This window comes from Dipteris shenzhenensis, chromosome 29 (assembly GCF_047967505.1).
Source record: "Dipteris shenzhenensis isolate YYH24624 ecotype China chromosome 29, Dip_SZ_1.0, whole genome shotgun sequence".
Lineage (NCBI taxonomy): Eukaryota > Viridiplantae > Streptophyta > Polypodiopsida > Gleicheniales > Dipteridaceae > Dipteris > Dipteris shenzhenensis.
Genome location: NC_141624.1, coordinates 9,625,639 through 9,697,727, shown reverse-complemented (window position 1 = coordinate 9,697,727; position 72,089 = coordinate 9,625,639). Strand labels below are relative to the sequence as shown.

General features: G+C 42.7%; 1 protein-coding gene across 2 annotated transcripts; it reads right to left on the bottom strand.

Annotated features, from left to right (window-relative positions):
- Positions 1–25,610: 25,610 nt before the first annotated feature.
- Positions 25,611–64,778, bottom strand: LOC147882410 (pentatricopeptide repeat-containing protein At4g18975, chloroplastic-like). Of its 2 annotated transcripts, none has more exons than XM_087401104.1 (5): positions 64,379–64,778; positions 60,046–60,217; positions 59,469–59,612; positions 28,781–28,993; positions 25,611–26,180 (listed from the first exon to the last, which is right to left on the bottom strand). In XM_087401104.1, the coding sequence occupies exons 1-5, from the start codon at positions 64,540–64,542 to the stop codon at positions 26,019–26,021; spliced, it is 855 nt and encodes a 284-aa protein (XP_087257230.1). In that variant the 5' UTR covers positions 64,543–64,778; the 3' UTR covers positions 25,611–26,018. The 2 variants fall into 2 exon arrangements, with proteins under 2 accessions (XP_087257230.1, XP_087257231.1); XM_087401105.1 differs by having other exon boundaries at positions 60,046–60,204; positions 64,379–64,643.
- Positions 64,779–72,089: the final 7,311 nt, after the last annotated feature.

Here is a 72,089-nt window from a genome sequence, read left to right as displayed (position 1 = left end):
ATTTCCATCTACAAGTGTACCTATTTTTGTTCTATCTGTGACATGATATATATTTATTGTTCCTCATTGTGTAGGTCAAGAGAGCTACAAAGGACTTGATATTGGCACCAAATAAAGCCGTGTTGTTGCGTAATTTTAGGTGAGCTTCTCGAGTTGTTAGGGATCGAAGGAGATAATGCTTGGAACCTTGGACCAAAGACAGGTGATGATTTCCTTGAGGACACACATGAGGATAGTTATTTTAATGTTAAAGATGAGGGAATGTAGAACATGAGGGATTTAGTATTTAGAAGCACGATCCCATGTACAAGTCTACTTTGGTGGGGACCCATCGTGCCTTTGGAAGCAGAATTCTATTGCCATAACTTTGTGGCCACAACTCCCTCATCCTTTTCACTTCTTTCAATTGATTGTATGTTCCCTTACATGTTCTCTCACTAATAGATGCTCCCAAATGATGGATCCCACATCCTTCAATATTTGTGTGGATGCACAATATGGTGTATGAAAAAACTCCTCTTTTGGGGAAAAAAATGACAAAGTTCTAAGAAGACATAGAGTACTAAATAGTATAGTAGTATTTCTTGGAATTCAAAATCCTTCTATGCACATTGAGGATTATGTTATCTCCAATCATATGTTCCCCCGCACTATGAGGAATTTTGAATTTTTCTCTCTTGCTCCATTAGCTCTCTCTCTACATGGTTTCTCCATATCTATAGTCTCTCCCGTTGTCTTGAAGTCTCTCTCTCTCTCTCTCTCTCTCTCTCTCTCTCTTCTATTGCATTCTCTCACAAGATTTTGGTCCCTCTCTTATTATCTCGCATAAGTCCCTCTCTTGTTCAATGTCTCTCTCCCTCTCACGATTAACAAATTCCAAACTCCATTTGATCATCTTTGAACAAGGTATCCTACCTGCAATACCTTTTTGTCTATTAACTCCCCTTGGAAATGTCCTCTTGATGGACCTGAGTAAGCTTCCTGCAACACTACTCACTCATGTGGCAAAACCCATTTGTGATGAACTCCATCTGCACCTCATCTGCACACTATCAATACAATTGTCCACCAAATCAAGCTATACTTCCAAGCCTTCAAGGCCAGTTGTCTACACTTATCACAAGGCATTATCACAAGGCATTGTATCAAGAGATGTACCCTTAGGCAAATAATCCATCAACTTAGCATACTCATGCTCACAATAGTCAACTGCAAAGATTAGCATTTGGCAATTCAGTAGTGAATCCTTGTGTATCTTTGGGTGCAAGTAACCTAGACAAACAGTCAGCTCCTAAAGATTTTTCTCGGGTTTATGAATGATTTTAAAGTTAAACTCCTAAAGAAGAACCATCCATCAAACAAGAAGTCCTTGAATAATAGTGTTGTTGATAATATAAAGCAATGCTTCCTAGTCCACATAGAACTCAAGGTCGATTTGAAAAGCTTGACCATTATGATAAATTCTGAGCATATTTTTGTCCATCTGAGTGATTATCTAAGTAGCTATGTGTGAGTGTTCATCAAATCGGCCCAAGGTCGATTTGAAAATCCTGGCATTGTGATTAACAAGTTTCTCAAATTGACCCAAGGTTGATTTGCAGTGTGTGTTGGTGTTCCATTTGTATTTGTGTGTGTGACTGATCATCAACAAATTATGAAGTGCAAATTGGCCCAAGGTTGATTTCAAAACTCTCACCATGTTCTACATGTGTTTTTTTGTGTGAGTGATCATCAAATCAATTTACATATCCTAGCCATTGTGGTTAACCCCCTATGTAATCACTTCTTAAATTGACCCAAGGTCGATTTGACGTGTGTAGGTGTATCTTGGAATGTGTGTGTGTGTGTAAGGTATAGTGGCCTTTAACCCCCACAACCTCCCACTTAAAGGCCAATGTGCCCTCAATGTGCCTTTAAGGAGAACAACCAATGAGCATACTATCCAATGAGGGAGAACAACCAATGAGCATATTATCCAATGCCCATCAATACATGACAATACTCAAACCACTGACTAGGTAGACTCTTTGTTAGCATATCTGCAGGGTTATCATCAGTATAGACCTTGACAAGCTCTATGCGCTTGTCCTCAAGTACCTCCCTAATAAAAAATGATACCTGACCTCAATGTTTTTGGTCTTGCATGAAAGACTGGATTCCGTGCTAACTGAATAGTACTCATGGAATCACTATCCAATGTCGGTACACCTGTATGAATCCCCAAATCTCTCACTAGCCGATCAAGCCATATAGCCTCCTTGCAACCCTCTGTGGCTACAACATAGTCTTTGTGGTAGACAAAGCAATGCACTTCTGTGCATGAGACATCCATGACACTGCACCACCTACAAAGGTGAACACATAACCAGAAGTGGATCTCCCACTATCCACATGCCCTGCATAGTCAGAATCTGTGTACCCAAATACACGCATCTCTCCTCTACCAAATCAGATACACACCTCCTTGGTAGCCTCCTTCATGTACCTCATGATGTACTTAATTGCCTCCCAATGCCTCTTTCTTGGATTAGCCATATACCGGCTAACAATGCCCACTACAAATGCAATGTCCGATCTAGTAGCTGTCATAGCATACATAAGACTGCCAACCACTGACGCATAAGGAACCTTGGCCATCATGGCCCTCTCCTCATCTGATTTGGGACAATCTGCCTGACTCAGTTTCACATATGGAGGCAACGGAGTACTTACTGCCTTCCCCCCCTCCATATTGAAACGTTGTAACACTTGTAACATACTCCTTCTGTGAAAGCCAAAGGAGTTTCCTACTCCGGTCATGCGTGATGCGCATACCAAGAATATGACCTACAGGTCCCAAATCCTTCATGTCAAAGGCCTCATGCAACTGGGCCTTCAATGCATCAAGCTCATAAGTGTTCTTGCTAGCCAATAACATATCATCCACATAAAGTGCCAGGAGTATCAGGCTATTATCTTAGAGGCTTTTAGTGTAGAGGTAGCGATCAATCTCACTTGTTTTGAAACCCTGGAACCGAATGAAAGCATCAAACTTGTAATATCATTCTCTAGGTGCTTGCTTAAGGCCATAGAGACTCTTTTTCAGCTTGCAAACCAAATGCTCTTTGCCCTTTTCTTCAAAGCCTTCTGGCTGTATCATGTAAATTTCCGCATGCAAATCCCCATGCAAGAAAGTTGTCTTGACATCCATCTACATAAGCTCCATATCCTCTATTGCCACAAGTCCAAGTACACATCTAAGTGTGGTCATCTTCACAACTGGAGAGAATATCTCATTAAAGTCCACACCCTTCTCTTGCTTGAACCCTTTAGCGACCAAACGGGCCTTATACTTAGGCAAATCATCACCTGTGACCTTCATCTTGTAGACCCATTTACATGGCAATGCTTTCTTTCCATGTGGCAAACAAAGAAACCAAGTCCCAAGTCTTATTCTTTATGAGTGAACTTATCTCTGATTGCAAAGAATACTCCCACTTGCGCTGATCAATCACTAAGCATCACATAGTCTACCCCTGGAACAAATCTCTCAGGCGGTCTAGACACTCTAGATGTTCTTCTCAAGGGCATTTCAGCTTGCTATCCCGCCTACATATCAGCCACATTTGGCTCATCATTGCCACCAATAGATAATCCATCATTTGCCCTTGATTGTGTACCTGTGGAGTACCTGGTGGCACCATTTCCTGCACATTCGACAGCTTGCTGTCTATCAACATATGTGGGTGGATTCACATCCTGGAAAGTGATTCTCCTCATTTCCACATCCCTCATGGGTGTCTTATGCATCTTCTTCTCATTGAAGACCACATCATGGCTTCGCATGATTTTCTTTACTTCTGGATCCTAGAGATGATAGCCCATCTCTCCACTTTCACCATAACCCAAAAAGATGCATTTCCTAATCTAGCTTCTTTCGAAGCTCTTTTGACACATGTACATATGCCTCACACCCAAATATATGCAAATGAGAGTAAGAAGGCTTCTTGCCACTCCATGCCTCTTCAGGAATACCACCATCCAAACTCTTACTAGGTGATCTATTGATCACATGCACTGCAGTCTTCATTGCCTCAACGCAAAAACCACCAAAAAGACTTGCATTGGAAAGCATACATTCCAACCTTTCCTGAATGGTGTGGTTCATCTGTTCTACAATTGGATTCTACTCTGGAGTACGAGGGGATGTGAGCTCCCTCTTCATCCCATGTGTATCACAGAAATGTTGAAAGTCATGAGAGATATACTCTCCACCATTATTAGTCCGTAGGCATTTAAGCATTCTACCTAACTTATTTTCAGCCAAAGCCAACCATTTTTGAAATACCTGGAACACATCACTTTTCTAAGCTATAGCATAAACCCACACTTTCCTAGTTGCATCATCAATGAATGTCACATAGTATTCAGCCCCACCGAATGACCGTGTAGGCATGGGACTACATACGTCTAAATGCACCAAATGAAGCCTTTCAAGCTCTTTCTTTCCCCTTCTTTTATGGGCTGATTTAGCTTTCTTCCCATAGAGATAGTGCTCACAAAATTCAAAATAAAAAAAACTTAAATGCGGTACACAACCCAAATGGCATAAGAGTTTCAGTCCATTCTGTCTCATGTGCCCTAACCTGCAATGCCACAAAGAAGTACTTGGCTACTCGGTTATTGCAACAACATGATCAGATACCCCTAATACATGTAAGGGATTCAAAGTCCCACACTTGGCACCCCTGGCCAAAACCATAGAGCCCTTCTAAATTTTCCAACTCTGAAAGCCAAAAGTGGTCTGAAAACTAGCATCATCTAGCTGACCCACTAAAATAAGCCTCTTGGTCAACTTAGGCACATGGCTCACATTTTTCAAAACAAATACAATCCCATTTGCAAAAGAAAACTTTATGTCACCTACTCCCACTATGTCACATGCATAGTTATTTCCAAGATGCACACAACCTGTCTTTCCATTGTCATAAGTGGAGAACCATTCCCTATTGGGAGTAACATGGAATGAAGCACCAGAATCCAAAATCCAATCGTGGGAATATGCATCATCCGAATTCATGAGCAAGCCTGTAGACAGACTAGACATGAAGAGAATGTCATTGTCACTATCATCAATGACTGTATTAATCTCCTCGTTCTTCATTTAACCTTTGTCCTCCCTTGGCCTCTTTTCCTTCTTATTTGTACCCTAATTTAAATAATTCTTTTTCTTATCCTTTTGCTCTCTTTTCAACTTGTCCTTTTTCATATGGCCCTTCTTGCCACAATGGTAACACTCAATGTTCCATGCCTTGGATTTGCTATGAGACCTTCCTCTTTCTTGGGACTTCCCCCTGAACTGTGATCTACCCCTTTGCACATTTAAGGCTGTATCCTGCTTGTTGCCATCCATAGACTACTGTTTAATCTTGTCGGCCAACAAGCTACCCATAACATCATCAAACTTCAGTACTCCACCAGGTGCAGAGTTACTGACAATTGTATGGAAGGTATCCCATGAGGATGGCAATGAACATAAGAGAAATATTGCCTTAGTCTCTACATCAAAATTCATCTTTTGAGCCTAAAGCTGGCTAAAAATAATATTGAATTCATTCAAGTGAGAAGCAATGGAGACCCCTTCCTTCATCTGCAGCTCAAATAACCTCTTTATGAGGTAAACTTTATTAGAGGTAATTTCCTTCTCATAAGTGGCACACAATTTCTTCCACAAATCTTTCATAGTCTGCTCATTTGCTACTGAATAAACTGACTTTGCAAGATGAAGTCTAATAGTAGACTTTGCTAATGCATCCACTCATTCCAATCATTCTCAGACATATCTATAGGCTTAGCTTCAATCCCTGCCAAGGGTTTAATTTGCTTCTTTTGAATAAGCACATCCCTTATTTGTTCTTTCCATAAAGAGTCCCATCAAACTTTTTAATGTTGAAAAACTCCTTTTCAGACATGGAAGAGGATGCCATAATGCAAATGAAACAAAATCCCAAATGCTAGTACCTGCAAAAGAGAAATCACTCCAAATACCAACAAGTGCACCCAATATGTCTGCATTAATGAAGAATAGTGTCACCAAAACTCAAGGCTCAAAGCATCAAAATGCATCTGACTCATGTGCATATACTATGCATCCATATGAGCAAATTTGGCCCAAAAGAAAATGTCAACCCACAATGACAAAACAATGGCAAATATAATGCCAAAATAAGAGCCAAATGCGTCAAGCATAAACACCGTCCATGGGCATAAGCATCAATAATGTCTCATCCAAAAGATCATAGCACAACATGTGCATCCATTGCAATATGTCAAAGCTGTCCCTCAACATAAAATAGCATCTGTGTGCTAAATGTCCATCAATAAAGCATCCCACAAGGCAATCTGGACCTATCAGCACATCCAACAAGGATCACAATGCATCCAAATGGCCTGTAAAGCATCCACTACAACCCAATCAAACCACAAATGAGTGCACATGACTCAAACTACAACTAGAGTGATCTGCATAAGGTATATCCAAGAAATCATGACCTTATGACAATGACTACTAGTGAAGTAGAACTTGGGATGTCTCAAAACATGGGTGTCACTGCATAATCGAACTCAGCAAGACAATCTGCAAATATTTCTCTTCTGCCACAACTCCAAAATCTCATCCAATGATGAAGTAAGAGCCAGTCAACAACCCTTGCATTTACTTGCAAAAATGAACCTTAGGAAACTTAACCTTAGCCAAAATGCCACATGGCAATCAATGAGAAGGTCTTGGAAACTTTAAGAAATTTCCTTCAAAGAGATGATGGAAAAACACAGAGAATCACAACTCCCTAGATTCTTCACAAAATGGCAAGCAGCTTTGTAGACATATGTTTTAGGTAGTCCCAGATCCAACAGGATAGATAGCTCTGCAAATGGAGGCTCATATGTTGATATCCTGCTCACACAAGAAATGGCAAAATGAAGAGGTCGGAGTAGACAGAGATTCACCACAGCTTCAAAAGTTCGCGGAACTAGAAGCATCTTCTCAAGTAGAAGTTTTGGACCACTGTGGATCCAGTGGGAGTGTCAGAAGTGCAAATGGTGGCCTAGATAGGGAGATCCAACACATGAAATCCTCACAGGAAATGAATTTCATCACTTTTTGAGGAGCTGTAACTTTTTACTAAAAACTCAGATGATAGAGATGTTAAAAGTGAAAATGTAGCTCTCAATCTGATCTACAACAACCTTGAAGACTTCAAGTCAAAATTCTATCTCTATCTCTAGATATTTGCGCCACTACATAAGTGTCTCTGAGAAGGATTTGCTTATATACCGTGCCTTCAAATTTGCAACCCAGCAAAACAAATGCCCAAGAGGATTTTGGCCCTTTCTCTCCAACTACTATAGCAGCTCCAAAAACTCTAGCTCCTTGCACTGAACAAGGATCTTTGGGATGCACCACCCCCTCTCTGGGCTAGAGGTTGCACCAGGCTACTCATGCTACCACTAGGCTCTACTGCCAAGCTCTGATACTAGTTGTGAGGACACAACAGAAGCTGAGAGGGTGAGAGGGAGCTTGAGAGACACAAGTTTTGGTGGGTGCAGAACACCCTAATCTTTTATTTCATCCATATTTATATGTTTTTGAGTATTGTACATAACTGGGGTTAAGGTACAGTGGCCTTTAACCCCCAGAGGTATGAGGTCACTTATATGACAAAAGGTGAGGTAAAAGACTATGCAATAAAAGGCACAGCTTAACTGATTTTTGTAGAAGGAATCAGAGTACAAGGAACAAAAACCTGCAACCTAGCAAAGAGTCCAGCTTTTAAATAGAGTCGACGCCAATACTAAACCACTTAGAGCACACACAGCTCCAAGTGATAGCTGCCTAAGCTTAGGCAATCCCAAAGAGTGTGTGGAACAATCCCACTGCAAGCACTTTTCTCGTCTACATTAAAAGTCATGAAAGCAACTATGCAACTCACGAGCACATAGCCGGTCCACAGTAAACTGTAAATTAGTGGTAAGGCGCACACATCTTTAGAATTAAGAACTATGCTAAGCAAGTAGCTTTGCTCGATCAAAAGGCAAGAGCCCAAGCAGCACGTACAATGACAAGGAGGCACCAGGAGCCAACACCCAGTGGGAGAGAAGAGCAAGGGATCCAAGGAGGCCTTAACATAGCTTTGTGCGAAAACCTCTTCAAAAGCAACACTATAGGAAGAGATGGTTACCAACAGCTTGAATAGAAGGCAGAAAAAACTTGAGAGAGCAGAAGGTCCACAAGAGCTCAAAGGGGGCAAAGAGTGTTGAGAGTTCACACTCAACATCATGTGATCATGTGTGCATAGCATCATCACGTGATCATATGTGCATAGCACTAACCTTATATAGTGCTATAAAGGAAAGGGTTAGATCCCCTAACCCTAACCCTAAAAGGGTTTGTATATATTCTATTTTTTCAACTAAATCTAGTGTACAGTTAGTCATTTGTGGTGTCCTCTCTAGCTGTGCCCTCTCTCCTCATCTCCACTCTTCTCCTCTCCCCTCTTCATATTTTGTCATGGTATCAGAGCTCCCTTGCCTTCCGCTGAGGCATTGTGATCCTTGAGAGAGTGAGAGTGACCGAGAGATCAAGAGTGTTCTTGAGTGATCGTGAGGATTCTCTTCCATTGAGAGAATTTCCATTTGTTCAATAGAATTTTCGTCCATTTCCATTTATTGCTTGAGTGCAATATGATAGTTTCTTATGAGGGAGAGAGAGAGAGAAAAAGATAGGGAGAATAGAGTCTAAGTAACCTCTTGTTCATGAGAGTTTGAACAAGTTTTCTTAGGATGAGTGCTTCTTCGATTCTCTGAGAGAAACTTCCCTTTGAAAGAGAAAAGATCTCATAGTCTTCATTGGGAGACACTTCTGAGAAAGGTCTCATGCAAGGAAGCCAACAAGCTTCAAAGTCTTTGACTAAACTGCAACTTAGCTAGCCGAGTCCATCAATGGCTTTAGCTCAACAACTAAAGGGCAAGCTACACATAGCTCTATCTACAAAGGCAATCCTGTAGTAGCAGTTGATGGTGTCACGGGCACCTGCATGCAATCTCACGACACTCTAATGACTTAGGCCAATATAGCCTTGACTACTTTAGCACAATGGGGCAGCACCCAGTAGCTGCCTCTCCATTAAAGACTCTCAACAAGCTATCAACAGAATGCCCACAAGCAGTGCTGCCAAGCTACATACGTGACCACAAGCCTCCTTTACTGACTTGGAGCAATCGAAGGCTTCACTGAAGATGCAAAATCAGACATAGAGGATTCGAATCCATCGGTGTATCTGTGGAAAGGCCAAGGAACCAAGCGCAACTCTCAGGTCTCCCGTGATGATTAGCAACAGAACGACCGACATCCGCTCCAACACAATCGTGATCAATGCTCCCTCAACCGGCCTACGCATTCGTCGGTAGCGACCTCTCTAACAGCAACCAAAAGCAGCCAGGCTCTAGCACAAAGGCTGCCATATGACCAATGACCCTAGGGACTCCTTCTCGGACGTCTCGTCCCAGCAGCAACGAGCTCCTATGATAAGCTGGCCATGACTCTCTAGAGCCAACAATGCTCACTCTGTTGCTCCTGTGAAAAGACTCGAGGGCCATAGCCTTCCCTAGTAGAAGGCTACTCCTTAAACAAACTCCAGCACTGGACGACGACCGTCTGACGCTCCAAGGATCTCCAACGGTCGCCTTTAACAACGACCCTCAGGTCCTAGTCTCTCTACAACCGCTCTCTAATGCAACCTGTGCACTGCAGATTTCTCAGTCAACAGAGAAGACGATGTAATCTTGGAGATTTTGTCAGCATCTAAGAGATTCTGACAAGCCACATCATCTTTCTATCAGTGCCATGTGTCATTTCGTCTGCCACATCAGCAGACTCTAGCATCTACCACATCATCACCTTATCCACATGCCACGTGTCATCACACATTAGTTGCCACATGTCATCCCTATCCTCTTGCCACATCAGCATCTTATCTGCCACATTAGCAATCCATGTCATCTGCCACGGTGGCAACCACATCATCAATGACATATCATCCAAGAATGTCATCAGGACACATCACCACTGCCATGGCATCAAGACACATCACCACTACTGCATCATCAGGACATGTCATCTTGCCATGTCATCAGGTCACGTCATCCTACCATGTCATTAAGCCATGTCATCACAACTACATCATCATTGCCATGTCACCTTGTTAACATCATCATTTGTGCCACCTCAGCTGTCCAATCAGCATTGACCTCTGTAGGCACACACAAGTGCTTCACAATCATTGCATGTGACCAGTTCTGCCACCTCAGCAGAAGCTTCACAGGCACACTTCTTGCTAGGCACAGTGCTACATCATCACTGCATGTTACTCACAGTGCTACATCATCACTGCATGTGACTCACAGTGACACATCATCATTGAGCACCATTTTCACTCCTTTTGCCCCTCCACCTAGATCAAGTCATATCTCTTGATCTAGGAAGAATTTGAGAGTACTCCAAAAAGGAAAGTCGCTCATTTTTTTGTGCTCTACGCGCTCATCACATCATGTGTACATTTTGGTGCAGGTTACACTCACATTTTAGCCTTGTCAACAAAACCACTTCCTTCATGCACATTTGCCTCTACATCGACGCATCTAACCTAGCACTTAAAAAGAACAAAAGAAAAGGAATTATTTGTTGTTCTTTCAATTGATTGATGGTTGGTTTAGATCTAGATCAGAGTAGACTAGATCGCCATAGGGGGGACGCTTTGAATTTCCCCAAGTTGCCAATCTAAGCCATGCCCAAAGTTCTCGACTAGCACCTACTCGGAGTCAGTCCATACGCTCACATGTATACAGTTTTACATCATTACATTACCTGAAACCTTACGTTCATCAGTTCAGTGAGCAAACTTTAGAGTTCAAAGGCATTGCAGATTGTTTTAGTGGGCAAATAGCATTTGATTTCACACACACATGCCACCATTGTAAAGCCTATTCGGCTATCTCATGGCATCATGCACATCATTTCAGCCTTGTAAAGCCTTTGGCTATTCTCAGCATCATTGCCACAAGCCTTGTAATATAGATCAAATTTTATATATTGCAGTTCTATCTTCACCGACGGTTCAGAGATTTCACTTGGCATATTCAGTGTATTTGCAGTTGATTCATACAGAGATCTTCACGACACTTTTGAGTACATTTCTTGCACCATGTCGACTAGCAACCTCAATCTGGAGGCATTTGCTAAGTTAGACAACTCCAATTACGGTACATGGAAATACCGAATGGAGACCATTCTTGTGCTTTAGGACAAATGGGAGTATGTCGATGGGTCTACACCTAGACCATTGGATGATCCAGCCACAAGTAGCTCTACTCCATCTATTGTAACAGCACCAACAACGGGATCTACATCTACACAAATAGTTTTCACATTAGTAGCAGATCCTGCCATTGCCTGAGCTGAGGCAGAATGGGATAAGAAAGACAAGTATGCCTATCACCTGATCAAGTAGAATGTGCAAGATGTCATGCTAGGACAGCTCAATACACTCAAGACATCAAAAGAAGCATGGGATATGTTTGCAGCTCTCTACGAGTCCAAGAACACATCCAGGATTCTCACCCTGAGAAATTAGATCAACCAGAGTTTTTGCAACAGCAGTGAGACCAGTCATGCTTATGTACACATAAAAGACTACAACAATCAACTTGCAGTAGCAGGAGAGACTATGAACCCTGCAGAAATGGTTCAAGTCATTCTGAATGGACTAGGATAGGGATACGAGAATCTAGTCCAGAGTATTGCCATCCAACGGCAAATTCCAACACTGGAAGAACTTCAATCAGTTCTACTTGGTGAAGAACTCATGACTCAAGCCATTCAAGCATGTAAAGGTCATTCTAATGATCACGCATTCACAGATTCAGATAGAAGCAGAAGCAAAGGCAAAGGCAGAGGTAGATCATATCAGAAAAGTCATCATTATCAACAAAATCAAAGTCAGCATCAACATCAACATCAACATCATCCTCAGCAACATCAGAATCAGCAAAGAGGAAATCATTCCAACCGAGGAAGATTCCAAGGACGAGGAAATGCATCCACCAATGTGTCAAACATTCAGTGCAACTATTGTCATAAGTTTGGACACTATGAAAGAGATTGCTGCAAGAAGCAATACGACCAAGGCGGTCAATCTAGTAGTAATCGAGGGAATTCCCAAGGTAGAGGAAATCATCATGGTGGACATTCTAGTCACAGTCATTTTGCAAATGAACATGGAAATACGTTTCTTGCAAGTGAGAAATTGCATCAGACTGATACAGTGTACCTAGACACTGATTTCAATCCCAAAGAGGATTACAGCTATCAAGTCGACCAAGTGGAATAGGATCCTTGGTATATCAATAGCGGTGCATCATCTCATATGACAAATCACCAGGAATGGTTCACAAAAATGAAGCCATTAGAAGGACAAAAAAATGTCATCTACATAATAGACAATACACCGAATCCGGTTCAAGGGATAGGTGTTATCCCTATGAACAATTTCACTGGTACGAAAGGATTAGTGAAAGATGTGCTCTATGTTCGAAGCTCAGCAAGAACCTTTTGTCAGTAGGTCAAATGACAGAACACAATTACAAAGTCATCTTCGACAGTGATGAATGCACTATCAGAGACAAATCCAAAAGATGTCAGCTAGTAGCAAAAGGTGTCAAAGAAGGATGCTTATACAGAATGCTAGCTACAGTACCAGATAAGCATGCCATGGCAGCTCAACCACAACAGATGCCACTATCTACAAAATGGCACAAGAGATATGGTCATGTCAATTTCAAGTACTTGTTAGATCTCAGGAATCAGAATATGGCAATCAGGATTCTGAAGCTACAGTTTCTTGGAAAAGTTTGTGAAGCATGCTGCTACGGCAAACAAAAGCGAACCAACTTTGTCAGAAGTACCTCTCGTGCACGAGGTATTCTTGATTTGATACATACAGATGTATGCGTTATGCCCAGACCCGCAGCATCAATGGTTCACTTTACTACTTGGCCTTCATCGACGACTATAGTAGATATTGTTGGGTCTACTTTGTGAAAGAGAAATATGAAGTGTTTTCCAGATTTCAAGAATTCAAAGCCATGGTAGAAAACCAAATGGGGCAGAAAGATCAAAGTCATGAGATCAGATCGAGGATGTGAATACATGTCTTCAGCATTCATGAACTTTTGTAGATGTCACGGCATTCGAAGACAATTCACATGTGCAAATACTCCTCAGCAGAATGCAAGAGCTGAAAGGAAGCATGGGACTTTAGTAGACAGTGCTAGAGCAATGCTTAGTGAAAAGCATCTTCAGAAGCAATATCTACAGCAAACTACTAATCGGCTTCCTACCAAACTGATACAGGGTATGACTCCTTATGAAGAATTCACTAGACACAAGCCACACATTGGTCATCTTCACGTATTTGGTTGCATAGCATATGCCCACATACATGATGATCATCGCAGGAACTTGGATGCAAAGTCACGCAAATGCATCATGGTTGGCTACAGTGAAGAAAGCAAAGCATACAAATTGTATGATCCCATCAACCACAAAGTCATTATCTTTAGAGATGTAATCTTTGATGAGGAATCAAAATGGAAAACCTCACCTACATAGGAGATAGAAGCATTGACTTCACAGTCATCTACAGAACAGGTTGATGAAGAAGAGCAAGAATTGCCAGCAACACCCCAAGCAGAGCCACAACAACTCAAACGGTCTACTAGGGAAAGCAGACCACCAGCTAGATTGATATATGCTCAGAAAGGCAAAGCAATTCATGTAGAAACCACCAACTATGCTCTTATGACTACCATCATGGCTACAGAAGAGCCAGTGTACTTCGAAGATGCAGTACACAAGCCAGAATGGCAAACTGCTATGAATGAAGAAATGGATGCTTTGTATAATCTAGATGGAAGTATTCAGAGCTCATTCAGAGATACAAAGCCAAACTAGTTGCAAAAGGATTTGCACAACAATATGGTCAGGACTATGATGAGACTTATGCTCTAATAGCAAAGATGGATTCCATACAGTTCTTGATATCACTAGCAAAACTCAGCAAATGGAATGTGTATCAGCTTGATGTCAAGAATGCATTTCTCAATGGTTATCTAGATGAGGAAGTCTACATGTAACAACCAGTAGGTTATGTTGAACCAGGAAAGGAGAATAAGGTTTGCGATCTCAAGAAAAGTCTCTATGGCTTAAAGCAAGCACCCAGAAGTTGGTACAGTAGAATTGACAAGTATTTTGCTGATCTAGGATACATGAAGTCCAATGCAGATCATACTCTTTACTACAAAGTTTAAGGGGAAGAAATTACTATTGCACTTTTGTACGTAGATGATCTGATTGTGACACGAAGCAAGGATAGCTTCATCAGAAAATTAAAACAAGACTTGTCTGCAGAGTTCAACATGAAAGATCTTGGACTTATGCACTATTGTCTTGGAATCAATTGAGTTTTGGAGAGATCCAATGGCTCTAATGAAGAACAAATGGCATATTTCTTCCCTCGTTTACATTTTACTGCAACCATAGGGATCGTTGCACAAGAAATTATTGAAAAAAATATTTCTACTGTAGTGAAAATGGTTCCAATAACCAGCACCGCTAACCAGGACGGTGCTTTAGAACTATGATAACTCCAATAACCAATGCGGTGGTTGCAAGGAAACTATACTAAATTGTAAATGCTACATTTTCCTTACCTTGGAACTAAAATAGCTCCAAGAATGTGTGCGGTGGTTGAGAAATTGTTGCACAAGGACTAATACGACTGAAATATCTCTAAAATAGAACTAAAATAGCTCCGACATCTAGCACAGTGGTTGTGGATATGGACCTTGAGGGGTCCCGTTAGAAATTGACATGCCACAATGGCCTGCCACGGTGGTCTTCATGCCAACGTGGTGGTCTCTCCATGCCGACATCATTGCTTGAACCAGCACGGTGGTCAGCGCAATAAAAGATTGTGTTGTGCGGCGACAGATGGTGAAGCTACGTAATGACATGTGGCAAGGCAAAAGTTTTGTGCTATTGTTAAGCCAACGTGGTTGTGCTCGAACCAAGATGATGGTCAACGTAGCAAAAGATTGTGTTGCATGGTGACAGATGGCGAAGCTGTGCAAGCAAACATGGCAAGGCAAAGGTTGTGTGATGTAGTCAGGCCAGAGGCAAAGCAACAGTCTCTGTGCTCATAGTAAATGCATATAGTGCCATGTGTCGAGCTTTGCACTATTGACCATGATAAGATTGCATCTCATTATTATGCAAGTGTGCATTCATGATGTCGGGAAAATTTTCGGTGAGAGCGCGGGTCCACACAAAATTCAAATATTAACCCAGAAGTGAATTGCGTCACAGCCCCAAAATGGCCCGAAAAATAGTTTCGCGATTGGCTACACCCAAGCAAACATTGACCCATATCTTGATAATTCTTAATTTAGCAACCTTAGGTCGATTTGGAAGGTTTAAATTTCAAAATTTTAAATTTGAATTATTTTATTTCTAAGTTTAAATTTCAAATTTATATTTCATATTTCAAACTTCAGTTTCATTTCTTGAATTTCAAATTAGAATTTAAAATTCAAATTTTTATTTTCAAATTTCTACTCATATTTCAAACTATAATTTGATTTTTTAAATTTCAAACGTGACTTTCATATCTCATGAGTATTTCAAATTTGATTTCAGGTTTTGAATTTTCAATTTCTAATCTCAAGATTGGGAGACTCTAAGGGACGTTGAGCTTACTTGGTGGCTGGTACTTGTCTTTCATGGAGCTTTCTAGGTAATCTTGCAAACCTTTTCTTTGTTGTAGATCTTGATAAAACCTACACTTGATGTGGTTTCCTCCTATCTGTGGTATTGTAAAAAGGTGGATCAATGAAAGTTTAATCTTCCCATCAATTGATGCACAGGTAGAGATTGTGAAGGTATCATGAAACAATACATAATTCAAGGAGAGAGATCGTGAAGTGAATGAGAGATTGTAAAAGAAGACACATCATAAAAGGATACTGTTGGCGCTCTAGTTCCCTCACAACTCATAAAGATGCTTGACAACTCAACCTAGTGCTATGCTCGGTGAAGACGCTCACTCTGGAAGTTCTAAGGTAGACATGCTTGAGTGCAAAATAGATGCCAACATAAATAAACACTCAGAATACCAAGTCGTGTACACACTTCAAACACTTAGACAATGGAGTCATGTGGATGATGGGAGAATACCGAGTCATGCGACGATGGGAGAATACTGAGTCATATACACACTTCAAACACTTAGACAATGGAGGACAAATAACAGAGTTGAATAGGCAACCAACATTCACTTATGTTGAATCAAACCAACTCCTCGGCTTGCAACGCACTCCCTATCCTAGCAAACTCAGCTCAGAGGAAGAGAACTCACCACACTGCTCTCTCATCTGCATGTTATAAACATATCACTACATAAGGAACTACCTTTCAAATGAGTATTTGCCTAGTGCACCAACCTCCATCTACTTATTGATCGTGACACTCGTGATCATCTGCACCTCTGCTACAAAACCAATGCTCAGCCGACTCCACCACTTCCAATCGAGGTCGACACTCGATGACCACACACAGGTCCATATTAGCCTAACTTGGGGGCTAACATCTTGCCTTGGATACCCTCGGTTCTTTCCTCACGGACTAGTTGGAGATGAGCCTCTGCTTGAACACGGAAGCTTCAAGGTTGAAGCCTTGTGGTCAATGATGATGCCTTCAATGGAGGGGAGGTCGAGGATGGACTAGTTGTCGAGATGGACCAGCCTAATCTACTGTAGAAGCCCAAGGTGGCTCGACTTCAAAACGGTGCTCCCTGGGAGTCCAAGAATACATTTCACTGATATTCACCATGGGAGGTCACTCGGGCTTGGTGAGCCAATCCATTGACCAGGCTTCAACTACTACTGGGTTTTCAGATGGCTTGTCAATGTCTAGTACCGTTGCAAAATTTGTCTTGTAGCACTAGACCTAGCTGACCCACTCCAATCACTTCACATCAGGATCCTTGCATAGATCATGTACATTGTCACGTATGGACTTAGCTTCTGTCACATGGCTACTTATTAGCTTCTCAAGTTACTACAAATGATTACCATCATAGGTGGGTAGCTTAGCCTTCAAGCATAGATGGCTTAGGTAGCTGGCATACCCTAGCGAGAATCACCCTACCCTCGATTTTAAAGATATTGTGTTGTCATTAAGCATGCTCCTCGATAAAATGGTTGAACACCGTTATTGCTCGATTGTATACTGAGGCACGCGGGTTCCAATATGCCTTGTTGCATAGAGTGGGGGGGAGAACATTTCATCTCTTTGCTCTGTCGATATACCCTGTTAACAAATGGGCATCTCGGTCTAACCCGAAATCGGTGCAAAGCTTCTGTGGTTGGAACTACAATGGGGAGACACTCAGATGGAAAAACGCACTCAGCATTAAACGTTTTCTTTGCTTGTATCCTACGTCAATTGTAGCTGCCAAAATTATGACCTGCATTGCGGAGTCGGTCTGAGTGGCTTGCTCAGTGACCTCCATTCGGCCTGCTGAATGTAACATTAGAAGAGCTTGCACCGAGGTGCCTTCTACTGCCTTAGTTTGCAAAGCACCTACCCCTTTAGTAGAGTGTTGTCTTGAGGTTCCCATCTTCCCGCTCAAATTTGTTGAGTCTCGCATACCAACCTGGCCATCTAAGCAGTCGTTGCCTAGTGGGCTGTTGGTGAGGCAACTTGTCCAAGTGTTCGTCAAGAATTTGGAGGAGACGGATTAAATGTTGGAGCTGGCCTTATCTCTCCAGCTTGGCATGTAGTCACGCGTTCTCCCCCCTCAGTGCCTGGATTTCTGCAGAAACCTCCCTTAGGTGCACATTCTCCTGTTCCAAGGCATCAATTTGGGTCCAAGGTACCTGTTGTTTCCAAGACTCTAAGGACTTCTGTTGCAAGCACTGCAAGGCATGCTGCAGCTTCACATTATTTCCAGCAAGGATCATTACATTTGCTTTGGACTTGCTTGAGAGTGCCTTCAGCCTTACCACCTCGCATTGTAGGTTTCCATAGTCTGTCTTTGTGAGCCTACTACAACAATTGCGAGTGGTCCTAAAGCATCTCTTTATAGACCGTGTTCCTACCCTCTAACTGCTTCTGCGTTGACTTGCATTCTGTTGGCAAGTATTCCTCGTCTCGATGCGGGTCAGTCCTATAAGACCAGCCACCATCGATCTCTATGGATGAGGATCTCACGCCCCTAAAGGTTGAGGAGAGGTGCACTCTGATGTGGCAACAGGATCAAGCTTGCAAGGATGGGAAGTGGGCAATAATACGAGATGGGCAACTCCTTAGAGGCCCCCATCAAGCACATGCCCCTCCTCCTACATAAGCAGGTGGGGTCTATGGGATTCAAGCATCCAAGACTATGTCCTGTACCATGTGGAAATGCAATGGTACCTGGCGGTCAAAACCAAGGGACTTCTCAAAATCTTATACAAGTCATGACATAATCATTTATACAGAGACATATCAGAGTCCAGAGCGTCTACTAATAGTAGTCAGTGGTGAGTATACATGAGACGCTGCTTACAGAGGTGAGACGAGGGGCACAGGAGGAGTACAATGGTATGGAGTAGTAGTAGTGCTTTACAAGCCCTCTCTTTTGGGGGCCATCTTAATAAGAGGAGAGAGACACTCCAGATCCGATGCACGAACAATCAAGATTTGTTCGTTGCAGTATGCTACTCCCCCCCCCCCGAGTCCTCCCACTTTGCTCGAGATATTCAAGAGGAGACTAAGACATCACCATACACAGCTCTCTATCAACACATGTTTTATTTCTTGAGCCACGAGGAAATCCTCCTGGTTGGGGAATTCAATGCTAGGTCAGGGGCACGTCAACAGGTACCACTCCTCAACTTCAGAGATGACTATATTATGCTACCAGAGATTGACCTGGAGAACATAGGTATGGTGAGAGTCTTCGTTGGTAGGCGGGCCCTGGTCACATCTTATGGGTAGGCATTGTTAGATCTAGGTAGGATGCATGATCTCATTATATATAACGGTCTTGACATATGACTTTCCTCAGCTGGTTTTACTTGCTTCCCACATAGAGGAGGCTCCAATGTGTTGATTATATCATGGGATCCCCTTCCTTCACCCTCTCGTATCCCTAACTTTATTGTCGCACCACCTCCTCCTAGGGCCGACCACACATACCTCTTCTTCCATATCTCCACACCTGTCTCATAGTACATTCCACTCCACAAATCACTCAGCACTTATCATGACATATATTTCGATCGTAGTCTCTCACCTAGGTACTCAGCCTGCCTTTATACACTTCTCACATATATTGCTTTCATACCCTTACTAGAGGACCGTGCTGCTCTCATCATCCATGAAGCTGCCCTTCACGCCTTCCCTCACACTACTCACTCCACTCGCCCACTGCCACTTGGGACTATCCCATGTAACAGTTGGTATGATGATGAGTGTAAGGCTCTATGCGGCTAGCTCAAATTCGAAACCAAACACAACCTTCCGAACAAAATACATGAGTATCGTCAATTGGTATGTAGGAAGAAATAGGATTCTATCCACCGAAATGAGGAGGAACTACTAAACACCTTGTTTAGTATTAACTCCATGGACTTTTGGCAAAGATTTCTAGGGCAGCAGTCCCCTTCACCCCTCACCGGCACTAAGGTCTAGTATGATTATGCACGGACACTATACGACAACCCGGATCAACCAACTTCTGACGTCTCACATACACCTCGCCTCACTTCATGTACACTCTTTACTAAGGGGGGTGTTAAGGATGTTGTGATGAAGCTTTATCATGGCCGACCGAAAGATCATAGGGTCTATGCACTGAATTCATTGCATATGGGATTAATATCCTAGCCTTGATCCTAGCAAAGTTCTTTAATGAAGCTGTTTGCCTTGGCTTCCTACGCATTTGGACTATTAATACTATCTCGTCCATCCACAAGGCAGGCGATCCCATGAGCCCTAGGAACTACATGATCGAGCATGTCATGTCTAAGATTTATGCATCAGTGTTTGTTTTTAAAGTCACCCGACTTGCAGAGATCACAGAGATGTAAGGGCTTAGAACAAATGGGCAAGCCAGATTGCAACATATCATGTATCACATTCTCACAATCATATGTATCGTTGAGGAGGCAAGGGCATGAAAGAGGCTTTATTATTGCTTTATGGATTTTTGCAAAGCCTTTGATATGGTTCCGAGAGCCCGCCTCATAAAACGTTTGCAAGATTTGGGTTATGATCAGAACATCATTTGGTCTGTGTTGTCTTTTTACTAGAGAGTCTCAAGGCAGAGTTCGGACCGGGTCTGGATGGACAGATGAGATCTAGAGTACGATTGGGGTCCTCTATCACCAACCCTGTTTGGCCTCTACATCGATGAGCTTGAGACAATTATGCCAACACTAGGGGGACTACCTTGTTGTAGTGTGTAGCTTGCTACCAACTGCTTAGCACATCGAGCCTATTGTTTGTTGCCTTTGTTGAGTCTTTGTTTGCTCTTGGCTAAGGGAGTCGCTATGTGAGTCGCGTGTGGTAGCTTAGACTACGTAGTTAACATTGTCCACTAGTTGTAGGTAGATCTGAGTTGTGTCTGCCAAAGAAACGGGCAGGGCCTAATAAGCTAGGAGGAGGTGGTAAAGACTCAAAGAGTAACCTTTCTCTTATTGCATTTCATAATACACAGAATCAAACCCAATAGCATGCCCTTTGCCCTATTTGTGTTTTGAAGCATTTCTTGCTAGACATAGATGATGTGATACTCCTATCTTCATCGGCAGAGGGTCTCCAGAGACACTTAGATGCACTACAATATTTTTGTGAGTCGCATGATATGAAGGACAACCTTGGTAAAACCAACATTATGATCATCCACGAGATTGGATCATCCCCATTGCAGCTTGAAGAAGCATTTCAAGTCATAACCTACCTATATTGAGTTAGGGGATATGGGGATTACACCTCTCGATGCAACAGATTACCGTGGCTAGCTATGGCACTATCAACTATTCAGATGACCAGAGATGCTGGTTTGCACACACCAAGGTGGTTTCAAAGACTGGGGCTCCACATAAATAGACTTCCTCCATTCTAGTACAGCATTGACGCACCATTCTCCCCACTTCGCTATACTATCATGAGGTCAACTAGGTCATACATGTGGATCTTTTGCAGCTACACACATTCTGGACCTGGTTGGAACTGCAATGAGCTCCCAGTAGAGCTCAGATTCTACATAGATCATTGCCTACTATCTCAGAGGAGGGGCTTATTGACCCACCAGGATATACGCGGATTCATCTACCCCATTCACTGAGGATCTCTGTTGTACAATTTCGAGTCTTCACATCGAGAGTTGCTGAGTAGAGAGCTTACCCAAGGAGATATGCATATGCACCTTGTATGATCTCCAAGAGATTAATTCTAAGCAGCATTTCATTTCAAATGCCTAGTATCCTATGAGATTCAAGGGTGCTTCTATTGTCTATTCAGAGATAGCTCTAGGTTGTCTCCGTTCCTCTCTTTTCCAGACCAGATATGCTTGGCCGCCTTCATTGATGAGGTAATCGAACACCCTGACCACCTACTTCGATCGCAGAGACAAGAGCAATGTACCCTGATAGACTCTTCTCAAAGCAACATCACTGAGTTTTTTTAACCAAACCATACACCACAGGCCTTTGACCACGGTCATGATGCAAAGCCAATGAAACGATAGCTCAAGTAGAGGGCCTTCACAAACATGCACTAAGTTGGATGATAAAGCTATCAAGTGCATTTTTATTGGGTATAGCTCAAAGAGAAAGGGCTATAAGCTCTATCAGCCCCACATGAGTAAGTGTTTTGTCAGTCGAGATATTGTGTTTAATGAATCTTCCACTATGCCTTTGCTGGACTGTCAAAAACAACTTGATGCCCCATATATTTTTGACATCTTGTTGCCTTTGTTTCCATCCAATGCTCAAGATGATGTTCCATCTAAGGTTGTACCTCCTCCATCTGTTGGTCATTTGCAGCCACTTGCACAGCCAGATATTCAGCTTGATATGCCTCTCATTGATTAGGACCATTTGCACATGGCTCTTGACCAAGAAAGAGCTGAAATCCAGGAGCCCAAAAAGGTCCCCCGTTGGCTCCTTGACACAGTAAAAGACAGCAAACAAGATACTCCTCTACCATCCCGTACTAGAGCAATTGTCCGGAAAGAGCATGCTAGTTTTGTTGCTTATGCTTTGGTTGCTAGCGCATGCAATGAAGAGCCTTTATGTCATCAAGATTAGGGTTTTGCAAACAAAGGCCAAATTGTTTAAGGCTTTATCCCATAGAGCAAAGGAATGTGATCCTAATCATAGAGGGGACCTTAGCCAAGACACTAGAGCATATTTTACTTTGTATTCTGATGACAAATGATATGATGATGTAAAGGACTATTTTGATATGACTATGTAGCATTTCGCATTTTTCTCTTTGCATGGGTGTTGATGCTCGGTTAGTAGCTCCACCCTATCAACTTGCTTGTATCAAGTTTATTGCAACCTCATAGACCCATCGGTCTTTTGCAACCTCATAAACCCATTGGTCTTCTAAACTCTCTCTCTCTCTCTCTCTCTCTCTCTCTCTCTCTCTCTCTCTCTCTCTCTCTCATCTTGGAGACCTTTGTTGCATTCTAGCATGTCTTAAGTAAACATGCAATCAAAAGTGCACATTCCTAGAAGCAACAACCTTATGCATTAGCGAGCCAACAAAGGGATTTCTTATGGAGTTACATTGCTCGTTACTTTTGTGCATATTTCTTATTTTGAATTTTCCATATCCTCATGTTCCATTCTTATGAAATTTGGATCATGTAGCCATTCTTATGCAACTTTATAGATTAGGGTTTTGCAAACAAAGGCCATATTGTTTTAGGCTTTATCCCATAGAGCAAAGGAATGTGATCCTAATCATAGAGTGGACCTTGGTCGAGACACGAGAGCATATTTCACTTTGTATTCTGATATGATGATGTAGAGGACTATTCTGATGACTGTGTAGCATTTAGCATTTTTCTTTTTGCATGGGTGTTGATGCTCGGTTAGTAGCTCCACCCTATCAACTTGCTTGTATCAAGTTTATCGCAACCTCATAGACCCATCGGTCTTCTGAAGACTTTAATAAACTCTCTCTCTCTCTCTCTCTCTCTCTCTCTCTCTCTCTCATCTTGGAAACCTTTGTTGCATTCCAACATGTCTTAAGTAAACATGGAATCAAAAGCGCACATTTCCAAAGACAAACTATATGCATTAGCGAACCAACAAAGGGTTTTCTTATGGAGCTACATTGTTCGTTCCATTTGTGCATATTTCTTATTTTAAAATTTCCATATGTTCATGTTCCATTCTTATGAAATTTGGATGATCTAGCCATTCTTATGCTGTTTATAGATTAGGGCTTTGCAAACAAAGGCCAAATTGTTTTAGGCTTTATCCCATAGAGCAAAGGAATGTGATCCTAATAATAGAGGGGACCTTAGTCGAGACACTAGAGCATATTTCACTTTGTATTCTGATGACAAATGATATGATGTAAGAGACTATTTTGATATGACTATGTAGCATTTCGCATTTTTCTCTTTGCATGGGTGTTGATGCTCGGTTAGTAGCTCCACCCTATCAACTTGCTTGTATCAAGTTTATCGCAACCTTAGACCAATCGATCTTCTAGAACCTCATGAACCCATCGGTCTTTTGAACTCTCTCTCTCTCTCTCTCTCTCTCTCTCTCTCTCTCTCTCTCTCTCTCATCTTGGAGACCTTTGTTGCATTCTAGCATGTCGTAAGTAAACATGCAATCAAAAGTACACATTCTTAGAAGCAACAACCTTATGCATTAGCAAGCCAACAAAGGGATTTGTTATGGAGTTACATTGCTTGTTACTTTTATGCATATTTCTTATTTTGAATTTTCCATATACTCATGTTCCATTCTTATAAAATTTGGATCATGTAGCCATTCTTATACAAGTTCATAGATTACGGTTTTGCAAACAAAGGCCATATTGTTTTAGGCTTTATCCCATAGAGCAAAGGAATGTGATCCTAATCATAGAGAGGGCCTTGGTCGAGACACTAGAGCATATTTCACTTTGTATTCTGATGACAAATGATATGATGATGTAGAGGACTATTCTGCTAACTATGGAGCATTTAGCATCCTTCTTTTTGCACGGGTGTTGATGCTCGGTTAGTAGCTCCACCCTATCAACTTACTTGTATCAAGTTTATCGCAACCTCATAGACCCATCAGTCTTCTGAAAACTTTAACAAACTCTCTCTCTCTCTCTCTCTCTCAAACCTTTGTTGCATTCCAGCATGTCTTAAGTACACATGGAATCAAAAGCGCACATTTCCAAAAGCAAAAACTATATGCATTAGTGAACCGACAAAGGGTTTTCTTATGGAGTTACATTGTTCATTCCATCTATGCATATTTCTTATTTTGAAATTTCCATATGCTCATGTTCCATTCTTATGAAATTTGGATCATCTAGGGCTTTGCAAACAAAGGCCAAATGGTTTTAGGCTTTATCCCATAGAGCAAAGGAATGTGATCCTAATCAAATTTTTTAATTAACCAAACATCATGAGGAAGGTTTTTATATTAAGCATATCATCACAAAACATGTGAAGACTTTGAAGTTTTAGCTCTAGCAAAATTGTTTTCTATATGCAAATTAATTTTTCTGTTCATGCAGATGCATTTCAAAACCTCACAAATTCACTCAAGCTGCTTTCAGTTTGCCTATCCATTTTTGAATACTTTCTGTGATTTTTTGTCGAAATCTCATATTTTCTTAAATTGCACTTATTTTTTTAACCACCTCATAAAGAAAGAACTTGTAAAATGTCTCTGAAACTCGGTTTACAAATAGCACGTGAAAATATAGCAAGGAGAATTTTCGTGCTCTTCAAAACCAATGCTAACACGTGGTAATCACATCGTATCTCACTCTTTGAGAATGATCTTCTGAACCTGCATTAAACTCCATGATGATGCATGGGAATAAACTTCTTTGATGCAAAGGGATATAAAGATACAGCCTTTCCACATCCCATTCCTTCCATTGAACAACCAAGAGATTCTGTCTATGATTTCCAGCTTCTCTGATAAGATTTTATTTCTAAGGTCTATATAGTCCTCTATACCCTCCTCTACCCTTCCAAAATCCTCTACCATAGTATGCTGATTTTGGATGAAAATATAGATGTTATTATATGGCGATGTGTTGCTATGCCAGTGAAACCCCCTCCCCTTTCTTCCCTCGCCACCCCCCCACCCCCCAAAAAGTAAAAGATATAGGAACTTCTGTTGCAAACAGTCAATTTTCTGTGCCAATGAAGATATGCATATGAAGGAAAGAACAGCACACCAGTTCTTATCCTAAACAAAGTACATGTGGCAAAACTAATATAATCAAAAAACAGAACATCTCACTTGGGGAAAAATACATTGTAAAAGGCAAATTGTTCACAATACTACGGATGTTGATGTGAAGACTAAAGGAATGGCACGATAATAAAGTTTCAAGTTTCTTGAGAAGCAAACTGGCAGGTAGCTCATCCAAGAAACACGGTGTTCACTAAAATGACATCTTCCCGATTCCAAAATGAATGCTATATACCCAGGCAAACTCTACAACACACACTGGGATGATGCACCCTTGGAAAATTCAGTAGACTAACAAGGGTGTTCCCTCATAATTTTAATACCTGGACATATTTGAAAATTTTAGCACCACGCTCAGTTCCCTTTGCTGAAGTAAAGCGTACTGAAAGGAGCCCACCTTTCCATTTAGCTTCATTAACTCAGATCTAATCTTTCTTGCTTGTGGAGGTGCCACCATCAATAATATTGTACTTGCGTAAAACTTGCATCTTCTTTTCTAGAAAACCTGCTTTCTCATAAGCCCTTGCAACACGTTCAGCAGATTCTGCATCTAGGTTTCTTCCACTTTCCTCCATACTTGTAAATAGCTTCGGACAAAAACAAGAATGAGAAATCAAACAAAACGATTTAATACTTCAAGCCATAAATTATTGCATTCCTTTCCACAGAGGATTATTTAACAATGAGTGTATGTTTGCCATTTCTACAAACAAGAAAGGACGACAAAACACTTGTTATACTACCCCCTTGGCAAAGTTCTTTTTCAAATCCTATGCAGACCTCTTTGTGCTATAGTGGAATATTGGGTCATCTTCATTTTCATTGAAGGAAGGGGTCTAAGGTTCACGCTTCAAAACGTGGAGGTACGATCCATTGAGTCCAAATGTAAGTTAATAGGAACAGACACATCCAACTCTCGTCATTCTGATACTGAAATTTTGGAACGTTGCTTGTTGGAACATCTTAAGATCTTTCCCAATTATAAAACTTCAAAGTTAAAACCCAAAATAAGATTTTGGAGACCCTCAACCTACATGCAAATCAATTGAAAATCAAAGGAAAAGTGATATACTTAAGTGCATGTACATGTGCATGCTTGCTACTCAGAAAGTTTAGGTCACTAGGTTCACGGGAACATGCCAAAATCTTGAACCCACTATACTTCTGGAAATCTGAGTCCAACAATTTCAATGTTTGTAATAATGTGGACATGTCCTTTCAAAAAAAAGACAAGCGCATTGGGATATTAAGATAACCACTCTGCTCTATGGTCCAATGTAGATGCCAACGCTCTAGCCTCCGATGTAGAACTTAGAAGTCAATGGACTCCCAAGGCATCCCCTCATATACCTCACCTTGTAAATTTTGCTTGCACAGCTCTTTTCAGAATGTCTGGGGTACAAAGCGAGTATGCCACCATGATGTTGAAAAAATGGAAATTCCTAACTAAGGCATAAAAGGGAGAGGGGAGGTTTACTTAAATAATAATGGAGGCTTGAGGGCATTAAAGGAGTCACGTGAGATTAGGGAGGGGGAAGGGACCACTTGTGAATGGGGCATTAAATGGGAAGGAAGGTGAAGGGGGGAGGGGAAGGAGGGACCACTTATAATATTACAGTTATCTTTAGAGATGTTACACTACTCTATAGCTTAGTGGTAGAGCTCACGTGTGTGAAATACAAGATTATGGGTTCCAATACCCTCTTAGATATGATTATGGGTTCCAACCCCCTCTTGAATTTCAAATATAATGCGCACCCCTCTTAGATATAGGCTTAAAAGATTAACCTATGCATAAAATAAATTTACCCATGGACAAACATTGGTTAATTAGTCTCCATGGGCCAAAACATAGGAGGAGTAAAGTTGAGTTGGAGCAAGTATGTCCCCATACCATTGATAAATAGGCATCTATGCTGGTCATCTGATGTGAGAAGGAACAGAACCATATTTGGTGGGCTGACCGACTGGTTGGCCAGTTTGTCGCTGGTCAGTCAGTTATGAGGGCTCCTGGCCCTATAAATAGGCCCCAGCATGTGGTAGGTAGTCTACTATTCATTGTGCGTCTCACAATTGACTGTCCATTGGCGCAGCAGGGAGGTTAGGGATCAGGGTCCCAACTCCCCAGTACCTAGAGCAGCAAGGAGGTCCAAGATCTGCAGTTATAGAACGGGATCCACCAGCCCCCAGTTGTGTCTAGGTGCACTTCGACCGTGCCCTAACACAGGTGTACATGAGCCATTTGTCCCATGAGCTACCGGCCTCCCTAGGAGATGATACAGACCTCGCCCACCGTATCAGTGGTTGAAGATGCCGCTGTCAGGTCCTTTTCCACGACTCAATCTACAGCACACTCCCCACCTGGGAAGATGCCCTAGAACCCATGGTTCAATGATGAGTGTCGAGAGATGAAATCCCACCTGATACATGAGCATGCTCTGGGGCACCTTACGAGGACTGAGGCACAACAGATATCATGTCGCCTGAAGAGACGAGCTTTCCTCTCACATAGGATGGATAAGGTGATCAGATCTTTCCAAGGAAGGAACCCCACTTTTGCATGGGGGCTCCTCTTTGAGGGTAAGTCACTCAGCACACAAATCTTATCGACCACAACTGTCAGGAATTCAAATCATCCCCAATAAACATCCTGGAAAAACATCTGTTAAATCATTTTCCCCTTTCGTATTCAAATGCAGTTTGGCATTTTGATTGGAGTCTTAAAGAAAAAAAGCATTACAAAACTCAAGGTGTCCTTCAAGATAATGGAACAGGTTGTGGTCAGTCAGAAAGTTTCCCACCTTCCATTCTCGCCAGGTCAGTGGACATAGCAAGCCATGGGTCACAAACATAACAACATCTTTACATATGAAGTTAAATATAAATCAACATATTAAATTTGTAGTTAAAAGGAGAGTGGGTGAGCACACAAGTGAGCAGAAGTGTTTTAAAATAATAGGTGAGAGCATATGTTTAACAATCACACCCATGACCAAACGCATACACCAGCTCACCATGTCATAACGGTAACTACTTCCAGTCCACAATGGGACATTATAATTTCAAGGAGACCCGGAGGTCTGGAATGAGACAAACACAGCAAGAGGAGAGGGGGCGGAAGAGAGAGACAGAGAGAGAGAGAGAGAGAGAGAGCACAATCACACAAACCATGGAGAAAAATGCTTACCTTAATTACTTCAACAGGCTTATTATGGCGTTCGTGCATAGCCAAAGCATAACACATCAATGTATTTGGAACAGACCATGAGCTTTTCAAAATGGTATTGTTCCAAAGCTCCTCAGCTTCTTCAATCCTCCCTTGCTTGTCTAATGCTATCAGTAAAGTCTTATAAGTCCCAAGTGTTTTCCCTTGTCCTTTACTTAACATCCATTTTGAAAGCTGCATCCAATAAGTATCATCCATTATTGGAACAGCAAAAAGAAAAACCGTACCAGCTCCCCTTGCAACTGGTCTTTAATTATAATCAGCAAACATTTCGACTCCTGCATGCACCATTCTCATTCTACAATTAAACAGAAGAAGATTGCACATAAGTCCCATGTGTTCCTGTCTTAGCATCCATTTCAAGGCTAACCAACCACCGACTACTAATGCATATTTTGACCTTTATATCTTTCAATTCTTACATGAGTCCTTTCCAGAAAGTTCTTATACATTGGACTGTACCTAACACTTGCTTCATTGTGTATCTGATATAAAGAGGCTAACTTAAACAACTTTGCTCCAAGTGAATCAAATCTGTCCACAGTTGGCTGGAACAGAACAGCTCAGGCTGGAACATCTCAAAACTCAAATGCAGCAGCACAAAAAAAGCTCCTGGAGGTGACGCCAGGCTCAAGCCCAAGAAAACAGTGCTGAACTGCCCTGACTTGATTGAAACAGCAAAACAGAGCTGAAATCGACCTCAAATCTGAAGCAAAAGCTTAAAAACTAAAGCAATTGCCACGAGAGCGTGATTTCTGGTGCATGCATGTTGGCCTGCATGTGGGAAGGACCCTGGGAAAACAAGGAGTGAGGTCAAGGGTTGCGTATGTGCTAGAACCCCTAGCATTTGTGCTTTGGAGGCAAATGAAAGGTCTAGGGCCAAGAGGGGACCAAGGAACCTTAGGATTGAAGTTGGTCATTGGTGGGGTTTTAAACAAAAGGCCCCACTAAAGGGGGCCTAGGGGCAAATGAAAGCCCTTGGGGGCAACCTAAGGCATGGGCTGCCACGTGGGATGCCCATGCAGGCCCTTTTGGAAAGGAAGGCCTTAGAAGGCAAAAGGAAAAGAAAAAATGGGCTGGGATTTTCACGCAGAAGAAGAGGCACCGAAAATTATCGCGGGCTGGTGACCGTAAGACGGTACGGAGGTTTTCGGGGAGCTGGGTGCGGACTGTACGGACAGTCCATACGTAAACATTGATGGCGACCATATGGCTGGTGCGTGCAGGCCGTACGGGCATTAATTAGCAGGCTGTACGGATTCGAGCAGCAGACCTAGTACGGGGTGTACAGAAGGTTTGGGCTGCTTGATGGACATTGGTTACAAAGTACTGGCTTCGTGCGGTTGTATGGGTTCCCCCTTGCCCTTTGAATATGGGCTGCTCCTAAGTGGCTAAATGGAGGTTCATCTCAGCTTGATAGGGCATGCTTTGATTCCATAAGGGTGTGGTTGAGCTCTTGGTTAGTGGGAAGGTGCACTGATCCCTTCTAGTGATTGCCCGTGAGCATTGAGCAGGTTTTTGAAGAGACTGCTTGGTAGGATGATTACAATGAATGCTTGCAGAGGTTGTTCATGCTTCTGATCACCGTGGGCAGTTCGGCGATGCTATCGCTCAATGTTTGGGTATTCTGATTTTCTAGGGAGAGTGTGAACTTATTAGGGCTGCTAGTAAACGCTCTCAGTTAAATGCACCGAAAATGGATGCCTAGGGTCACATGCGTGCGAGAGCAGAGCCCCGCAGGGCTAATGTTTGGAATTCTAATGCCTACCGAGTGTGGGAAGAGCACTAAATGCAAGCGGGTTCTAATTCATTGTGTATCCTATTTGTTGGCTTTGGCAAGTAACATGTTCCATGTGTGAATATGTTTTTGATTTCTCTAAGAGATAGGTCACATGCTAGCAGTGGTTGCTAGGCAGATGGCACATCTTTGGTACAGCCTTGTTGTTGAGTAGGCAAGAGTCGGGAATCTATGCTTGGACTAGGAAGTATCCTTGGAACCCCGAGAGGGATGGTACAAGTGTGTGACTGCCATAGTGTTTGCTATGTTGTGATGCCAGTTCTCTTATGGAAATCAAGTTGATGTATCAGGATATGTGCGACTGACCCAAAGGGTGAGAGACTACTGGTCATGGCAGTCCTGGTCAGAGAAGAAAGCTTGAGCATGCTTCTTTTTCTGCTTTGTGTCATGACAAGAGAAATCACTAATCCGTGATTAGTAGACATTAAAACATTATTATATATTATACGCCGATGGTGTAACATGTATTTGTATTTATGATGGACACCAACCGATTTGTTATGGCGGTGGATCGTCTCAATAGATAGGACTAGTAGAGATGGAGCCACTGCTTCAGACGGTCAAATTTGGACATATGATACTTGTTCTATTATTAAAAATGTGCGCACACATGTCTAGGTCCTAGGGGCAATAGGAAGGGAAGGGTGCATTAAGGTGCATTGAATGGTAGATGCATGGGTCATAGGCTAAGGGTAGGTGTACATGGGAAGATGAAACTTGAGTGATCTCAAGCGACATTAATCAAAGGGTATCACCCTTTCATTGTGAATCTCACGTAGCATTCTTCATTCACCTTGCATTCATCCACCATCTCTCACACACCTTGCATGTAGGTCGAAAAATAGAAATAAGCACTCTCACGAGGGCGCTCTTCCCCATTGGAGGGCCAATTGGCATTCAAATTCTGCATGCATTGCACACATTTGCATTCTTGGGAAAGCTGGTTCTTCACATTTGGTATCAGAGCTTTGACGATCCACTACCAAGACGGAAAGAGAAGGGGAAGGATCGAGCATGAGGCAAGGCGCAAGCATGTGGGACAGCAGCCAACGCGGAAGGGAGCCGCACGAGAAGGCAACGTAGAGGAGAGTGCCATGGAAGGCATAGTGGGAAAGTGCTGTGGAAAGGTACGTTTGTGGAGAACCAGTCGAAAGGCAACGTGCTTGCAACCCTGAAGAACTCTACGTGAAACAAGGCCATTGGATGGAACATGTGTGCGTAGACAGGAGGATTACTGAACACATAAAAACAGTCACGCCAGGCTCCAAATTGGTCTACTGAACGCAAGGAAATCATCAAGGCTACCAGGATCCGAAAATGGGAAGAAGGATTGAATTAGAAACTCCTGAGATAAGGGCTTTCTCTGATTTTTTTTAATCTTTGAACGGGGAACGGGATGTCCTAATGGGGTGACTCCCCCCCGGGGCAAATAGACCCTTAAAACTCTTAAACCGTGGGGAAAAGAGAACCCCCGTTCTCCCAAATGAAAAGTCGGATTGGAACAAGATTTTAAGAGGGTGATCCACCCATCAAGTACCCCCTATAACGGTATCTGGAGCTCCAATCCACTCAAAATAGGTAACCCAAACGGAGCGCACCAGTTTACAGCAAAAATACAAGAAGAAAAGCCTAAAAGAGAAGGAAGAAGAGGTCATTTGAAGTGGTTTTTTGACACAAGCGAAGCGGGAGTCGGATAAGTATCACCAACTCTACAACACTTGACTTTTGCTGTAAAATAAACCCCTTTTCTGAATTACAACAAGTCATTTTCTCTCTTGTATTGCTAAAAGGAAAGAATGGAAGGAGAAGGGATATTTAATAATGAACATGTCGTTTTTCCTCCACTACCAGAAGGAGATAGGCAGAGAACACCATCACCTCCGCCTGAAGAGGATAATGTAGATGAGAGTTACACACATATTGAGTAATAACCCACGTATAGAATTACCTTCATCTCTCCTTCAAGAATCTCTCGATAGGGTGTTTCCCTTCAAAAATGAAGGGAGAAATGAGTCCATCCAAGAGCAAGGCGTTGAGTTTACACCTTTAACTCAAAAGCCCATACATATGGATTATAATCCAAGTAATCCAAGTGCAAGAGGGAGAGAGGAGTCTCCCATTGATAAGTTGGTTTCTCATCTTAGTCATATGATTGAACAGTCCATTATGACAAAATTAGGGACTAAGAGAGTGCTGAATTTTGGGGATGACGATTTAAGTACCCCCTCAAAGAGAGCTGAATTCCAACCCCGAGAGAGAATAGAGTTCCCAAAGTATGATGGAGCAAGAGAGGCGGATAAAATCCTCAATTGGATTCGCCATTTTGAGCTATATTTTGCCCATCAAGATAAGACCGACCATGAGAAGCGTGCTCTTGCCATACTACAGAAGGATGCTTTGATTTGATGGTCCTTATCACAAACGGAAAAGAGCCTATTCTTCAATGGTCCAAATTTGTAGAGCAACTTAAGGCTACTTTCATGCCTCCGAGGCATGAAGAAGAATTGACCTTCCGTTGGGAAAGGTTCAAGCAATTCGATAACGAGAGTAGCACTGAATTTACAGCTAGGTTCTGGAAACTCTCTTTAGAGTTACTTGAGAAGAGCAAGGATGATAGAAGGAAGAATTATTTAGCAGCCCTAACCCCGAAAGTGAGGTATGAGGTTGAAATGTTCAACCCAACCACCTTGAAAGACCTCACTAAATTGGCTGAGATTGCTGAGAGGAAATTGAATGCTCGAAAACCTTTCGACAAAGGAAAAGAGAAAGCTATTGTACAAAATGTTAACAGCCAATCACGTCCTGGATGGATACCATTTCCTTCCATGACTGACAATGAGAAGAAAAAGCTAATTAAGGAGAGTAATGTTTTGGATGTAAGAACCATAAGCCAAGGCATCCATGGCATAAATGTCCTACTCTATTAGCTAAAATTATCAAAACGAATTCTGTAAAAGGGAGAGGCAAAGCATCCACGCAGGAGAGTGACGCTTCTACCTCCTCATCCCAAGACTCTACGGTGAACATAGAACCAAGAGTAAATGCTATCCATTCAACCAACACTGGTGTATGGATGTGTGAAATGAATAGAGAGTATGCATATCCATTATAGAGTATGGATAGAGAATAAAGAATCTTCTCCTCCATGTAGAGCGTCTTATGGGATGAATAGGGCTGAAATAGAAGAGTTGGAAAAAGAGAGTGATGATCTATAGTCTCTATAGATTAAGAAGCTCTTCATCACAAAATCATCTATAGCCAAGGTCCACCTAGTTCAATCAAACATTTGGGTGAGAGAATCGTTTTAGTACTGACCAGTTTGTTGAGAATATGTTTCAGCTTATTGAGCAGGTTACTATAAAGAGATTTCAGCAGCTTCGTATTCAGAAGAGCATTCTGAGCATGAAGAGATATTGAAGAGGCAATGCAGTGGTACTTCTACATTTTGAATATTCCACATCAAGAGGAATCAAAACTTGAAGATGAGATTTAAGATTTGATTCAGAAGAGATCGTGTACTACTAGGAGAAGACTATTTGCAGATTATGAAGAGGAGATGCAAATGCAGAAGTAAAAGAGAAGCGTACGCAAGAGAAAGAGACAAGAGAGGATCCAAAAGAGGACTTCTGTCCATTCAAGCAAGAGGGAGTGTCACGACAAGAAAGAAAGAAAGAAAGAAAGTTTATTAAAGTCTTCGGGAGACCTTGAAGGTCTATGAGACTAAAGATAACTGATACAATGAGCATAACGGTGGCGGTCTCAAAATGGGCCAGCCAACCGTTTCTACAAAAAAAAGGTTATGAAGAACGGTGTGTCTAGTCCTGATACAAAACTTATGTGTCTACCTCCAGATGATACAAAAAAGAAGGGGGGGGCACCAAAAATGGGACAGAGGGGGGAGATACAATATATATGTGCAGGTGGTGATCGTCAGAGACCAATCATAGAGGGGCCGTCAAATGGGAGGCCGGAAAAAACCCTGCGATAGATGATTGGCCTCTGACATCACACGGCCTAGTCAAGCTCGGTCGTCGGGGGCGACGGGTGGCCCTGTGGATGAGGGCAACGGTAACCCCAATGGGGCGGGCAGAGAGCGAAGACGAGATGTCATGGACCCGAATGTGTGAGTCTGTCCGCTGGCGTAGCTGTCGTGGCATTAAAACATTATTATATATTATATGCCAATGGTGTAACATGTATTTGTATTTATGATGGACACCGACCGATTTGTTATGGCAGTGGATCATCTTAGTAGATAGGACTAGTCGAGATGGAGCCACTACTTCAGACAGCATCAAATTTAGACATGTGATACTTATTGTATTAATAAAAATGTGCACACACGTGTCTAGGTCCTAGGGGCAATAGGAAGGGAAGGGTGCATTAAGGTGCATTGAATGGTAGATGCATGGGTCATAGGCTAAGGGTAGGTGTAAATGGGAAGATGGAACTTGAGCCCTTTCATTGTGAATCTCACGTAGCATTCTTCATTCACCTTGCATTCATCCGCCATCTCTCACACACCTTGCATGTAGGTCGAAAAATAGAAACAAGTACTCTCACGAGGACGCTCTTCCCCATTGGAGGGCCAATTGGCATTCATATTTGCATTCTTGGGATGGCTAACTTTTTGGGCCCTAGTGACAGCTATGGGGAATGTGGCTAAGTGTGGTCACTAGAGACAGTTCCGGGCTGTGTGCAAGCTTTTGACACCTACTGCCAACAGTGGTGAGAGCAGTAAATAGTAAAGGCTATGCAGCGTATGTGGATGCCCACTGGGATGTGGAATGCCCCAGTTGTAAGAAGATGTATCCTTTATGTAGCCTGCAATTCTGGGACTCACTTAATTAAAGAAATACCGCAAGAGGCGCCAAGGTTTGGGGCCAATCTGTGTCTTTGTTTTCAGTGCAAGGGCACTCTAGCTCCCAATCTGCTAGTCATACTTTTTGCTGAATTGTTAATGTAACAGTGTTGACTGGTTACTTGTTAGTTTTACTGCCCTTTGATTTTATTGAAGGCCGATTTCAGCAAATAGTAGTCAAACAGTTCGAAATGGTCTTCACTAGGCAGCTGCTCGGCCAGTAGTACTAGCTATTGATGATTCATTGGCGTGCACCTGTTTGGCACGATTTCATGCAAAGTTTAGACCATAAGTATAGCTTGACTTGGAGTTTATTGATTGAAGTACATTTGCTAATACTTTGATAGTTAAGTTTGACAAAATGGATAGAAGCTTTGACACAAGGTTGATGTAGTTTGAAGTTTAATTTGCTTCATAGAAATCTGACCATTATTTGTGTCAATGCGAGCTTTGAAGGAGACAGGCCATATGTTACAAAATCCAACTATAGCCCAATCTCAAGCCCATAACCCCAACCTCTTACAACGGGAACTGACCCTCCTGAGGCATTTAATGGTATTCATTATAGTGAAGTTTGACAGCTAGAGCTTAAAATTGAGTCTCTAGAAAAGAAAATCTCTCATATAGATGACTCTGAGTTGATTACTTAACCAAACTATTTGAAGCTCAAGCTTAGCAGGTGTAATGAAGGGGGAAAAAGGGGCCAATTTAGAGGACCTTTAGAGGCCTCTTAGGTGGGAAATGTGGAGTGGAAAATGTGAAGGGACTATATGAGTCCCCATCCACCCCTATTTGTACACTTTTTGATGTGACATCTAATCCTATCTACTCTCACCTCCTTCCTCCTACGTGCTGCCTACACTCTCTCTCTCCCAATCTCTCTCTCTTTCCTTCTCCCTTCTCTCCCAATCTCTCTCTTCCTCTCCCTCTTTCCCCTTTCCTCACTTCTCTCTCCTTCACCCTCTTCCTATCTCCCCCCCCTCCAATCTGTTGCCCCTTGTCTCCTTCATTGCATTGGTATCAGAGCTCTGCTCTCTGGCACCTTTGCTTCGCTCTTTCACCCTTCCCAATACTATGCCACCACCAACCGATAACACTCAGACAGGGCTGTAACAACGACCAGCTTATGTGCAATAAAAGACTTGTGTGCTAAGCTAGCAAACAAGCAGCGCACACGCCAATCACACAACCTATAGCCTAGATTAAGAACTTGAGAATTAAGCGCACAAGGTGTGGCTGTGTAACGCTAGGCATGCAGTTGGCAAATCAGGCCAGCAAGCTCGACGCCAGCATCGCCAAGGGCTTCAGAATCATCAAGCTGTGGCAGGAGATAGCATTTGCCAAGCCAGTCTACAACTGGGTCTCCCAATGCACAAAACTGCCTTGAAATGGGACTGAACAGCTTCACAATGCTGCAGGAGGGCTCCGAAATGCAGCTGGACAAGGGTTGTTTGCAAGCCTCCTTCAAAAACGTGAAGTCCTGGAAGTTAGGGCTCCTAAAGAATAGGTACACGGCTCAGAAATCGTTAAGCTTTTTTGAAATGCTCTAAGAAGAGATGGACAGCATAGAATTGTTCCAAGGAAGAGTCGCACAGCAAGAGAAGGCTCACACAACACTTCAAGAATTGTCACAAAAGTCACACATAAGGAGATAGGCGGCAGCTGGTGTTCAACAAGTCAATTGGAGCAGAAGCTGCTACATTCTTGCAATATAAGTGCTTCAAACTGCTTGGGAGAGCACAAGGAAGCTGGAAACATTCTCTGCGAGTGCAAGAGAGCAAGAGCTGAAGCTGAACTAAAGTCTAATTGCAGCAAAAATGTTGGATTGAGCCAGAGGGTACAAGCTTTCATAATGCTAGTCCTACACCCTAGACTAGTCAACTCATGTTACAACAAGAGTTGACTTAGCTAAAGTGAGCTAAAAGGTCTTGAACTAACTAGTACTAGCCTACAAGGCCATACCACCCCTGTGGCTGCCCATGTGGCCTCTCTGAATTCCTGCCAGTACACCTACCCCATGTCCTCATTTGCTCACAGGCGGGAAGGTGACCCTTCAATCTCTCTCGGAGTCTCATCAATCATAGGTGGACAATATTGTGGGACAGACATCTCCTCACCGGGCCCCACCGGACATGTGACGGCCACAAAACAGAGGAGCGGGGTCTATGAGGCGCAAGATATCGAGACCCTCGCTTGCACCATCTGGAGCTGTAAAGGTACCTTATGGTCAGAGCCTAGGAAATTCTAGGAGTCCTACACAGGACGAGACATAGTTTTTTATACATAGACACATCAGAGCCCAAAGCATACCTTACCGATAGTCAAGGGATACACTTGGGAGTCAACTTATAGGGAGGAGACGAAAGAGAGATGTTGAGTACATGATTCCGGCGAAATGGACGTAATATATAGATCACACCTCATTGGGGCGTTCTCAGTTGAGAGGAGGGACCCGCACTCTAGATTCCTCTGGACCCGATTACGACGCAAGCTAGTCCAGATCTCTTCATAGCGGTCCATGGTTGTAAAACGCGTTAAGACACGGCATGTCAGACATGCTTCAGACACGATTGTCTAAAGTGTCTTAAAGATAAGACATGTAAGACACGCCATTGCATCGTTTGAGACCACTGTGTTGCTGCGGTCGTACTTCCAACCGTTCGGATCATGAAAGACGCTTGTGTTGGCAATTGTACGAGCCTCATCTCTTCTTGTTGGTAGGAGGGTAGCATCATCAAGTAATGCTTATAGTGGTTTTATTGACACAAGGTCATGGTTTTGTTCATTGGCATATGTTTGAAGTATCTTTTTAGAGTGTTACGGTTGGTTGGTAATGGGTATTGGACACATGTTGTAATTAATGTCCTCACTCATACTTTGATTTAAAAAGTTTTTTTCTCCTTGAATTGCAAGATGCCATGGCGAGTGAGACAACAAGAGAAGATCTAACAACCATGCAAAATTCAGTGAGCGAAGTGTTATTGAAGCATTTAATTATAACATACTCTCACAAATTACACCATCTGAGAATTTACCCAGCTATTTTGATTGTGGATTGACCATGATCGATTAAATTGTACAAATAGAACATGCAAACTTTGACAACTTGTTACATTTGTTTTAAAGATACATGTCATGGTAATTTTTAAATTCATGTGTATAATACAAGGACATTCCAATCGAAATTGTGATCATATGGGTCAAGCTCAAAAAAGATGTAGCTTATGTTCAACAACATGTCTTCATTTCCTCAATGGGTCGCATTGCCACATCCTCGTTTACATTGAAACTATGCATTTTTGTCAAAATTGCTCCCATGGTAGGTCTCTCCTTTGGATCAGTCCTGCATAGTGAGTTTCCACAATCAACCAAGAGCTTGACTGCAATGTCTCCCTTCCCCGAGTTATCACTAAGAGCTCCTGTAGAATCTATGAGAAAGCTGGCAATTTTCCTAAACAGCCAACCAACGGCAAAACAATCCGACTCTAGTGCCCATGCGCCCCTAGGATTTGCCTGTGTAGTTGTACACTCGGCCTCCTTCTGCTCCGACATGCCAAGATTCTTCGCCAGGGGATCTGGTCGGGCAACATCTATCCAGATAAAATCTACCAGGTCGTATGACTATAACACAAACTCCATCACCTGCCAGACGCTGTAATTAAGCCCATCCGTGTTAGCACTTAGCCCTAGTATGAGCCTTGTAGGTCGGGTCAACTCTATGAGTTGACTTGACTTCTCTAGTCAACCATATGGTTGACTTGGGCACCATTTAGGCCACCCTTTCTATTTTTCTTTTATCCATTTGAGCAGTACTACATTTTGCTCCAGCTTGTTGTTTGCTTCCCGCATTCCACTCCCGTTCCACAGTGATATCAACGCACATTCTCTTGCTCCTACCTCTCTTCCCTCGTGCTCTCCCATTGCTCCTACCTGCCATTTTGCTCCAACTCACTCCGATGCCTCATTTCATCACCGGAAACTTGTTTTTTGAGTAGAAAAACTGTCCAGCCACTGTTTTTTGACTTGCGTGCGATGCTGCCAGAATTCCATACGACTTGTCAGAAGTTGATTTCGAGCATTTTAAAACTGTTTTTTGAGGTTTTTCTTCAGATCTGGGCTCTTTTCAGTCGTTCGGACCTTCCTCCGAGTGCTCAAACTTGCTCTAGCACCATTTGGCTGGAATTCTCTCCCTCTTGACTCAAATCTGCTTGGTACAGTTGGATTTAAAGCTTTTCACCCTCTTTTATGTTACGTTTGCACACATTGCAATGACATTGAGGTGATTTTGCTCTAAAGATTGGGGCTTTTGTGTCACATTTGCAGATTTTACAGTGACATTTGCACCTTTTGGTCACATTTTGGGGCTTTTGCAGTATTTTCCTATTTTGACCTCATTTCCACTGCGACACTGGGGATTTTTTATCTATTGCTGACAGATTGCATGATATTTTTAGATTTGCATATTATTTTATCACATTTGCTTCCTTTCAACAAAATTTGGGGCTTTCGGTCATTTGCCTTAAATTTGACAATTTTGCCCTTCCAGAAATTGGGGGTTTTGTCAATTTTGTTGAAATTTGCAGTGACATTGGCTTGGTGCAGCCAATTTTGGGCATTTGGTAAACATTGACATGCAGGAGCATTAACATTGGCTTGGTGTAGCCAATTTTGGGCATTTGGTAGACATTGACATGCGGGAACATTGACATTGGCTTGGAATTGCAGCACATTCAATCACATTTGCAACTTGTAGCACAATTTGGGGCTTTTCCCAATTTGCCCTCTTTTTGGCATATTTGCACCATTGGTGCAGCTGTTTACAGCCACCTCTGGATCTACTACTACTCCAGCCACATCTCCTACACCCGAACAGGCCAGATGGGATGGTAGAGATGCCCAAGCACATTATATCATTGCTTTTTCAGTCAAGAGACATATCATTCCTCACATTTGATCTTGCAAAACATCAAAGGCTGCGTGGTACATCTTGGCTCACCTTTACCAGGTTCACAATGAGGCACGTGTTGCTTTCTTACGCAGGCAATTGAAGGATGTCAAAATGGAAGAGGGGGACAGCATGGATGCATACATCACAAAAATCAAGGATTTTCAAGAGCAGCTCATTAATGTGGATGAAATTATTTCAGATGCTGTCCACAACACTCAATGTACTTCTTGAGTCCTACCAGGGGTTTGCTACTACATTGAGGTTGGTTGCCATGGGCAATCCCAACACTTATACTCCTACAGGAAGAGCAGTCTCGCACAAATCGTGCTGCCTCTCGAATTGCAAATCAGGCTTTTGTCGCTAATCACAAAAATAAGGGAAAGAACGGGTAAAATTACAGCAGACCCAAGGCTTTTGGAGGCTCATCTACTACTGGATACTCATCTAATTCTGCCCCGTCTGATGCAAAGAAGAAAAACATCAAACGTTTTAATTATTGCCGGAACCCAAGACATGACATTTCTGAATGTCGCAAGCACACCGCTTCTAAAAAGAAAAAGCAAAAAAAACAACTTGCTGTCACTATTGTTGCTGCTGCCCCAAATCATGGTCATGAGGCAGCAAACATTTGTAGGCTATCTCATGGGCTACCATAGATGCCACTCATACCTTGATATGAGCTTTGTAGGCCTAGTTATAGTCAGTTAGGACTATTGGTACAGTTAGTTTATGTATCATCTATGTCAGTTAGGACACTTAGTCCAGTTAGGACAGTTAGCCCTAGGGTTTTGTTATGTTGGCTCTGCCTTGAGCCTCCACACTTCAATTTTGCAGCAATCTATTACAACATCTCGTTTTTCTCCATTGTGCTTCCATTTTTGACATTCCATTGCTTCCAACACCCAACAGTGGTATTAGAGCACATCGGGAAAACTTTCCCAAGCTGTTTGGCAGCCTCAAGAGCTCTCATTCCTGCTGGTCTTGCTGGTTTTCACACTCCCACGAGTGTTTGAGGCCTTTCCAAGCACTTCTGCCGCAAAAAACCTCATTTTATCGCAAGAAGACCACACTTTGGAGCAACTATCGCTAAGGGAGCTGTGTTTCGGTGCATTTTCCAGCCTGCTGCAGCTAAAACGACCACACATGTGCATTTACAGCAACTGTACGAAATCTGTACAACAATACGAAACCTGTACGGCCATCAGTACGCACTATACGGACAACGGTCGCCTGCATTTATTGCATTCCAGACCCTGTACGTACCTGTTTCGCAGCTGTACGGACCTGCTGACATGCATTTAATGCAGTACAGAATCCGTACAGCCCAGTAATGGCTGTACGGACCTGCTGCGCCTGTATTTAAGGCTGCACGGACTGTGTATGGACCTGTCAGCTGCATTTATTGCAGTACAGACTGCATCAGCAAGCATTTACTGCAGTACGGAGCTGCCTCAGGTGCGTGCCAGCTACATTGAAGGTTTCTCAGCATTTTGGAGCTGCCTCGAGCTGCATGCCGGCGTTTGGAGCCATTTGCAGCTGCTGAATTGATTTGAAGACTTCTCTTTGAGCCCTTCCCTCCTCATTTAGCATCCCTTTGCCTCGGGCTACGAGCTTCTCTCCATTTCTACCTGCTCTCCTCCTCGTGGGAGCAGTTCTTTTGCGGTAATTCTCATTTCCAGCCCTCATTTGCTCGCTTGCAAAGCCTGTCACTGCCGTACATCATTGGGTAAGCTGTTCTTGCATTGGCTTTTTCCAATTTCTGCTTCATTTGCATTTTGGAAAGGCCTCGTGTTGCCTTTGGGGATTTTTCTTGCAACAGGTACACCTTGGGACAGCAAAGTCTTTTGCACGCATAAGCTTTGAAGCTTGGGCAGATTTTTTGCACTTGATTCTAAGCGGTTGCCTTTGTCTCATTTGCTTTGCCAATTGGTGCATTTGCCTTGTATTTTAGCACCATGTCTGATGGCAAAGATGATTTGTTTGGGCTGATTGGGGCCGATGACAAGCTTGATGGCACCAATTACCCCATGTGGTCATACATGATGAGACATGTTTTGGTTGCCAAGAATCTATGGCATTTGTTTCAATTGTTTTAGGTTCTGAGGCGAGGCCTACACGCACTGTTACTAGTGCTACACCTGCAGCCTCTGCTTCTTCAGGTGATGGGTCTTCAGGTGATGGGTCTAATGCTACAGCTAGGACTCCTGCACCTCCTGCTCCAAATGCTTTGCCTCCTTCACAAGAGCAAATTCAATGGGATGGTCGTGATGCCAAAGCACATGCATTGATTGCTCTTTTAGTGAAATGGGTTATTATCCCTCATATTCGGTCTTACAAGACAGCTAAGCAAGCATGGGATCAGCTTGCATCTTTGTATCAAGAGCAAAATGAGGCGAGGATTGCCTATCTCCACAAGCAATTGAAAGATTTAAAGCTTGATGAGGGTGGTAGCATGGATGCCTATCTCACTAATGTGAAGGATTTAAAGAGCAGTTGGCCAACATTGATGAGATTATGCCTAATTCTCAACTGATTTCTAATACCCTTGATGGGTTGCCTGATTCATATCAAGACTTTGCTACTACATTGAGGTTGGTTGCAGGAGGTGATGCCAATCATTTCTCATTTGACCAGCTTATTGCTCTTCTTCTTGAGGAGGAGCAAAGTCGTATGAATGGCAATGCTACTATGGCTAGTAATCAAGCATTTGCTACCCATCACAAACAAAAAGATAAAAGCAAGGTTTCACCTTGCTGATCATACACATGGTGCCTCTTCTTCAGGGGATAACAAAAAGAAGAAGAGATGTAACTATCTAGGCATGATATTTTTTAATGCACGAAGCACATAACATATTAAAGGAAAAAGAAAGAGTCTGGTCTTGCAGTATCTGATTCTTCTAGTGCAGAAGATCGACATGAGTTCGCTAATTTCGCACAAGACCACCATTGGGCTTTCTTGGTTACATGTCAGTATAATCCTAATGTTCATGATGCTTGTATGGCAGTTTCAGATGTTCATGATGCCTGGTTCTTTGATAGTGGTTATTCAACTCATTGGAGCTTATAACTAAGGGAGGCATTGTCACATGTGCCAATAATGCATCATATACCGTGAAAGGTATTGGGCAAGTTGCTCTTACTTCTGCCTCTGTTGGTATTGTCACTCTAGAGCATGTGCTTTATGTTCCAGGCATTCGTAAGAACCTCATTTCTATTTCAGCCATTGCTACATGTGGCTTTCAGGCTATTTTTGATGGTGTGAGGTGTGCAATGTATGATGTTACACATGCCTTTATCTTGGTTTTGGCTGGCACATTGTCTAGTGGTCTTTATAGACTTGATGCTTCTGACAAATGTTCAGATGCTGCACTTGCCAATGCACATGCCTTTGCTATTGATTCTACCATGGCAGATACTCATTCGTGGCACGAGAGGTTTGGACACCTCAATTTTGTAGCCCTGGTGAAGTTATATACGGAAGATATGGCTGTGGATCTTCCCAAAATGCATATATATGCCTACCAAACATGTTTGTAAACCATGCTTACTTGGTAAGATGCACAGTGCTGCGTTTCCCAAGGATGGGAGAGTTGGTGCTTCACGCAAGCTTTATCTGGTTCATAGTAATGTTTGTGGACCCATGAGGGTTACAGTGTTAGAATTATAGATATAATTCAGCAGTGACCAATGTAATATAATAAGCTAGTTAGGGGCACTTTTCCCTCTTTAAGAGGTTTTTCCCCCTAACCGCAGTTACTTCACTAACTATGGTTAGTGACTACTAAGGTTTTGTCACTAGGACAAAACCTTATCTTTCACTCTTTGAGTTGTACACTCACACACTCTTCTATTGCAACTCAGCTTTCAGCTTCCAAGCTTCCAGCTCTCGCTCTCTCTTGCTCTCTCTCACTCACCATCTCCTCACATTTGGTATCAGAGCGGGTTCAAGAGCTCCATGCTCCCTGCTCCCTTCAGCTCCTACTCTTTGCCTCCAGCTCCAACCTCCCCGTTCAGCTCCAGCTACAGTCTGCGACACCTCGTCCGTACAGTCCGTACGACTGTACGGAATCCTGCCGTACAGCATACTACTCCGCCGTACAGATATGCTCACCGTACATCGTCGTCCGTACTCCGTACGCCGTACATCGTCATCCGTACAACGCCGTGCAGATCTGCTCGCCGTACATTGTCGTCCGTACTCCGCTGTCCGTACGCCGTACCTCGTTGTACGTACTCTGTACGTCATCCGTACAGCTTCTGTCATCTGCAGTCCGTACATTCGTACGGTCATCCGTATAGGTCTTCAATGCAGAGTTTTATTTCTGCAAGCATTGTTTGCAGACAGCCATTGTTTGGCTCAGTATTCTGGGAGTACATTTGGGGCATTTTGTATGTTGCAGACATTTCAATCATTGTGTAGTTTCGGAGCTACACTTGGAGCAAAAATTGCAGATTTTGTCTGAAATTTAGGGCTTTCAGTTCTGCAGTACAATTTCTTGAAGAAATTTGGGGATTTTGTGATTACACTGCAATTTTGCAGTAAAATTTGGGGCTTTTACAGACAGCGCAATTCTTGCAACATTTGGGGCTTTTGTTCAATTTGTCCCTTTCCGGTTGCAATTTCAGGCCTATTTTGAGGCTTTTGTGTTGGGAGAGCAATTTTTGGAGTATTCAGTTCATACTGCCTTTCTTGGAGTGTTTGAAGCACTTTTGGCAGATTTTGGAGAGTTTTTTATGCTTGGACAGATTTCTGACAGTGCAAGTACAGAAATCTAAGTTGCATTTACAGCCCGTGCTTGGCTGTGTTTTTTTCGGGAGTTGTGCATTTCATTCCCAGTAAGGGAATTCAGCTTTGTATCTGCTTCAATCTTTTTCTCAGATATGGCCCATCAAAATCAGAATGAGTTCCAATTCGGTGGTCTTTCACAGGAAGACAAGTTGGATGGTACCAACTACTCCCTCTGGGGTTTCATGGTACGCAATATTCTGATTTCTCGCAATTTATGGCATTATGTCAATGGGGATGAGATCCGACCAGCAGATATTGCACCTGCTACCCCTCCCCAGCAAGGAGGTGGAAGAGGTCGTGCACAGGGTGCAGCTGCAGGACAAGTTGTTGGTGCAGCTACAGTCACTACTCCAGAGCAGAAGAGATGGGATTCACGGGATGCCTTAGCTTTGTCATGCATCTCTCTTTCAGTAAAAAGATTTATCATTCCGCATATCCGGTCGTGTAAGACCTCCAGGGCAGCGTGGGATATTTTGGAAAGCATGTATGCAGCTCGGAATGATGCAAGGGTATCTTTCTTGAAAAGAGAGTTGAGAAATACACATATGGAAGAGAATGACTCCATGTCAGTCCACCTCACAAAGCTACAGGATCTCAGAGAGCAATTGTTAAACATAGATGAAATTATTCCTGATTCACAGATGATTACAACCACTCTGAATTCTCTTCCTGAGTCTTATCTCAGCTTTCATACCTCGCTGAACTTATCATTGAGGGGGGGTGCAAATCCTCTCACTTTTCATGAGTTGATAGGACTTCTGCTTCAGGAAGAGCAAACCAGGAAAAATTTGGCCTCACGTGCAGGTGAACAAGCCATGCTCTCAAAATTTAAATCAAAAACAAAGGGACAGGCAAAGACATCAATAAATCAGCCTTCCAGTGGGTCAAGACAGCCTTCACAAAAGGCTAAAAAATGATGCAAGTAAGCCCAAGAAGAAGGGTTTTTGTCACTATTGCAAAAAACTAGGTCATCACATAGCAGAATGCAGGAAAAGGCTTGCAAAAGAAAAGAAAAACAGCTCAGGTATGGCTGTTTCAGATTCAGCTCCTCATGCATCTGACAGTGGGGATGCTGCAGCCAACTTTGTTGGACAGGATTATGCTTTTTTCTCTTGCATTTCAGATTCTAGGTTGGCTGTTCCAGATGCTCGGGATAGTACAGCCACTTGCAGTGATGATACATATGCATTTTTAACTTGCAGTTATGACTCTTCTACAGATGCATCTGCTTTCAGTGTCAATGAAACACTGAACACTTGGTATTTTGACAGCGGTGCATCCAAGCACATCACTTCTAGGAAGTGTCTTTTTACTTCCTTGCAGCCACCTCTCGTTGGTAAGAAAGTCACTTGTGCCAACAACTCATCATATTCAGTACGTGGCACAGGAGATGTTGAGCTCACTGCCATTGATGGCTCAATTTTCAGACTTTCAGATGTCTTATATGTGCCTGGCATAACCAAAAAGCTCCTTTCAGTGTCCACTCTTAACAGAGGGGGATTTCAGGTCATCTTTGAGGATGACAAATGTGCTGTCCGAGACAGGGAAGATGACTATGCCTTAAGGTTATCTGGTACTCTGCTGCGTGGGCTTTGTCAGCTTAATATTTTTGAGAAAAGAGCAGCCCATGCTCTTGCAGTTTCTACCCCTACAGCTGCCATGCAGAATGCAGAATTATGGCATGCCAGATATGGCCACATGCATTACAACAGCTTGATGACACTTCAGAAGTTTTCCATGGTTGATGCATTGCCACCTCTTGAGATACCTCCTCCACATGCCTGTGAAGCAGGATTCTTGCCCCCTCCACAGGTAGTGGAACAGGTGGTGTAGCAAGAAATTGCAGACATACATGCAGCAAAAACAGTCCCAAACTGGCTGTTACAGACTCTCAAGGAGAGTAAAATTGATGCTCCGTTATCTGGCAGGACTCGCAGTGCAGCAAGGCACATGGAAGGTGCTAATTCAATGGAATCAGCATATGCAGGTACTCTCCTTGATGAGGAGGAGCCTGCCACATTCGAAGAGGCAAAGGATAATGTGCATTGGATGAAGGCCATGCACGATGAGGTGTAGTCCATTGCAAAAAATCAGACTTGGGATGTTGTAGACTTGCCACAGGGTAAACATGCCATTGGCACACGATGGGTTTTCAAGGTCAAACGGAAGCCAGATGGCTCCATTGACAGATATAAGGCAAGGCTGGTTGCTAAAGGCTATGCTCAGAAAAAGGGCATAGATTATGAGGAGACATTCGCTCCTACATCCCCGATTGACCACCATCCGATCAGTTATTGCAATGGCTGCACATTTTGAGTGGAATGTTCATCAGTTGGACATAAAAACAGCCTTCTTAAATGGGGACTTGCTGGAAGAGGTGTATGTCAAACAACCTCCCGGCTTTGAAATTACAGCAAATGCACTTCAAGTATGCAGGCTCAACAAAGCTTTATATGGGCTGAAACAGGCCCCTCGTGCATGGTATGCCAAGATACATGCCTTTTTGACCAGCAAGGGGCTGCGCAATAGTCCTACTGAGAGCACCCTCTACATCAAGATGGATGGGGGGGAAATTTTAGTCATCCTTCTTTATGTCGATGACTTACTGCTCACAAGGTCCAATGAAGAAAAAATTGCAGATTTCAAAGCTGATTTGCAAACCAACTTTGACATGTCAGATTTGGGGCTGCTTCACTTTTATTTGGGGATCCAGTTCTCTCATGAGAGACGTGGCACTGTTATGTCTCAGTCCAAGTATGTTCAGAAACTCTTGGACAGATTTAACATGCATGAGTGTAAGCCCATAGCCACTCCCATGGAGCCGGGGCTGAAACTCACAATGCATGATGCAGGAGAATCAGTTGATGCCACACTTTACAGTCAGGCTGTTGGATGCCTCATATATCTCTGCAACACTAGACCTGATATTCAGTTTGCAGTATCTCAGGTGAGCAGGTACATGCACAGCCCAAAAACTATGCATTGGCAGGCAGTTAAGCGCATCTTCCGTTATTTGCAGGGCACAAAGTCTTTTGGCTTGCTATTTCCCAAGGGGGGTGACTTGCAGATGCATGCCTACAGTGATTCAGATTGGGCTGGTGATTATGACACTAGGCAGTCCACTAGTGGCAATTGTTTCTTTTTGGGTAAATCTTGCATTTCCTGGCTGAGCAAGAAACAATCTACAGTGGCTACCTCATCATGTGAAGCTGAGTACAGGGCAGCTTTCACAGCAACAGTTGAATGTGTCTGGCTGCGACGTCTATTTGCTGATCTACATCTATCTTTGGAGAGTCCTTCTCCAATTCTCACTGATAGTCAGAGTGCCATTGCAGTGGCAAAGAATCCAATGTTTCATGCTCGCACGAAGCACATTGAGGTTCACTATCACTACGTCAGAGAGAAGTTGCATGCAGGAGAGATCAGTATGATCTTTGTGTCCACACATGACAACGTTGCAGATATTTTCACCAAAGCACTACCACGTGAAAACTTTGAGGCATTTCGCAGTGCCCTGAACTTATATCCATTTGGTGATTGATCAGCCTTGTACATGACATTGGCACTGCAGGGAGGTGTTAGAATTATAGATATAATTCAGCAGTGACCAATGTAATATAATAAGCTAGTTAGGGGCACTTTTCCCTCTTTAAGAGGTTTTTCCCCCTAACCGCAGTTACTTCACTAACTATGGTTAGTGACTACTAAGGTTTTGTCACTAGGACAAAACCTTATCTTTCACTCTTTGAGTTGTACACTCACACACTCTTCTATTGCAACTCAGCTTTCAGCTTCCAAGCTTCCAGCTCTCACTCTCTCTTGCTCTCTCTCACTCACCATCTCCTCACATACAGCTCTTGGGGGATTCTAGGTACACTTGGATTTTCGCATTGAAATCCACATCTAATGTTTCTTCATGCTTCAAGCACTTTATTGCATTGGCAGAGAATGAGAATGGGCTGCACATTGCTCACATCAATACAGACAGGGGGGGTGAATACATGTCAAAAGAGTTTGCTGTTTTTTTGGCTTCCCGTGGCATCAATCATCAATGCACAGTGCCTTATACTCCTCAACAGAATCCCGTGGCTGAGCAAAAGATAGATCAGTGATGGAAATGGCCAAATGTATGTTGGAAGGCAAACATTTGCCTAGTAAGTTGTGGTTGGACGCGATCATGTGTGCAAATTACATCTTGAACAGATGTCCTACAAAGGCATTGCAGACTATCACACCTTATGAGGCTTCGACGGGTCGTAAGCCTCGCATTTCCCACATGAGGACTTTTGGATGCTTAGCTTATGCTCATGTGCCTTCACAGAGATGCACTAAGTTGCATGATAAAGCTATTAAATGCATTTTTCTTGGGTATAGTTCAGAGAGCAGGGGCTATAAGCTATATCAGCCCCGCACGGGCAAGTGTTTTGTCAGTCGGGATGTTGTGTTTGATGAATCTTCCACTGTGCCTTTGCTGGACTGTCAAAAACAGCCCGTTGTTGATGCCCCAAACATATTTGACAGCTTGATGCCTTTGTTTCCATCCGATGCTCGGGATGATATTCCATCTGAGGTCGTACCTCCTCCATCTGTTGGTCGTTTGCAACCACATGTGCAGCCAGAAATTCAACCTGATATACCTATCATTGATCAGGATCATTTGCACAGGGCTCTTGACCAGGAAAGAGCAGAAATTCAGGAGCCTAAAAACCCCGTTGACTCCTTGACACATTAAAAGACAGCAAACAAGATACTCCTCTGCCACCCCGTACGAGACCAGCTGTCCGAAAAGGGCATGCTAGTTTTGTTGCTTATGCTTTGGTTGCTACCGCATGCAATGAAGAGCCCTTATGTCATCAAGATACCTTTCAGAATGATTGTTGGATGAAGGCCATGCAAGCTGAATTGGATTCCATCCATTAGAATGACACTTGGGAGTTGTGTGATTTGCCTCATGGCAAGAATGCCATTGGAACTAAGTGGGTTTACAAGATCAAATGGAAAGCTGATGGTTCAATGCACTGTTACAAAGCCTGTCTTGTTGCTAAGGGCTATGCTCAGTAGCATGGCATTGACTTTGAGGAGACTTTTGCTCCCACTTCCAGGATCACTACCATTTGCATTGCTATTGCCTTGCCCACTTTCATTCGCAGATACATCAGCTTGATATTAAGACAGCTTTCCTTCATGGGCATTTGCAGGAAGAGGTCTATGTTTCCCAACCTTCTGGCTTTGAGGTTGAAGGTTCTGAAAGCAAGGTACGCCACTTGAAAAAGGCCCTCTATGGATTGAAGCAAGCACCTCGGGCTTGGTATTCGAGAATTCATTCTCATTTGCTCACACTTGGCCTTCAGAACAGCCCCACAGAGGCTACCCTTTACATCCGCAAGCGTGGGACAGATTTGCTGATTTTAGTTCTTTATGTGGATGCAGTGCCACAAGATACGTTTCTAGAAACACGTTTTGAGAAACGTTTCAAGATTTTGACAAATGTTTCGTCTAGAAACGTGTAAAATTAGTGTATTTTATATAAATAATAAAAATAGTTTTTTTTAATTAAAAAATTTTCAAAAAAACTTCCATGTTTCGCACGTTTCTTAGAAATGTTTCAGGCAAAAACGTTTCTTCACGTTTCTACTACCTGAAACGCATTTTCTGGTTACACTGTGTGGATGACATGCTTGTAACTGGGACACGTGCTCAGCACGTTGCAGATTTTAAAATTGATTTGCAGCAGATTGCTATGTCTGATCTTGGTCTTCTGCACTACTATCTGGGGATTCAATTTGCTAGCAATGAGGGGGGCATTTTGATGTCACAATCCAAGTACATTGGATAAATTTTGCAGAGTTTTCAGTTTGAGGATTGCAAGCCAATATCCACACCATTAGAGACTAGTTTTCACTTCTCTTCTGAGGATGGCAGTGGTACACATGATGTCACTCTATATTAGCAAGCAGTTGGTTGTTTGATTTACCTATGCCATACAAGACCTGCTCTACAATATGCTGTCTCATAGTTGAGCAGATATATGCACAGCCCATCTATGCACCATTGGCATGCCATGAAGCGTGTTTTCAGATATCTTAAAGGCACTCAGCATTTAGGCCTTCTTTATGGGGCTGATACTTCACTTGTCATGCATGGATTCACTGATAGTGATTGGGCTGGTTGTTCTGACACTTGTGTGTCACGTAGTGGGAGCTGTTTTACGCATGGTACTTCATGTGTTTCTTGGTTCAGCAAGAAGCAGAGTACAGTTGCTACTTCTAGCTGTGAAGCTGAGTACAGAGCAGCTTTTACAGCTACAGTGGAGTGTGTTTGGCTTCGGAAGCTACTTGCAGATCTTTGTGCATGTCAAACTGCTCCCACCGTCATCTTAATTGATAGTCAGAGTGCTTTGGTTGTTGCATGGAATCCAGTTTTCCATACTCGGACAAAGCACATTGAGGTTCACTGTCAGAAAGCGATTATCAGTGGGTGATATTGAGTTGTCATATGTTCCCACTGAAGACAACTTGGCAGATCTTTTTACGAAGGCTCTACCTCGACCCAAGTTTGTGGCTTTTCGGCAAGCTTTAAACTTAGTACCTTTTGTAACTTGATATGTTGTACTCTATACAGTCATAGGTTGCTATATCCGTACAGGACAAACATGTGCAACCATGACGCTAGATATTTAGGTATCCTAAGCCATGTCCAGGATCCTTCAACCCATATTATGGAGGGGGGTTTGTAGGCTATCCATAGCTGCCACTTATACCTTGGTACGAGCCTTGTATGCCTAGTTATAGTCGGTTAGGACTATTGGTACAATTAGTTTATGTACCATCTAGGTCAATTAGGACACTTAGTCCAGTTAGGACAGTTAGCCCTAGGGTTTTGTTATGTTGGCTCTCCCTTGAGCCTCCACACTTCAGTTTTGCAGCAATCTATTACAGCATCTCGTTTTAATCCATTCTGCTTCCATTGCTTCCAACACCCAACAACATTGCTCACCATGAGTGAGCTTTCACAGTGACATGCCAGCACCATCCAAAGAAGCATGGAACAACCTTGTTTGTCTTAGATTCTAAGTCAGATTGGTGCTTCCAAGCACATCACTTCTTGTAGATCACTCTTTCAGACATTGGGGGCTGCTCCACATGGTGGCACAGTGACATGCGCAAACAATGCATCCTATCCCGTGAAAGGAATTGGCCAGATCGAGGTCACTTCAATTTCACGTGATACGATCACGCTCATGGACGTTTTGTTTGTCCAAGTATCAAGAAGAACTTCATCTCCATTGCAGCCATATCCTTGAATGGCTTTCAGGTTCTCTTTGATGGTTATCGATGTGCTGTGTATGACAACCGGTACAATGACATCATAGTACTTATTGGGTCACTTTCTTCTAGGCTATATCATCTTGATGTTTATGACAAATAGCTTGCTATAGAGGCAAATTTGGTGGCTGAATCTGTAATTTCAGATTCTCACTTATGGCATGCACGGTTGGGTCACCTCAACTACAGAAGCTTGGTTAAAATGCATTCACAAAACATGGTGGTTGCTCTCCCACCCATGCATGCACCGGTTAAACATGTTTGTGAGGGATGCTTGTTGGGCAAAATGCACCGTTTCTCATTTCCAAAGGATGGGACAGTTGGTGCATCCACGAAGCTTCACATTGTGCATAGTGATGTGTACGGGCCGATGTGGACAGCATCTCTTGGGGGCTACCTTTACTTTTCTACCTTTGTGGATGACTACACCAGATTTGCTTGGATATATGGCATGAAGGCTGATGCTTTCCCCATGCTTCAGACATTGGCTTGCCATGGCTGAAAATGAATCAGGGAACAAGCTCCTTACTCTACGCACTGACAGGGGGGGAGAGTACATGTCCCGTGAATTCTCTAATTTTTTGGCAACTTGGGGTATTATTCATCAATGTACAGTGCCTTATACTCCGCAGCAGAACGGGCTAGCACAGAGGACAAATCGATCAAAGATGGAAATGGGCAAGTGCATGCTCAAAGGAAAGTCTTTGCTAAATAAGTTTTGGTTGGATGATGTCATGTGCTCCAACTATGTGCTCAATCGGGCACCCACAAAGGCATTGAAGACTATCACACCTTACGAGGCATGGCACGGTTGCAAACCTGAAATTTCTCATATGCGAGCATTCGGGTCATTGGCTTATGCTCATGTGCCATCTCAGCTAAGGCACAAGCTTGAAGACAACTGTAAAATGCATATTCATTGGTTATAGAGAGAGCAAGGAATACAGGTTGTATCAACCCAGCACGGGCAAGGTCATTATCAATGGGGATGTTGTATTCGCTGAAAATGTGCCTTTACCTTGGCTGAAATGCAAAAAACAGCCTACTGTTGATTCCTCATATGTCTTTGATACATTGTTGCCTCTCTTTCAGTCACCCATAGGCTCAGCCTGATATGCTTTTAGTTGATGATCATGCAACTGAGCAGGTAGTTGCACAGTAGAGTGTTGTCATTAAATAGCAAAAATCAGTCCCGAGATGGCTTTTGGACACATTCAGGGACAACAAACAAGCTGAGCCTTTACCAGCCTGCACAAGAGGTGCGCATAAGTAGATGCATGGTAACTATTTGGCACTTTGGTTGCTACTGCTTGCAATGAGGAACCTTTATGTCACAAGGATGCCTCTGACAGCAAGGAATGGATGGATGCCATGAAGGCTAAGCTTGAATCCATTCATACAAACAACACTTGGGAGTTGTGTGACTTGCCAACAAGCAAGCGTGCCATAGGCACAAAGTGGGTCTACAAGGTGAAAAGGAAAGCTGATGGCAGTGTTGACCGCCTCAAGGCTTGCTTGGTTGCAAAGAGACATGCACAGCAGCACGGCATTGACTTTGAGGAGACCTTTGCTCCCACCTCACGCATTACTACTATCAAGTGTGTTATTGCTATGCATCTCATCCGCATTCGGAGGTTCATCAACTGGACATCAAGACTGCCTTCCTTCATGGTGATCTTCAGGAAGAGGTCTATGTAACTCAGCCACCTGGTTTTGAACAATGGGTTCTGAAAACATGGTTGGCCGGCTTAGAAAATCCCTCTACGGATTGAAACAGGCACCCCGGGCATGGTATGCGAAGATGCATGCATTTTTGACAGCCCGTGGCTTTCAGAACAGCCCAACCGAGGCCACTCTTTATGTCCGAAGAGTGCATCAGAATTTTTAATTCTGATTTTATATGTGGATGACATGCTTTATCACTTGGCCATATATGGAACAAATTGCAGATTTCAAGGCTGATTTACAGCAGTCTTTTGCCATGACAGATATGGGCCGGTTGCACTATTATTTGGGCATACAGTTTGCAAATGTTGAGGGGGGTATAATGATGAGTCAGTCCAAGTATATTGGACAGCTCCTTGATCGCTTCCGATTCGAGGATTGCAAGCCAGTTTCTACTCCATTGGAGCCTGGCTTTCATTTCTCCTCCGAGGATGGAAGTCCGCCATTTGATGCATCCCTTTATCAGCAGGCTGTTGGGTGCGTTATATACCTTTGTCATACCCGGCCCGATCTTCAATATGCCATTTCCCAGCTCAGCAAGTACATGCACAAGCCTAGTACGCAGCATTGGCAAGCAGTGAAGCGGGTCTTTCGATACTTGAAGGCCACGCAGCATTTGGGTTTATTATATGGTTTAGAAGCCCCACTTGTTTTACATGCATTTACGGACAACGACTGGGCAGGATGTTATGACACTTGGGTGTCACACAACAGCAATTGTTTTATACTTGGAGCTTCATGCATCTCTTAGAAGAGCAAGAAGCAACCTACAGTTGCCACATCCAAATGTGACGCTGAGTACAAAGCAGCTTTCACAGCTACAGTAGAGTGTGTTGGGCTTCGCAAGTTACTTGCAAATCTTGATATCATTCAGCCCGACTCCTACTACGATCTACACCGACAACCAGAGTGCTGTGGCAGTTGCTAGAAACCCAATGTTTCATGCACGCACAAAGCATATTGAAGTCCACTATCACTATGTTCGAGAGCAACTGTCTAGTGGAGACATCCAGTTGTCCTATGTTCCCACCGAGGACTTCTTGGCAGAGCTTTTCACGAAAGATTTATCGCGGCCCAAGTTTGAGGCATTTCGACATGCTTTACACTTGGCTCCTTTTGTTACGTGAGGGATCACTCTGTACATATCATAGGTTGCTATATCCCTCTGGGACGAATATGTCAAACCATGATGTAGTTTCCAAGTATTCCTGAGATATTGCCAGCCATACCATGGAGGGGGGTTTGTTAGCACTTAGCCCTGATATGAGCCTTGTAAGTCAACCATATGGTTCTCTAGTCAACCATATGGTTGACTTGGGAGCCATATAGGCCACCCTTTGTATTTTCCTCTTATCCATTTGAGCAATACTACATTTTGCTCCAGCTTGTTGTTTGCTTCGCGCACTCCACTCTCATTCCATTGCTTCCTGCACCCAACAATCCAACTACCGGTCACCCAAGAACATGGGCAACACTGGAATTCTAGCCTTGTTCTCTACCAACTTGGACAAAATCGCCATGTCGTAGTGAAGAGGACAATAAACTGAAAGAGAAGGTGGATGGGATAGAGGGAACTGAGGGTTGAAGAAAGGAGAAGGCTGAAGACGAGGATGAAAGGGCTGACAGCCCAATGTACCTTCTTCACACCTCGCTTTCCGTCCCACAGGAACACCTCCTCTCTTATCTGATAACACCCTTCAAAGTCACCGTTTGCTGGTCACCCGAACAGTCCACTCCTCGCACACGCTCCTCCTCAAAGACACCTCCGAGCAGCACCCTAATCCTCCTCTCTGTGTGTTGGCTCAACACTCCCTCTGCTCCTCGGGTCTCAAGCCAACCCTGGCTCTAATACCATGTGAGAAGTGCAGCAAAAATGAACGGGAGAGAGAGAGAGAGAGAGAGAGAGAGAGAGAGAGAGAGAGAGAGCACGCCTCACACACAGACCACACTGAGAAGGAGAGAAAGGAGAGAGAAAGGCACAAGAGAACTGCAAGTGATCTCTGGAGAAAACCCCACTATAACTGGGGAAAAACCTCGGAACAAACGGGCTGCTCGAGAAAGAAAGTTTATTAAAGTCTTCGGAAGACCGTTGGGTCTATGAGACTGTGAAAAACTTGGAACAAACGAGCTCTGGTTGTGGAGCTACTAAACGAGCATCCACACCAATGCAAATGCAAAATATGCAGAATGCCAGTACTAAATCCTAGATACAACATAGTCATGTCATGTCGGTAGTTGACTATCTCATCATCATCATCATCATCATCATCAATCACCATCAAGACATCAAGGAGGGTGGATGTGGCAATGGGGGCATGAAATCGGCGATAGAGTGACTTTGTGTGACATGCAGGAGGTTGAGACAGAGGAGCACTTCATCTTTAGATGTCTTGTTTACTATGAGATCCGCGGGTTTTTCTATTGCCTCTTCAGAAATAGCTATGGGGTTTTGGCTCGACTCATCTCCTACCTAGACTAGTGATGTTTGGCAGGTTTCGTTCATGAGGCACTCAGACTCCGCGAGAGGATACTCTGAGCACGGCTACAGGAGCAGACTTCTTCCTTGGCTGATCCCTCTCAGAGTTCTATCACGGAGTTTTTCCAGCCAGATGCCACACAAGTGCGATCAAATTAGGTAGGGGATTGGATCAAGTCATCATTCAAAGTGGTTTGGATGAGGCGCCTAACACGGTCTCACAGGACGAGGCCTCGACATGACCGTGACTTGGAGCCTGTGACCCGACAGCTCAGACAGGGGTTGATACACAGATCACACTTGGGGACATCCCCTCCATGTTTAGAGTCAGGTCTCGCCTGATGGGGGTCTGCATACGTGCCTCGCCCTGGGTAGTCGCTCTGCTCTGCCGCTCTCAATATGAAGTCTATGTGAGGAGACCCGGATCTGCCCAAGAGAGATCCTCAGTGAGTGAGCTCTCAGACAAACAGCTCAACAACCAAGAGAACGGGAGCACAAGGGAGTAGATGAACTGCAGGTGATCTCTGGAGAAAACCCGCTATAACTGGGGGAAAACCTCAGAACAAACAGGCTGCTCGAGAGCTCAGACAAACAGCTCAACAACCAAGAGAACGGGAGCACAAGGGAGTGGATGAACTTCTCCACTACCCTGCTCCTAAGTGCTACTGTGGGCTGGCTCTGCTCCTCTGCCAGGCTGGGCTGGCTCTGCTCCTCTGCCAGGCTCCGAACTGAACTAATGAATGCACATGTGGGGGGGGGGGGGGGGGGGGCGGTGTACATATAGCCCATCAGCCTCCTAGTCGGCCAGCGGGGCTGGGCCGGCCAGCTGCCTACATGGGCCAACCCACAGCCCTAGAGGGCCGACCCCTACAGCCCTCTATATGAGGTTGCACAAGGCCCCAACGCAAGGGCCTGACAGCCAACAGCCAGGGCAATAGGGCCGACTGCCCCTAGCCCTCCACAAGGTGCACGTCAGCCTATATGAGGGGCTGTACCCTCTAGCCAACCTGCTCTACAGGGACCTGACTCCCTAGGCACCTCCACAGCCCTAGAGGGGCTCAAGGAAAGCCCTAAGAGGGAGCCTCTCCTCAGCACTGATCAGGCTGCCACTACCCTAGACTACCCTCACCGGGGGGCGGTCACACCCACAACACATGCCCTCACTCTCTACACTAGCCTCACTCACTGGGCAGGCACACCCACAAGCCAGGCCCTCTCTCTAGGTGACATCAGGAGATGCTGACCTCTAACAGGGGCTGCTATTAATAGATATAAATATGAAAAGTTTTTTTAATCCATTTTTTCTCACTTTTATTTTCCTGTTCATGGGTAGGAAGATCCTTAACTTCTACATTCAAGCAGACCGTACTAAAGTTTGCAACCAATTTTGATTTATCTTGATATTAAGCTAAATTGAAGAAGTTCTATCAAAGCTTAAGTCTCTCTTTGATTGAAATTTGATACATCTTTCGGTCCTTGTTATGTGACGTGTGAAACTGCTCGTGATGTGTAGAAAATTTAACATTTTTATGATCCAAGTATTGAAACTTCAAAACTGAATTCTGGACCCCATTTCAAAATACTATGAACCTACCTAGTCCAGCTCTGATGTCTCCTCAAATCGGGGCACACAGATATGCCACGCTTGAGCTGATGGCTTACTGTACCGATTATATGGCCTGCATCTCCATTCTCAAGCTTACGAGTGGCTTGAGTCAGCTAGCATATGCTTGCTTGATCAAATAATCTCTTTGGAATTAGATCGTAAGGAAGTAAATTGTGTCTTTCTAGTTGGATCGTTCTCTCAATAGAACAGCATGGATGCCTCAAGCTGCTCAAAGATAACCTAAAACAGGTGGGAGCCATGGGCCACCCTGTTTCACATCAATGCAAGAAGCAATCAAGCAGTTTCTCTCTGACCAACAAATATGACATGCATATCTCACTCCCCCTGGTCATACAGAACCATGACTCTCTGCCAAAAAGACAGCAATGAAACTTGCAATTGGCATGGCTGAATTACGAGGGTCAAAGGCACAAAATCAAGAGCGTTGGCTAAAGTCTACAGAGCAGCAACATACGTAGGAGTAGCCTCCTTTATGACAGTGGAGAAAGTAAAGTTGTGATCTATGGTGAAATGCTGTCTTAATCCCTCCCCTTCCTCTCGTCCTCACATCTATAAAAGTTATAGCACATTCATATGAAGGCCACATTGATAAAACGACAAGCTAGCAATAGGTAACTTCAACTAGCAAGCTTGAAAAACTCCAAGTACAATGTTGAGGGTAGACAGCAAAGTACACAAAAGCTTTTGAAGTTCGAATTTTGTCATTTTGGAATCATCTTAAAATTACAAAACCATTTTTAAATTGCAATGCACAAATCACATGAGATAGTAGCATTGACAGAAAGAAGATTTATCTGCTCTAATTTTCTACGCGGCAGCTTTTATAAACAGCTTGAGAAAGGCCATTTGGAGACCACTGATGGGATATTCCATATAATTCCAATGAAATGGTGCACAATACAGAGCCCTTTCACATATAAGAATTAAGCTAAATCCAAAACTGGACTAGCAAATATTTCACAACTATTTTCTAAAGGTGCAGAAGTTTCTAATCACACGATAGAAACGTCGTTATGTCTCTCCTCTATCTGCAAAATTGTTCTTCCTTTTCCCACTCAACCAAACCCATCAAATCCAAGTTGAGGAACAAAAACAAACCTGGATTGCGCGATCCCACCTTCCCATTTGTTCAAAAACCTGCAATGCTTGTTTGATGTGCACAATGGGGAATGTTTCTTGAAATGCTACCCACTTATCTAGTTCTTTGTAAACCTCCTCCTTCACATCTGGCGTTGCTGAGACCTGTGCGCAGTAAAGGCAGAAAGCTGTTAATGGCTTATTTTGACATTGGCATTAAGAGGACCAGGACACTGCAAATGCAGGAAAATGTATAAAAACAGAAAAAAACAATGGCTTCTTGAAAGTAAAGGAAATATAAGACCCTGTGCACAATTATAACTGTCATCTCAGACTAGAATGTGTTATAAAATCTACCAGAAAAAGAAAAAAAAGTGTGTTACTTTCCAGAGCAAACTAGGAGTTGACTTCAGTATTGCTGTCCATCCTAAGCTTCATCCCAGATTAGTACATCCAAAATAAAGAAAGCATCTCTGAGAATGAGTTGTTATTTCGGTCCACATTTGTAGAATGCATGATCAACACTCAGAAGAGCTCCAGTCAATCCATCAATTCTTCAAGACTCACAACTTTACTAATTGCATGGCAAAAAGTCAACCTTATCGATAAGGTCCGTCGCTTTTGGACTTATATTCCAGCGCCAGTCTCTATTCTTCTTATGTACAGAACGTCCCTTTACTTCATGTTGAGGCTTCCTTGATTTCTTCAAGGCTGAACTCTTACTGCTTTCCTGGGAAGCTTCACGATCTGCACATACCTGCGAATCCATGCTGAACAGAGATGGATGAACAAAATGAAGTGAAACAAAAGACACTATTAATGTCCTCCGATATGTCAAAACAACCAGAACAAAACGCAATCCTGTGTTCACCTGCTAAACCTCTAAACAGCTGCTCCAATTTACAGAGGATTTCATGCCATGTGTGCAAACTTTTAATACGCTTTATAAAAAAGAAGCTACTCAGCCAAGCTACAACCATAAAAGGATGGATCGCATCCAGGGGTTGAGCAAGAAAAGATTGCTTGTATGTGTCATTTTTGAAGTTTGTCCTTGCTCTTTTGTTGTTCGAAGTTCCCCCTAGGCTGTGGACAAACACCAAGTTACAGAGGGTGTGCCTAGATTGGTGCTAGAGCGGAAGTGTGTGGATTTCTTCCTGCTTTGAGGTCACATGTGCAGTTTGATATCTGTGTTGTTGCAATGTCGCCCTGAGAAGCTGGACATTGGCTTGTGGGACTGCCAAACCCTTTGGAGCAAGCTGGATGCCTTGTTGAATGCCTGGACAGCTTTGCAGTGGACACAAACAATGGAAAATCCTTAGCCTTGCCTTGCTTGAGCACTCATCAATCCGGCTAGCACTGCATCCTCGATGTCTATTGGCCTTGGAAGCTTCAAATACTTCTGCAAGTGCTTGCTAACTTTGTTGATTATCAATCTGTCATTCTCTCCATGGTCTACTACACCCATTTTAGCGCATCCCATATTCTTGAAAGGAATTTTTGAAAACGAGCACACAAGTTGTCCTTTTAGAACTCGCATCATTGCACATTCTATAGAAATCTATGCCCTAGGCAGCCCATTGGGCTCTGAATCACATCCATTTCATGCATACATAATTCTCCCAAGCCTCCTGCCCAATTTTGAAGGCGTTTATGGCATATATACTAGCTTCGGAGCTCTCAACCACCCCTCCCTACCCTCGCCTCCCCTTGTCAACAAGCTGTAAATATTCCAAGTTATATGTTGAGTTGACTTTTAAATGAGTTTTTATTTGTTTATTTTGATTATGGTCAAAGAGTTCTTTTAATTGGTCAAAGAAATAACTTCGGTCAAAAGATACCTGACTCCGGTCAAGGAGATTTGGCTTGGGCCAAGAGGATTCACTTTAGTCAACCAAGATTTTCCAATCTCAATTGGACAGAGTTGGTTATAATCATAGTTGCTACGAAACGCGTTTTAATTTTTTGAACGTTTTCAACATTGCCAAACATTTGGAAATTAAAAACGCATTTTTTTGGCAATGGTTTTTGGGGCAAAAGGCCCTAAGGTCAATTTTGGGCCCTATTTTTTATCAAAACAATGTAAGTTGTTGGCCATCACGCTTTGTTGGAAAATGTCTTCTTGGGCTCACTTCCGAGTGTATGAACATACTAGATTGTTGAAATGTTTTCCTCTATGTTCCTCAGTGTTCTGCGTGCTATTAGTGCATGAAATCATGCATTTTAGGTCCCATGAATGTGTACTTATTTAATAGGCATATATTTTTTTGTAAAATATGCACCTAGGGAAATTTTTGAATCGAAACACATTTGGAAAATTTTGCAAACGTTTGGAAACCTTGGTTATAATTAAGGCACCTTGACTCTCGATGTTGTTCAGGCCACCTTTAAGACAATATTTGAATGGACTGGCATGGGGAGAAGCTATATATATAGGGCCCCCCTCCCTTCTTGTTTTCAACTCATTCATAGGAGTTTTTGCCCAGTAGATCAGAGGGTTGTTCCCTGAGATCCCTTGCAGACTCTCTTTCTTGAGCTTACCTTGCTGAAATAATCTACATTTTTGGGACTATCGACCCTGCAAGACCACTGAGCGGAGAGTCACAATGTTCAAGTCAATACTAGACTACCCCAAGGATTTCATCCAATACTTTCGAGGACAATGTGAATCGGACCCATGTCCAATGCAATGAGCTCTCCTGAAAAATCATAAGCATAAGAGAGTCACATCCTCCCATCCTGGAGACATAGCTTGCTAATCATATGCTGTCCATTAGCAACCTCAACTCTCAGCCCATGGTCTATTTCTATGGCAACATGCCCCATCTTCTACATACCTAGATGAATCCAGGAACATTCCCAAACTCATCCTCTAAAAACACAACATAGTGCAATTTCAATCTCACGATAGTCACTCATAAGATTGAAAACCATAAACTCCATCACGCATAGGAGGGACTAGCTACTATGACATCCCCACTGACGTCATCACCGCCCAACAGTGGATGTAGACCATAGTATAAAAGTATGCTCTCACATATACAAATCCACACACCCACACATACTTGAGCATCCATTTATACAAAGTCTTCATACTGAGTTTTTGTCAGCACTCCAGAGGTAGCAACTTGGACGAAAACTTCACAAGGTGAAATTTGCATGTCCGCTAATACGGTAGAAGCATATACCTAGATGAATCCAGGAACATTCCCAAACTCATCCTCTAAAAACACAACATAGTGCGGTTTCAATCTCACGATAGTCACTCATAAGATTGAAAACCATAAACTCCATCATGCATAGCACGTGTTGATGTTGATGTTGATGAAGCTGCGTGTGTTCACGAATAGCAAGATGCTGATGTTGATGAAACTGCGTATGTTCCCGCTATCCACAAACATGTTAATGGCCCTACAGTTAACATCACCTTCCAATTCACTTGTCTCACCATTCCTAGCACCCATCAATGCATCAACAAATATTGAGTAAAATATCGGCTAAGCATCCCAATATTGCTGCTGCTCATCTACAGAGGCATTTCCATCAACATCATTCTGGGCATAAAATAGCAAAGCAGCATGATGCTCAACAAAAGCAACTCTAAGAGTACGACATCTATCCTGGGTTGCGCTCCATGCTAGGTACTACCATGTAGATCAAAGGGAAACTCAAAATGACACCCTACACTAGCATTTGGAGTTTATTTTGACCCGTGTGCCCCATCTGTCTCCTCGTGTGTCACATCAAGGATCTTGAGAGCATTCGCCAACTCCTCATTAGAGAGCTCACATTTTGCATACCTCCCTGTGCTCAAGAGTCCAATTCTTGCCACACTTAAAGCTTAGACTTGCCCTCTTTCTACTATCCATCATGCCTCTAGTATGTTGTTTTATGTCTGATTTTTTTGCTATAGTATTAGGCTTTACTCCTAACTTTGCATCAAAATGCCTAGACGACCTTGCATATGGCATTTTGTTACCCAATATTGTGGAGAGCTTGGGAAACAAGACAGCTACACCCTCCTCTGGGATAGAGGCGGAAGTAATCTTCCAGCATCGTGAGCCATTCATCCAACTCATTGAGAGTACATGTGCCACCTTTAAACTTGTGCACCATGAGCGTATTCTTGACATCTTTCAGAGTATAATTTCTATTTTGCCAATGCCAAACGTACAGGGTCATCATGCTTAAGGTTCATATAATTATGGAATAGTATCTCATCACGCATACTGAGAGAACCGGTAAGACTTTCTAAGCAGAGCAAAGAACAAAATGCTAATTTGTATGAGCATAGTGACACTTTGATTTTAGTACTTTTTTAAAGTAAATTTTTATGCTTCATTTTGGATTCAATTTTTTCTAGCCCCATGTATTTTATGATGGGCTAGGAACCGAACAAAAAGAAACTGAACCCTTCCACTTTGGTGAATTTTAAGGGCCACATATAAAAACACCAAAACCAAAACAAGAACGAAGGAAAGAATCTCCTATCAAAAACTTAACAAAGGCAGTAATTTAATAACCTTATAAAACTTCGTGAGTCAAATAATACATTAATAATAACCTTAACGCACGACTCCTTAGACACACTACAAACATACACAAAACACCTAGCGTATACCACGAAACACTTAACAGAAAATTACATAACACGACTAAGCATGATGAACAGGAGCCCAAATTACCTTCAACGAAACCACGGCCAACGTACATCAGGCCATACATTTTCCATACCAAAGAAGCAGCCACAAAAAAAGGGAGAAGATATCTCAAATACCAAACCGAAAGCGAGATGACAAAGGAAAACGAAAAACAAAAAACACACACCATAAATACCAAGAACCAAGCGAACTAAAAAACAAGCATCTAGAAGACCCGAGCCAAAACTAGAGAGCAAGAGAATCCAAACAGAGCAAGTGCTGAAGCAAAGGAACCTGCAAAGGAGGATCGCGCGGCCCCTGGAACCTAGAACTTCGAGACAAGAAGCTCGAGCCGCCACTCCAGGCAACTGGCCAGACGGTGCAATAACCGACATGCGCTGAGAAGAGCAGCCAGCTCGAACCGACGACCGAACAGCAGAGCAGCAAGCTTGGAACATCTTCTGACACGCGAGCAAAGAAGCCAGCGAAGGCTCTAGCTCTACACTCAGAGAAAGAAAGGAGAAGGAAAGAAGAGGCTGGAAGCACCAGCAGAGCGCTCCACTAGGTGAAGAAGCAGAGAGCTTCGAACCTCAGGAAACTGGAGCTGAGGACAGCAAGCTGAGATTACTCCCATCGTGAAATTCTAGTGCCTCTGCTCTGCTCACTCTACCCTGTTTGTTAGCACTGAGGGACTCTAGCATAAATCAACAAAGCATTGCACATCCATAAACATCAAAATATTTTACTTTAGTTAACATGTTCATATTTTAACTAGGTAGCTGTATTGAGCTAGAATATATATAAATAAATTTAGTGCTATTTAGTAAAAATTGTTAAATAATATTTTCCATCTTGACTTGATTGTTAAAGTGAAACTTAGATTTTATTATAGTAGTATTTTTTGAAATACACTATAATATTATTATAAGAGTAACAATAGATGAAATTTTATCTAGTATATCTAAAAGTGGTTATTATTGGAATTGTTATAAATGGAGTTATATATCACTAAAAACATGACGTTTTTATAAGCATTGTTTAATAATAGTTCATACATGAATTATTTTATGTGTATTGGAAAAAAGTAGTAATGCTTTGAAAATGAAAAAAATTGAGTAATATATGTTATGAATTAAGAGTCCTTCAAGAGTATGATTTAACTATAGTTTGAAATAGGAAGTCCCTTACATGTATTGAAAATGGGCTTCTACCTAAATATACTAGATTATGTCTCTATTTTTGAGAAAGTAAAATTTTTTTGTAGATGCTGGATTTCCACTGAGGTTATTGTAGCCATATTTCGAGTCAGTTGTGTTGAGTTCTCTTATGTATTTCTCTTCGAGTGTATCCGCTTTGCTTTTAAAGTTTGTGGTGGCTAGGATTTCTGTTTTGAAGTTTGAGTGGAACGGTTTGTACTTGTTAACATCATGTTTTAATTTTAATGGAGGATTGGTGCTATGCTATCCGTTTTTCAAGATTTCTAGTTTGTCTAATATATCTTTTTTCTGTAGCAATACATAGAATAGAATATATGTAATATGGGCCTTTTGTGCCTTTTTCTTTGTCTTCTTCGCGATTTCCTATTTGAAATAGCAAAATGAAGTACGATGAGTTTTTCTTGTGTGTTAGAAGATGAAGTTTGTATGTATTTTAAGATTTGGAGTCAAGAATGTACCTGTAGGGGACTGAAATATATTGTTCTTTGGTGGAGTCGGGAAAAACTCAAAATATTCACCATATGCTTCTTTTGCAAAATTTAAATCAATAATGGAAGTTATACCTTCTATGGTAAATGGCAACTCTTTTGCTTTTTTTTTATCATCTATTTGGAATATGTTGTTAAACTGCGCTAGTATGACATTTCCAATCTTACGATCTATTTTGAGGAGTTCGGCTAAGCTTACATTGTAGCTAAAGTATTGTAGCTAAAGTGTAGAAGTTCAAGGCAATAAACTGAAATTCCTTATGAGTGCTTATCTATTATAGCTTGTGCTTCTGTTCTCAACATCATTGGAGTAATGATATTGTCCTCTTTTGTGATTTTTCGAATTATGTACTTAGTTAGACCTGCATTATGTTTGAATTGATATTATGTATATGTTATTTATTGTATTTTTAAAAATTAAAATTTAATCATTTTTTGTAAATAAAATTGGGTTACTCACCGTTTGCTCTCATTTCTTTGTCCCCATGTTCTGCCTCCCATTGTTGTACTTCATGTTGATTGTTATCCATGAAATTCCTAAGGTCTTGCAATGTGTTCCATCCATAAATGTATTCATTTGGTTTCTTTCCAGCCATGTTTGCGAGACGCATTTGAGCTGTATACAAGAAATAATTTTCCCCTTTGTTCTTTTTGTTGATTTCTCTTGATCTTGTTGAGCCAATCGGGCTTTACTTTTGAATTGATTAAAGATCTGCGAGATAGTAATCTATTATAAGTTAGAATATAAACTAATGTGAAGAAATACTACAATGCTTAATATTGAAAACGTATCTCATCTGATGTTGCCATATTTTATTATTGGTTGTTATTCAAATAAGTTTTTTGATAGATCCCGCATATTAGTTTGTATATCAAAAGTTTCTTTTCTCTTATATTGATGAATATTTAATAAAAGGATTTTCTATTGATTACTATTTTTTAAAGTTCATGTAAGCATTGGAATGAAATCAGATGGATTGATTTTATTTAAGATTCTTAAGTTGTTTCTGAGAGTGCTCTCAACGAAAGCAAGAACGGAAGAGGGAGATAGAGGAACAGAGAGCCACACAAGTTTGGTGGGTGCAGAACCACCCTAATCTTCTTTTTCATTCATTTATATATGTCTTTGAGTATTGTACATGACCGGGGTAAAGGTACAGTGACCTTTAACCCCCACAACCTCCCACTTAAAGGACAATGTGCCTTTAAGGGAGAACAACCAGTGAGCATACTATCCAATGCCCATCAATACACGACAATACTCAAACCGCTGACTAGGCAGACTCTTCGTCAGCATATCTGCAGGGTTATCATCTGTATGAACCTTGACAAGCTCTATGCGCTTGTCCTCAAGTACCTCCCTGATGAAATGGTACCTGACCTCAATGTGTTTGGTCTTTGCATGAAAGACCGGATTCCGTGCTAGCTGAATAGCACTCATGGAATCACTATGCAATGTCGGTACATCTCTATGAATCCCCAAATCTCCCACTAGCCGATCAAGCCATATAGCCTCCTTGCAACCCTCTATGGCTGCAAAACTTACTCAGCCTCTGTGGTAGACAAAGCAACGCACTTTTGTGCCGCACTTTTGTGCACGAGACATCCACGACACTGCACCACCTGCAAAGGTGAACACATAACCAGAAGTGGATCTCCTACTATCCACATTCCCTGCATAGTCTGAATCTGTGTACCCAAGTACACGCATGTCTCCTTTACCAAAGCAGATGCACATCTCCTTGGTACCCTTCATGTACCTCATGATGCACTTAACTACCTCCCAATGCCTCTTTCCTGGATTAGCCATATATCGGCTAACAACTCCCACTGCAAATGCAATGTCTGGTCTAGTAGCTATCATAGCATACATCATGGCCCTCTCCTCATCTGATTTGGGACTATCGGTATGACTCAGTTTCACATATGGAGGCAATGGAGTACTCACTGCCTTCCCCCCCTCCATATTGAAACGCTGCAATACTTTTGTAACATACTCTTTTTGTGAAAGCCAAAGGAGTTTCCTACTCTGATCACGCGTGATGCGCATACCAAGAATATGACCTGCAAGTCCCAAATCCTTCATATCAAAGGCCTCATGCAACTTGGCCTTTAATGCATCTAGCTCATAAGTATTCTTGCTAGCCAATAGCATATCATCCACATATAGTGCCAAGATTATCAAGCTACTATCCTGAGCCCTTTTAGTGTAGAGGCAGTGATCAATTTCACTCCTTCTAAAACCCTGGGACCGAATGAAAGCATCAAACTTCTGATACCATTCTCTAGGCGCTTGCTTAAGACCATAGAGACTCTTCTTCAGCTTGCAAACTAAATGCTCTTTGCCCTTTTCTTCAAAGCCTTCCGGCTGCACCATGTAAATTTCCTCATGCAAATCCCCATGCAAGAAAGCTGTCTTGACATCCATCTGCATAAGCTCCATATCCTCTGATGCCACTAGTCCAAGCATGCATCTAAGTGTGGTCATCTTCACAACTGGAGAGAATATCTCATCAAAGTCCACACCCTTCTCTTGCTTGAACACTTTAGCAACCAAACAGGCCTTGTACCTAGGCACATCATCACCTGTGACCTTCATTTTGTAGACCCATTTACATGGCAATGCTTTCTTTCCATGTGGCAAAGAAACCAAGTCCCAAGTCTTATTCTTCATAAGTGAACTCATCTCTGATTGCATAGCATACTCCCACTTGCGTTGATCCTCATGCATCATAGCCTCTCTATAGCAAGAAGGCTCCCCGCAATCAGTAAGCATCACATAGTCTACCCCTGGAACAAACCTATCAGGCGGTCTAGACACTCTAGATGATCTTCTCAAGGGCATTTCAGCTTGCTGTCCCACCTGCATATCAGCCACATTTGGCTCATCATTTCCACCAATAGATGATCCATCATCTACCCTTGATTGTATACATGTGGGAGTACTTGGTGGTACCATTTCTTGCACATTTTGTGCATGGATAGCTTGCTGTCTATCAACATATGCAGGTGGATTCACATCCTGGAAAGTGATTCTCCTCATTTCCACATCCCTCATGGGTGCCTTATGCATCTTCTTCTCATTGAAGACCACATCATGGCTGTGTATGATCTTCTTTGCTTCTGGATCCCAGAGACGATAGCCCATCTCTCCACTTTCACCATAACACCGAAAGATGCATTTCCTAGACTTAGGATCTAGCTTCTTTCGAAGCTCTTTTGGCACATGTGCATATGCCTCACACCCAAATATACGCAAATGAGAGTAAGAGGGCTTCTTTCCACTCCATGCCTCTTCAGGAATACCACCATCCAAACTCTTACTAGGTGATCTATTGATCACATGCACTGCAGTCTTCATTGCCTCAGCCCAAAAACCACCAGAAAGACTTGCATTGGAAAGCATGCATTGCGACCTTTCTTGAATGGTATGGTTCATCTTTTCTACAACTGGATTTTGCTCTGGAGTACGAGGGGATGTGAGCTCCCTCTTAATCCCACGTGTATCACAGAAATGCTGAAAGTCATGAGAGAGATACTCTCCACCATTGTCAGTCCGTAGGCATTTAAGCGTTCTACCTGACTGATTCTCAACCAAGGCCAGCCATTTCTGAAATACTTGGAACACGTCACTCTTCCGAGCTATAGCATAAGCCCACACTTTCCTAGTTGCATCATCAATGAATGTCACATAGTATTCAGCCCCGCCTAATGACCGTGTAGGCATGGGACCACATACGTCTGAATGCACCAAATCAAGCATTTCAAACTCTTTCTTTCCCCTTCTTTTATGGGCTGATTTAGTCTGCTTTCCATAGAGACAATGCTCACAAAATTCAAAATCAGAGAAACTCAAATGCGGTACATAACCCAAACGGCATAAGAGTTTCATTCCATTCTGGCTCATGTGCCCCAACCTGCAATGCCACAAAGAAGTGCTTGGCTGCTCGTTTATTGCAACAACATGATCAAATACCCCTGATACATGTAAGGGATACAAAGTCCCACACTTGGCACCCCTAGCCAAAAGCATAGAGCCCTTTTGAATTTTCCAACTTTGAAAGCCAAAAGTGGTGTGAAAACCAGCATCATCTAGCTGACCCACTGAAATAAGACTCTTGGCCAACTTAGGCACATGTCTCGCATGTTTCAAAACAAATGCAGACCCATTTGCAAAAGAAAACTTAATGTCACCTGCTCCCACTATGTCACATGCATAGTCATTTCCAAGATGCACACAACCTGTCTTTCCACTATCATAAGTGGAGAACCATTCCCTATGGGGAGCAATCCTGGGAATATGCATCATCTGAAGTGGTAAGCAACTCTGCACATAAAGTAGACATGAAGAGAACATCATTGTCACTATCATGTGTGACTGCATTGATCTCCTCGATCTTCACTTTTCCTTTGTCCTCCCTTGGACTCTCTTCCTTTTGATTTGCACCCCAATTTGCATTCTTTTTCTTATCCTTTTGCTCTCTTTTCAGCTTGTAGCAATCCTTTTTCATATGGCCCTTCTTGCCACAATGGTAACACTCAATGTTCCGTGCCCTGGATTTGCTACGAGACTTTCCTCTTTCTTGGGACTTCCCCCTGAACTGTGATCTGCCCCTTTGCACATTTAAGGCTGCATCCTGCTTGTTGCCATCCATAGACTTCCGTCTAATCTCCTCGGCCAACAAGCTACCCACAACATCATCAAAATTTTAGTACTCCACCAGGTGCAGAGTTACTGACAGCTGTACGGAAGGTATCCCATGAGGATGGCAATGAACATAAGAGAAATATTGCCTTAGTCTCCACATCAAAATTCATCTTCTGAGCTTGAAGCTGGCTGAAAATAATATTGAATTCATTCAAGTGAGAAGCAATGGAGACCCCTTCCTTCATTTGCAGCTCAAGCAACCTCTTCATGAGGTAAACTTTATTAGAGGCAGTTTTCTTTTCATAAATGGCACATAGTTTCTTCCACAAATCTTCCGTAGTCTGCTCATTTACTAATGTGAAATAAACTGACTCTGCAAGATGAAGCCTAATAGTAGACTTTGCTAATGCATCCAACTCATTCCAATCATCCTCAGACATATCCGCAGGCTTAGCTTCAATACCTGCCAAGGGTTTAATCTGCTTCTTTTGAATAAGCACATCCCTTATTTGTTCTTTCCACAAAGAAAAGTTTGTCCCATCAAACTTTCTAATGCTGAAAACTCCTTTTCAGACATGGAAGAGGATGCCATGATGCAAATGAAACAAAATCCCAAATGCTAGTACTTGCAAGAGAGAATCACACCAAATACTAGGTGCACCAAATGTGTATGCCACAATAGACTGAAATATCACCAAAACTCAAAGCTCAAAGCATCAAAAGATGCATCTGACTCATGTGCATATACTATGCATCCATATGAGCAAATTTGGCCCAAAAGAAAATGCCAATAAGTGCCAAATGACTCAAGCATAAACGCTGTCCACTGGCATATGCACCAATAATATCTCATCCAAGAGAGCATAGCACTATCAGTGCATCACCTGCAATGTGTCAAAGCTGTCCCTCAGCATAAAATAGCATCCATGTGCAAAGCATCCATAAAAAATAGCATCCCACAAGGCAATTTGGGCCTATCAGCACATCCAACAAGGACCACAATGCATCCAAATGGCCTATAAATCATCCACTGCAACCCAATGCATACCACGAATGAGTGCACACACTACTCAAACTGCAACCAGAGTGATCTGCATAAGGTATGCTCAAGAAATCATAGTCCCACGGTAATGAGCGCTACTGAAAATAGAACCTGAGATGCCTCAGAACATGGGCGCCATTGCATAATCGGACTCAGCAAGAAAATCTGCAAATATCTCTCTTTTGCCAGAACTCCAAAATCCCAACCGATGAGTGAGAAATGGGAGTCAACACTTATCCACTGCCATGTGGCATAAATCTAAGGTTTCAAAACCTTAGAATGAAAAATGCATAACAGAGAGAGGAAATCGAATACACAGATATCTATAACTCTGAAAATCCTCCACCGAATCGCGCAAGAACTGACAGGTAGGGGTTTTTGGGCGTCCGGAACGCAATGGGACAGACGGTTTTGGAAACCGTGCTCTCAATCATTGGGTCCAACACACGGACTGAAAAACGTTTTTGGAAACAGAGCTGTTTGTAAACTCCACCGGAGTGCGAATGATGAGCAACATAGCAGTTTTAGGACCTCCTGAGTCCACCGGAACTGACAGATCTACAAATGGTTGCTCCAAACTTGAGTTCCAACACCCGGGCAAAAAACGCAG

What these genes read in the sequence shown, in the direction of transcription:
- LOC147882410 (XM_087401104.1), bottom strand. Translation starts at nt 64,542, where the DNA reads ATGTTCCAAGCTTGCTGCTCTGCTGTTCGGTCGTCGGTTCGAGCTGGC. An exon ending in CGACGGACCTTATCGATAAG is followed by an intron (nt 59,613 to 60,045) that starts GTTGACTTTTTG and finishes TACTGCGCACAG; the next exon opens with GTCTCAGCAACGCCAGATGT. An exon ending in GGTGGGATCGCGCAATCCAG is followed by an intron (nt 28,994 to 59,468) that starts GTTTGTTTTTGT and finishes TATTGGATGCAG; the next exon opens with CTTTCAAAATGGATGTTAAG.